The sequence below is a fragment of the Emys orbicularis genome, chromosome 19 (assembly GCF_028017835.1).
Source record: "Emys orbicularis isolate rEmyOrb1 chromosome 19, rEmyOrb1.hap1, whole genome shotgun sequence".
Classification (NCBI taxonomy): Eukaryota; Metazoa; Chordata; order Testudines; family Emydidae; genus Emys; species Emys orbicularis.
Window position 1 is genome coordinate 22,952,695 of NC_088701.1, and position 70,156 is coordinate 23,022,850.

Below are 70,156 nucleotides of genomic sequence, written 5' to 3' on the forward strand. Positions count from 1 at the left end.
GCCCCACCCCCCTGCGCGCCCCCCTCTGCCCCCAGGCCAGGCCTGGGCCAGTCACTGGTCGCTGTTAGTCCAAGCCCCCGGGCAGGTCCCCGCTGTGCCAGGCGCTGCCCGGCCGCCGGGTCCCTGCCCCAGGGAGCTTGCAATGCCCCCAGCCCAGACACGGGCCCGTCAGTCTGCCCCCTGCAGCCCGGCCCCTGGACCAGACCCCGGAGCTCTGGCTGGGGCCCCGGCACCCTGGGGTCGAGCGGGCCCCGGATGCGGTGGGAGCTCCAGTCCCAGCCGGGCCAGGCCCAGGAGAGCAGAGACAGGCTGGGGGAGGTGCTGGCGCTCACCCCCCAGAGAAGACCTGGGTGCCAACGCTTGTCCCCCTCACCAAGGGACCTTGGCCACCTTGTCTCTCTCAGCTCCTCCAGGGAATCGAAATCCCCTGAACACCTCTGAGGGCCTGGCCCCATCATGGCAGAGAGAGGAAATGAACCCCCAAGCTGGGAAATAACCATATGCCCCTTTGGCATGGGAGGGAGACACCGAGGGGGGCCATGGGCAGCATCAGGATTAGAACTCAGAACCCCAGCTGCTAGCCTATGCCCCCCTCTCCCCCTGCCCGTGTCTCCTCTCCTCCTGGCTTCCCACCTGCGCTTTGTTCTCACCGTTGGCACATGCCTCCCCTGGGCTCTGCTCCGCGCCTGTCCCTGGTCACTGGCACAGCAGCAGCCAGCACAACCTCCCGGGGCCTGGGCACCACGGATGGCAAGGCAGTGCCAGGCAGGCCAGGGGGGCACGCTACGGGTTATGGGGTGGGCGGGGGAACAATGGGCGCAGTCAGGGAGGGGAGCGGGAGGAAATGAGCTCAGAGATGGAGGCGGGAGGGGAGCTGACGCATGCCGGGTGGGCACCCGCCACACCGCAATCGTCAATAACCGTCAGCCCCTGATCCACCCGCCCCCGCGGGGATGGAGCCAGCGCAGCAGCCTGGCAGAGTTCTTCTAGCAACCCACCTCCCGCTACCAGCATGCCTCAGCTGTGACACCAGGGGGGGGACGGGACGGCTGGGAGCACCCACTGGGAGCTCTTGGGGGGGGGGCACGGCCCATCTTCAGTGTCACCGAGCACATTAGGGACACGGGATACAAACAAGGTTATTTTTTACCCTACTGTAAAAACAGAAACAACAAGGAGTCTGGTGGCACCTTAAAGACTAACAGATTTATTTGGGCATAAGCTTTCGTGGGTAAAAAACTCATGCATCCGAAGAAGTGAGGTTTTTACCCACAAAAGCTTATGCCCAAATAAATCTGCTAATCTTTAAGGTGCCACCAGACTCCTTGTTGTTTTTGTAATCACAGAGTCTCATATTGTCAGAGTCTTTGGCCCCAACTGAACTCTTGGCCGGTGAGTTCTTGTGGCGAAGAGTTCCACAGGCCAATCACACAGTGCGTGTTAAAAATAGTCACCGTTTGTCGGCTTTTGTCCCTCTTTGTTGTCAGGTTACGAGAGAGGGTAAACAAAGGCGCCCTTGCAGCCCTTCTCTGCTATTGTTTGCTGTTCCTGGTTCCTCATAGGGCTGCACTAAAGAGGCCCAAATTTTTCCTATTCCTCCTTTTCAGGCCTCCAGCGTCACTCTCCTTGCCTGGACCTTTCCCAGGCCAGAGCCTCTTGGAGATGGACTGGCCAGAAACAGAGCCCCACACCCGGTCTTAAAGTAATCCACCTCCGCGGGAAGGACCAAGCCTACACCTGTTCCTGCCCTGGGGTGCCCCCCCCCGGCCATTTCTGGGAATTCCTCTCTTGGGACTGGTGCTAAGGACACTGCTCACTAGGATTTCACTTCATTATCTTCTCCCCCCAACCTGCAGTTCCTTCCTGGGCCCCCCTGCCCCAGGGAAGTCCCCCCGCTAGCAGGGGGCATAAGCAACATCTTCACCCCCAGGCCTGGTGCAAAGAGGCCCCCAACACAAGGCTGCCCTGGAGCCTAGGAGTGCATAGGCTCCCGTCCTACCTGTATCCCAGCAAGTTCTGCAGCCACCCAACGCTCCACCCACGGCTGAAGCCTGGATCTGGCTCTTGTAGGGCTGAAAGGCCAGGCAGGTAGGAGCAATAGGGCACCAGCCAGGGACCCGGCTGCCAGTCGGGCAGAGTTAAGGGAGCGCCTCTCAGCCTTCCGCCCGGGGGAGCAGAGAATTGCAGAACGGGGGCTGGCCCGGGCTGCTTTGCGCCACTTGAACCCGACCAGTGCAACCTCACCCAGTAACCTAGCGCCACTTCGGGGCCCTGCCAAGCCCACAATGGAGCCACCCACAGAGAAGCAAAGGGTGATCCGGGCGAGACGGGCGAGCCCCCCCGCACAGAGCGCTCCATGCCAAGCTGCAGGAACTGCCTCTCCCACCCCCTGCTGGCTGCCCATGAACAGCCCGGGGAGGAGTGAGACGCTCCCTGCACTGGAATTGCGAGCAGCTAAGGGCCAGGATCGGCGGCTTCACTCAAACCTTCAGCTTCAGTGTTCTCCTGTTCCTGCATTTTTGGACGATGTGGATTTGATGGAGCTCTTGGCAGCACTGACACCCCTCAAAGTTGTGCCACAACAGCAGGTAACACCCACAGTCCAAAATATCCACACACACCCCCCGCGGTACCGACGGACCTTCAGCCTTCCATGCAAAAACCTCCAGCCTAAGGTTCCATTTGACACTGTGGGGTTCTGTCAACACCTGCCATCACCCCAGCACAGAGACCCCTGAGCGCCGTTTGGGAGGCCACAGCCAGTTATTGGGATGCTTTGCTGACAAACAGGAGAGCCCCCCGCCCCATCCCGTGAGCTGGGATCTGTCCATAAAGCCAAAGTCCTGCCCCCCGCAGTCAGCAGAGGGAGCCCTGCCACCCCAGAGGGCATCTAATCCTCACCCGCTTGTTTCCAGAGTAACATTCGGTGTCCGCCCACAAGCTCCCAGCGAGTGCGAGGACCCGGTGCAGTCTCCCCCCTCCCCACACACAGACTCGCACCCACAGACCAGATGTAAAGTCATTTATTGAGGCAATGTCTCAAGATGCGCATTTCCAGCCCCATCTCCTTACATGGGCTTGGGGGGAGGTCTCGGGGCAGCGCCCTAGAGGGGAAGAGAAAGGAGAACGTTAGGACACATTCAGCCGACGGCTCAGTGCTCTGACTCCAGGCAGGGAAAGAGGAACCGCCAGACTGGAGCGGACCCGAGATCCATCTACCTCACCACCCGTCTCTGATGGTGGCCAAAACCAAATGCTCCAGAGGAAGGTGGAAGAACCCAGCAGTGGGAAGACATGCAGGACGTGTCACACGTGATAACGACCTATCCCTGTTACCCACATGGGCCAATCCCCTTGGTCCCTGCTCCCCTCACTACACGTTCACTAGTGTCCCAAGCACAGGGGGCTTCTCCTCTGAAGAGACTATTCCACAGAGAGTCACCGGCCTCAGGTGCGAGTCAATTCCGGCTCCTCACGGCTTGCTAGCATGCCTCGGCGGGCAGCTCTGATCATTGCCCTGCAGAGCAATGGGGTGGACACCGAGTCACTGGCATGGAGGGTGAATGGGGGACTCTGGTGTGGGAGGCGCCACCATCTCTGGCAGAGAAGAGTTTGCAGGGGGTTGGCAGGAGTCCCTGAGCCACAGGGGGATGGGAATTGGGGGAGGAACAGAGGGATGCAATGAGCTCCGAAGTGCCCGCCCTTGGCCTGCCAGGCTGGAGAGATCTGTGCACAATACGTACTGCGGGCCTGAACCTGGGCGGAGGGGTACGGTCCTTCCGGGCCTCCCGGGAACGGTTCCTCACCACCTTGCTGTGGATGGCGCAGCTGACGCAGTAATGCAGCTTCACATACAGCTTGGGCAGCACGTACGCTGGGGAGATGGGAGAGGCGTAAATCAGCAGCCAGAAGCCGCAGCTTCCCCAGTTCCATTCCAGCTACAGAGGGATCGGTTAGTGTCGCCCCAGCCCCAGGCGAGCCAAACTGCGAGCTAGGATGCCGGAGAGCCGACGGTGGAGCCAGAGATTACACACAGGGCAGACACGCTCAGAGCAAGGCCCTGCCGGAGCGCTGCATGACAGGACATGCAGTGACGGTGGGCTCAGCTCCTTAGTCAAGGTAACGCTGCTACAGTCTGCTCATTCCATGCCCCCCAGGTGCGTCCTGGAGCACAAACCAGTCCCATTCCCGCTGCTTCCCTGCAACTGCTTTTTGGCAGGAATGCTGGACCTCCCGATGGCTCCTGGTCTGGGACTTCCACCCCAACGGGCGCCTGTCAGGGGACCAGAAGCCCCAGGCACCATTTTGCTGCAGAGGGGCCTAATGGTTAGAGCAAGCAGCCAGGACACCTGGGTTCTACATCCACCTTCGCCGCCCACCTTCTTGCAGCTTTTGGCAAATGAGTTCAGCTCTGTCGCCGCCTCCTCCCCAGCATAACGAGGGTGAGACCACTTTACCCAGCTAGACGGGCAACAAAGTGCTCTGGGGCCCTCGCCAAGAGGCAGAGTCTCATTCATCTGCAGAGCGCTTAACTGCTCCACTAGCACGCGGCCAGCTCAGCACGTAGCCTCAGCCCCGGGCCGGGAGACACGCCAACGTCACACAAGCTCGGGCGTCTCTTCACTGTCATGTTATGTTTGATTGAGTTAAGAGGGACAACCCTTCTCCATCCACGCCCTATGGTATTCATCTGGCCTCCACCCCTGCAGTGTGCGAGTACCTCACCCCCTGGACTGTATTTAACCCCTCACGCCGCTGGGAGGCGGGCGCTGCGACTGTCCCCATTGTACAGATAAGCAAACTGAGGAAGTGGAACCAGGTCTCCAGCTGGTGCCCGAACTCCTGGACTGTCCCTGGTAACACAGGCTGCAGCTGGGGCTGGCCCCGCTCCCCAGCGGCACGACACACCCCCCGGCCCCGCACCGGCCCCCCAGGGGCTCACAATCGAAGACGCTGGCTTCGGAGATGTCCCGGACTGCGGCGGCCTCCACGATGTTCCGGATGACGAACTTCTTGATGGCCTTGTCCTTGGGGACGCAGCGGGCGCAGTTGGTGCAGCGGATGGGCTGGACGTGCCCGCGGCCCTTCTTGGCGCGCCCGTTGTTCCGCCTCTTCTTGGTCTGGGGGGGGGGGGGGGAAGAAATGGGGTCAGAGGCGCTGGGGGGGGGGGGGGAGGGAGCAGAGCCAGGGCTACACACAAGTCTTCCCCCCCCCCCCGAGCGTGCCCCCCCCCCCAGCTCCCGGGGCCGGCGCAGGGGCCCGCCCCAGGGGCCTGCGGGGCTGCGATCGGATCTGGGCCCTGCAGCCGAGGGGGGCTGGGAACTCGCCCCTCCGCCCAGGGACAGACCCCCCCCGGCCCCTCCCCCTCGCTGGCCCCCCCCGGCCCCTCCCCCTCGCTGGCCCCCCCCCGGCCCGTGACCCCCCGCCCCTCCCCCTCTCGATGGGCCCCCCCGGTCCGTGACCCCCCCCGCGCCCCTCGCTGGGCCCCCCCGGCCCCTCCCCCTCTCGCTGCGCCCCGCGCCCCCCCGGCCCGTGACCCCCCCACCCGGCTCCCCGCCTCGCGCCGCCGCCGCTCACCATCTTGGAACAGACGAGGCGAAAGAGGATCCAGCCGCCGCGCCGAACCCTTATATAGTCCTCCGCCCGTCCCGGAAGTGCCTCCGCCAGGGGAGCGGGAGCCCGGAGAGGCCACGAGACCCCCCGTCCGGCCTCACGTCCCTTCCGCCCCCTTCCCTTCCGCGGAGCAGGGGCTCCGGATCCCTGCGGGCGCGGAGGAAGCCGGGACCGGCTCTTCAGAACTCGGGAGGGGACTATTTTTATGCCTTGGCGAAGGGATCATACGTCACGTACAAGAATATTCGAATCCCAGCATGCACCGCGGAGGCGGCTAGGCCCGGGCCGCTCGCAGGCACGTGGGGGCGATGCATGCTGGGATCTGTAGTCCTCTTTGCCCAGGAGGGCCCATTGCATGCTGGGACATGTAGTCCCCGTGGGGCCGCATGGCCCAGGCGCTGAGCCGCAGGAGGAAGGTGGGGAGTGGAGTGCGGTGGGTCTGGGGACCCAGGAGTCCTGGCTGGCTCCCCGCTCTAACGCACCAGCCCCCACTCCCCTCCCTGGCCAGGGAGAGAACCCAGGAGTCCTGGCTCCCAGCCGCCCCCCCCCCAAACCAGACCCCACTCCCCTCCCAGACCAGGGAGAGAACCCAGGAGTCCTGGCTCCCAGCTTCCCCGGCTCTACCCCACCAGACCCCACTCCCCTCCCTGGCCAGGGAGAGAACCCAGGAGTCCTGGCTCCCAGCCCCCCTCCCCCACCAGCCCCCACTCCCCTCCCAGACCAGGGAGAGAACCCAGGAGTCCTGTGCTGGCCCTTCAAATACAAAGGTGATAAAGAAACAAAAAACAAGTTCATGCCTCAGAATCCTCAAGTTACGATTTTATTGTAGCCACAAAAGCAGGAGGAAAAAGACACATCCCCCGGCCCCCACATTCAGTAAACTCCACCGGGTACCGTGACGCCGAACAACAGACCCTGGTATCGTGTGCGCCAGTTGCAGACCGAGCGAAACCTCCCTGCGCTTGCTCTGGAACGGCCCCCTCGGCGGAGACTCCGTGACATACAGACGCCCCACTGAGTCGAACCCCCCCGAGCCCTTTGTTGCTATCATGCCATCGCTGCCTGGTAGAACCGCACACAGGTTATTCATGGGCTTTGGGTTTCACACTGAAAAAGCTCAGTGCAGTCTGGCCCCTCGAAAAGGTCAGAGATCCTAATCTGCCCAGAAAGGCTGCTCTGACGTTTCTACCTGTGGTAGCGCAAAGGGGATAAACGTGTCTCACCCCTTCCCTCCCCCTCATCCCAGCAGCTCAAAGCTTCCTCCTGCTGCTACGAGAAAGATCCCAAAGGCCCCAGACCCTCATCTGAGTGAAGTCCCTTGGGCGCTCAGCGTACATCACAGGCTGGCCGCAAAAGCCTGGAAGTTACCCAGAGGGCAACCTTTACAAAATGAATCCCCCTCCAAGTAGCATTTCCCCCTCTGAGTTAAACCAGGCTACGCCAAGCCGTGGTGAAGGAGGGCGGCAGCTTGAATACGTTTTCCAGCACGTGTACAAAGTAGCGTGCTGCGACCACTGACCAGTGCTGTCTCATTGCGTCCTCGTGTTCCCCCCTCTGTCTGTCTGCAGCTGGTCTCTCTCGTCTTACACTTCCCTTGGCCCAGAGAGCTCCCAGGGATCGTCCTGTCGTCCTGTTTGTCCAGTGCCTAGCGCAAAGGCTGGGTGTGTCACTAGGCCCTCCAGTAATATAAATAATACAGATGGCCAAGCACTGCGCCTACAGTGATACCGACGCCGATGGCTAGATGAAAAAACATCCGTGATTAGACTGAGGGGGGAGTGCTCTGGCACGGCCCTGTTAGCCCCTCGCTGTGCGTTTCCAACACACCATCAATGTACTGCAGGCTAATGAATAGGGCACTCGAGCAGAACTCAGAAAACCTGGGCTCTGACACTCTGCGACTAGGGTGACCAGATGTCCCCATTTTACAGGGACAGTCCCAATGTTTGGGTCTTTTTCTTATATAGGCACCTATTACCCCCACCCCCGTCCCGATTTTTCACACTTGCTGTCTGGTCACCTTACTCTGCGACTGACCTGCTGTTTGACCCCACAGATCTCTGTCTGGTCTCTTTCGACTGTAAGCTCTGGAGGTCCCGGTGTTTGTACAGCACCTGGAACAATGGCAGCTACAAGCACTCCCCTGGGACAGAATTAACTTCCTCGGTACCAGCATTTCCAGCTGAGGGTCTGAAGAGCCTCAAGGGGCCTGGGAAGTAGCAATGAAGAAACGAGCACCGAGGGGAGAAAATCACCTGCCCCGATCACACACGCCGAGCAGGAAGCAGAGCCCATCTACACTGCACCGAGCCTCAAAGACCAGGTCAATTGCCCGGGGCTCCCAGGGGTCAGGCTCCAGGCTAAATATGGCAGCGCAGACATTCGGGCTAGGGCTGGAGTCCAGGCCGAGACCCTTCCCCGTTGCAGGGTCTCTCAGCCCAAGCCTGAATATCGACACTGCACGATTTTAGCCCCGCAGCCTGAGCCCAAGGCGACTGAGCAGGGCCTTTTCCGGCAATATAGACACCCCACCGAGAGCCAGACGGACCTTCCAGAGCTGGAACCAAATTCAGAAGTGGGGAGGAAGTCGCTGTCGTTCCATTCACGTCGAGGGGGTTGCCTGAGTTTGGAGTCTAGAACGCGGAACTGGTCCTGGTAAGAGCACGGGAACCCATCTCGAAGGAGCGCGCTCTGGGGAGGCCAGGCGAGGCCTTTCATTACCACCCGCCTCTGGCTCAGCTACACTGCAGAACAACATTCCCAGGACCTCAGCTGGAATCCCGGGGGACTCCATCGGGGAGAGATCTTCATGGCCCGGAGCCTCCCTCCCCTCTGGGGCTCCTGTTCCAATTCTAGCTCCCTGCTTTCAGCGGAGGTCAGAGATGCCCCCTGGTCTGGCCTGGCCTCCATTCAGAGCCACTCCGGGAACGGTGACCTGTTTCGCGGGTGTGGAATGGAGCGGGGAGGGAAGAGGATGCAATCCACACTAGTCTGGCTCAGCAAACCTCCAGGCTGAGAGGAGTGGCAGGTCCTAGTCGAATATCCAGGCCCTGGTGAACTGGTGTCCGTATTACAGATATACCCCATGCAGTTGGACCCCTGCTGGCAACCTGAGCAGAGAGGCCGAAGATTGATGGGGCTGTGGTGACCAAATTTCCCTCTTCGCCCTAGAGATGGCCCTGCGTGGCAGGGTTGGGCTGAGCGGTAAAGAAATTAGGCCCTGTTCTCATTTACTCTCCAGTCCCTTTAAGCTGCTCTGACAGTGTCAAGGGGTCTTAAAATGGGAAGAAATGCCCCCCCACCCCCTCCCAAGAACTGCTCCTGCCCTAAAGGACCCTCCACCAGCTTGTGCAGAGATGGCATCAAGGCTCTGGAGCGGCCCCTGCTCCCAGCGGAGGGGGTGGATTGGGACATGGTTGGAGAATGCAGTTACAGCTATTCTCGGATACCCAGAGGCCACAAGGATCAGTGGGAAGTAGAGCACTAGTTAGAGCAGCCCCAAGGCTGCTCTACCTTACACTATGTGCCAGTTAGGACTCTGCAAGACCCCACAATACCGGGAGCTCGTGAGTGAGTTCTAGGGCTCTCTCCCACAAACCTCCTTCCTCTTCAGGAACGAAGTAACAATCAGCCGCTCTGAATCAGACTGTACCTGTTTTTGGGACTCATGTCCAGGGCCGTCAATCTGGCATCTTTCCCCAGCATGTTGCCTCTCTCAGGTTCAGCTGTTTCAATTCCTTCCTCCCCTAGAGGGTCCTCACCCCTTGCCCCTTTTAATCGTAGCTGTAACAGACGCAGCCTTGGCAGCCTCAAATCAACAAGATAGAAATAGGGCTGTGAGCAAGGTTACTCGAGTGCCGTTCAAGACAGACACACCAATTGTTTGTCACGACGTCTCCCCATCCGTGAGCTATTGCGGTGTAGCACTTGGGCCGGCAAGCAGCAAGGCTGGGGTAACAATAACCCAGGCACAATGAGAAACAAGTGACAAAGGATTCTTTGCTTTTCAGCTTGGCAACCATTCTGTTCAGATGTGCATACGCACACGCACTCTCTCTCTGCTCTCCCTGGGAAGTGTCTGAACCCGGGGTTTGTCATGCAGGGGAACTGACCAACACAACCAGAGCAGAATAATGATTCCCAAATAGTTCCGCCCACTAGTCAGTTTCCCTGCGGACAAGTCCTTAGCTGAGCTGGTTGGAACATTGTCCATGGAATGGTTTCTCATGGCAGTATGCTGCTTCGAAGCGGAAACATTTCCAGGGCTGGAGCATTTTGATGGGAAGGCTTCTGAGGTCCGGGGTGGACTCGTCAGTCGCTTCCAAAGAGAGACCCCTGAAATGCAAACCTGAACAACTCAGTCCAAAGAAGGGTATTTCGAGACAATTCCATTTGGGGGGGGGGGAGAGAAACTTTTGAAAGGTTTTGGTTTCGCTCCGACACAAAAAGAAAAAAATTCCAACCCTTGGAAATTCTCGCAAACTGGAATCATCCTTCTCCAGCCAGCTTTAGTCTTGTAACTAAGACTCTGGAAAGCTGGCTTTCGTTCCCAGCTCTGCCAGACTTGGGCAAGCCGGGGTCATGATCCCTATGTTACAGACGGGGGAAACCACTTCCCTCTGTCACAGGCGGTCGGGAGGATAGATGGTGCTGGGTTTGTGAGGTGTTCCTGAGGATGGGGACATCTTTGGGCAAACCATGCTCCAGAAGCCATGACGTTTGAGCAGGAAGAGGCCTGGGGCATTAAATTACTCATGTTTATTTATAACAGACTTTCAGCCAGTACAGTACAAAACTTACAGTAGTATATCTCCATTACACAAATATTTACTTACAATATATTACAGATACAAAAAGCTTTTGCGGTAAGAGAGAGTTTTGTTGTTGAAAAGCGAGTCTAACCTCACAAAAAAGGGAAAAAAACCCGAAGACAACAGCAAATCCATTAACGATATACAAATGAAAACTCGTTAGAAAGGAAGGAGGAGGAGTCGGAGCTGGAAGAGGGTTGGGGTATTGCACATCATATTTTTTGTTCTTCATACATCTGATTAAAAAATATATATATATTTACACAAGTAAAGCGACCTGGAGTTTTACAAAATTCCTACATTTGTTTTAGACTCTTTACAGGTAAAAGAAAAAAGATGCGGAAAAAAGGTGTTTATAAATTTCAGAACTTCCCTTTCCCTTTGTTTAAAAAACACCCCCCCCCTTTGAATATTGTGTTGGTTTTACCTTTTGAAAAGGGGAACGGGAGGCATGGGGGGGTTGTGGGGCTCTTCATACTTATTCACAGTCTACTGGGGATAACAGTCAGGTCAAGCTTAGCTGAATTTCGTACCAAATCAACAATGTGACAGTGCAGCAGTTGTGGTCAGAAAGCGACCTTGGCTGTCAGGGAAGCTGAGCGGATCTGATCTGGGCAAAGGAGTTTTTACTCCCGGGAGCCCCGCAGGAACCAACTGAGCACCCGAAGGGTGATTATGTCCTGCCGTGTGCATTAACGGTCAGCAGTGCTGGTCCACCTGGGGACTTTAGAGGCTGGAGGGAGAACTAAGCCAGCCGGGTTTTCACACTGAGTGGGAGATGGTTGGTGGCACAGAAGTTGCCTTTGCAAGTCAAAAGGTGGATTTTTCGAAGTGAATCAGAGAGAACACGCAGCAGCTATAATGTCACTTTTACAAGTCTGCTTTTCAGACCACAACCGTGCTTTAAAAATCCCCCAAACGGCAGCCAACCCGGGCACCGGCTTCCCATGACGGAATTTACCAAATGCCAGTAAGAAAAGGAGACCCACGTGTCTCTCTCAGCTTGGTTTCCAGTTCTGCTCAGAGAAGACCGCTTGACATGATGTTTGTTTCCTTCTCTCTCCGCCTGCTCAGTTGCAGACAGACGGCAGGAAAAGTGCATCGTTTTTGCATGAGAACCGACAGTTTGGGGCTCTGTTGGAGAAGGCTTCTCAAAAATTACACACAATCGAGCCATTTTGCCTTTTATTGCTACCTTGTGGAAAACCAGCAGTTTCTCGCCAATTTAACAAGTGCTATCCATAACATCCAGAAAGCCTTAAAGGCCTAGCACAGTCCTGCCTGGTTTTCGTATTCACGACGTACCTAGATGGAGATTTCTGCAGTCAGATCATATGGGAAGAGAAATTATTTCTGAGCGTATTTATGAAAAGGGATTGACTCCAGATCCTGGTATTTTGAGGACTGGACCAGTGCTGAGGCAGTGACTTTGAAAAGGTCAGATCTCTCAGATCACTAGGCCTAGAACTGAATGCTCTGAAGTAACGGAATCATGTCATTCTGATTAACATCTTGCTTCTCACTTCAGTTCTGTTCAAAGCAGATGCTAGCCCAAGAACCACTAGAGTTTAAAACCCCCGTCTGCAGCTCAGGAATCCCACCTTTTGAGAGGTATAAAATATGAGGTCAGCATGTTCAAACAAGGATGACATCAGGCTCCTACCCGAATAAGTAGCTTTATGTTCAAAGGTGCTGGCACCTACAGATCTCCTGGCCTTCGACAGCAGCTGTGGGTGCTCTCCAATTCCAAATAAAAAAATAATCAGACCACTTATTTTAGAAGCTTAAGGATTGGGGTTTTCAAACACGTTTGAAGACATGAAGTGCCCAACTCCCAGAGAAAGTCAATGAGAGTTAGGTGCCTTTTGAAAAATCCCAGTCCAAATGTGGAGGTCAGTGCTCAATTTTAGTCTCAATCTAACTTTGGTCACTCTCCGGAATGACTGATAAAACCCGGCTCTCTTTGGCACTTCAGCTGGAAGATGGTGATCAGAATGCCAGGATGTTATGGTCTGTTTTCTCGTGGTCTGCCAGGGCTCAATACAGTACAAAATGCTTTCTGAGCCAGTCAAACATTTCACAACCACTTCTGGAGGAGAGACCAGAAAGGAATAAGCAAGTTTGCACCACAGCAGTTAGATTTATACACTGGGAAGGGGGGTGGAGAATGTCTGCTAGGGAACTTTCCTAACCTCCTTGAACGGTCATCGCAGCAGACACGACAGGCCTTTCTGCCCAAGCCGGTTTGTGCCGCCAACGGGCTTCTGAAAAAAAAACGGCTCAGCGGTTTCGTTTCACATCTGGATACACAAACACCGTCAACAGAAAAGCAAGAAGAAGAAAAGAAAGAGCAGCGAGCGTTGCCGCTTGTGAGGTGGTTCTGTTTGTTTTAGTAGAAAAAGAACAAGCCTTTGGTTTAAACCTCAAGGGAGCAGTTTGTTGGGCTGCTGTTGAGTGATTATTTTTATGCATCGTGGGCCTTGGTATAAAGCAGGGATCCCTCCCCTCACGCCCCCAAGTTATGGCCCCTGGAACACAGCCAGGCTCTGGGGTCCCCCCCACCCTGTTTCCGATGGGCAGCGTTATCTAAGACAGAGCCGTGGGGTTAATTGACACTGGCCTACTGACCAATTTATGGGGGAAGGGGACTGCACATCCCCCCACCCCTTTTGCACATAGTGGCCTGGTGTAACTCTCACGCCCCTTGCAAGTGCAAGTACCGTCAGGATCCCAGCTGCAGGGGATGGGGAGCGGGTTTGCTATAAAAATAAAATAATGGTGGAGGCTGCCTGCTTCTCTGCCGCCTCTCTGGAGCAGGTGAAAGCCTGTCCATTGGCTACTCCCGCTCGTTGTCCACGGACTGAATGGACTGTTTTCAAATCCCTCTCCCAGTAGTTCTAGGATTCTGGGGACCTCCCCCCTCATGATTTTGGGGGTTTCCATTGACATGATTTCCTGCTCATCCCCTTACTCCGGGAAGCAGCAGCCCCACAGATCCTGCTGGTTTTGCAAGTCCCAGAAGCCAGCAGTCACCCTTCCCCATTTCTTGGATGTTTCCCTACAGTAACCAAGCAAGCTCCCGGTCAAGTCCCTCGCCCAGGGGGCTTGAGCACCTCCCAGTAGTTAGCAGTCTGCTGGGGCAGACGCAACTCTCAACAGAAGCCACTTCTCTGATGCAGCAAATCCCCCACCCCCCAGACTCACACATTTAACACATCACTCTAAAGACACAATCTGCTTACGCGCAAGTGCTAGAGACACAACGTCCACATCTCTCTGCTGTGCCACGCAGCATCACAACTACCTGTGGGGCAAAACGACCCCAACCCAACCCAACAACAAGCTTTCGCATTGAAAGTGCAGCTCTTTAGGGCTTATGCAACTGACCCAAGTCCTCTGTGCAAATAAGAGCCAGACACGTGCTCCCCGGGAAGCTACGGACTCCGACGGCAAAGTGCCCAGTGGCGGCCCCTGGGGAAAGCTGCCGAAGAGGAAGAAACTCTTCAACCATGCAGCACAGCATGAAGCGACGGGATTGGGGTTCCTAGGGGCTGACCTGTTTAACGACCGTCCTTCCTTCCCTGGATACTGGCCCCAGCAACAGTTCCCTAGGTGACACTACCAAAGTCCTCGTGGGATCAGGTCCAGGGTTCAGCAGGCAGAGGGGTCACCGCTATGCTTGCTAAAGGAAGCAAAGTGCTTTGGGGGAGCGGGAGTCAGTGACAGGTGCCTAATCCAGGACTGAGGCCTACACCTGTTTCTTACTCACGCTTACCAGGCTACTCAAGAGCTGACCCCGGGCGCTGACCAGAAGGAAGCTAATTCAGCCAGTGTTCTCCTCAGCTCTCTGGGAGTGGAGGGGGCTCAACATGCCAGCAGAGGAGAACAAAGCCACCACTCAAAGCTGCTTGCTATCCTCCTGGCTAAAGTACTTTCAGCTCCTCACGGGCACAGCTGGATCCCACCCAGATCCTCCAAGCCTTTACCCTCCTACCTCTGATCTGAGACGCAGTTTGTACTTAAAAGCCATGAGCGTCGGAGCCCTGGCAAGCGGCCTGTACAGCTCCACCTTCCTTCAACAGGTGGCACTGTGACAGCTTCATCCTCCCCAGTTGCTCTGTGCCTCGTCCCATCCTCTCTGCCTGCTCCAGGAGACTTCATCACAAAGCCGCCTCGGGGACAGAGGGCTCCCGGGGGCACTGATCTGCGTTCCAGGCAGTTTCATGCCACAGAGATACTACCCATTAAAGCTTGGGGCGCGTTCACCCCATGGACACCCCCTGTGGCTAGCTTGTGGCTTTCCTGGCCAGGGGAGTTCTCTTCTCTTTAGCACCTAATCTGAAACTCTCGTTGCCCGACGGCAGCTTGACAGGTGGCTCAGGACTGAAACCGAAAAGAGTCAGAAGGAAGGGGCGGGGGCGAGAGGCTTAAACCATAAGACGCGTGTTCACGCGTGTGCATGTTACGTCAACATGTGCTTGAGGTTTACATGCTCCTCTCGGCAGAGAGAGAAGTAGATCAAGTCTCTGACAAAAATTCAAAGAGCTTTAGGGAGAGAGTTATAAAGAAATAAAAAGCTTAATAAATAACTAAGGGAGGACCAGGAAGGAAAAGCACAAAGAATGTAAAAAATCCATTAACAATATTTAAATAACTCCGTTTATAAAAAGGCAAATCGTTAAGAGCTCCCCTCGTGATTTTTTTTTTTTAATTATTGATTTTTTTTTTTAAATATTTTGTAGCCAAAGTCAGTGCAAAGGAGTATAAAAGAAAAACAGGTCCATGCCCAACGGGAGGGGGCGGAGCTAGAGCCAGGGGGAGGAGTCACGGGGCGATCAGGGCGAAGGGGTAGGATTGAGTTAGCCTACACTTTGTGCTCGCCCCGCACTATATGGGAGGAGAATTCGTACCGATCCTGGCTGTGGTAGCCACAGATGTTGCACTCGAAAGGGTCTCTGAAGCCGTGGCAGCCCATGTGGATGGTGAACATCACGTGGTCCAGGAAGAGGATCCGGCAGTGCTCGCACTTGAAGGCTTTCACCTGCTCCCCCTCCTCGTTCACCACCCGCAGGACGTCTTTGGCTGAGCTGGGGGTTGTGCGGGCAGCGGGGGTGCCCTCCTGCAGCTTGGGGTCCTCTTTGGCGTAGGCTGGGCTCTGCCGGCTGCTGGCGCAGGTCCTCTCTTCGTGGTTGCTCTCCGTGTCTGTGGAATCCTGGCAGCCGTTGCTGGGCGACACGCCCTGCTCGCGCCCCCGGTACACGATCTGCGCCCCCTCGGGAATGTCCTCGTGGCCTTCAGCGGCTTCTCGGCTCCCCGGGATTTCCAGCCGGCCCGGGATGGGCTGGATCTGGGTGTAGACGGAGCTGATCACAGGCGTGAGCTCCGAGATGCAGTTTGTGGAGGGGAGGCGGAGGGGGCGCAGGTGCTCGGCTCCCACAAATGACAGCGAGCTGCCGTAACTGGGGTCGATGGGGTGGTGGGTGCCCACCAGCTCCACGTCCTTCTCGAAGCTGGAGTTCACATCGAAGGAGAGGTCGGAGAGGTTGAATCGCATCTGCTTCTCCCCTGGGGGCAAGGAGCAAGGGGTCAGAACCTGGGGCAAGCCCCACACGCTCCGCAGAGATGAGCTCCGCTCTGCACGGCTCAGCCTGTGATCCCGTCACACGGCAACCCACGCAGGCCTGGGCCTCGGCACTGTCCAGCTGCAGTGACTCAACAGTAGCGCTACTACCCCAGGATGGGGCCAGGGAAGCCAGGTGTGCAGGGGAGGGGGGGGTCAGCAGGGGGCGCTCTCCCCTCTTACAGTAGGATCAGGGCCCTGCTGCGCACGCTGACCGCAGTGTCTCAGCGTGGTTGGGTGCTGCTGGGGGCACAGACTTCCCAGCGAAGGTCCCTGGTCAGCCCTCGGAATTACACCCAATTCCTCCCAAACGCCCCCGGCAGTTTTGAATGGAGGAGAGGTTCTAAGCTGCCCCCTTCTGAACACCGCTGTGGTCCCAGTGCAGAAAGGTGCCACGTTACCCCACCCCAAAGGTGACTGCATTTCGGGGAGGTGAAGGATCCCTGTCTGTGCAGGGCCTGCAGGATGAAAGCGCTGGGTAAGGTCAGTGGCGTTCGTACATACAGGGCTGTAGCACATTCAGGGGGCCCCGCAGAGGCGGTCAGTTCCTTCACGTAGGGCCAAGGAACTGCTGCTGCCAACCCCTCCCTCACCTCTCCCTCTGCTCTTCCCGGGAAGCAAGGGGGAGCCCCTTACCCACAAATTTCTGAGGTGTGGAGCGTTTCCGTTTGGTGAGGCTGTTCGCCAGCCGGTCGATAAACGTCGGCCGATCGGATGAGGGGTGAAGCAGAGAATCCGGGACCATCTCCAGGTCTCGCATCTCATCGCCTGCCAAGACAAGGGAAACCCATGTAGCCAATACCCGATGCGGGAGAGGCGAACAGGACTGGGGAGATCGCTTCCACTCCCCGCGCTGGAGGCGGGGCAGGTGAAGAGTGGGGCACACGGTCACACCTCTCCTTTTATCCACTGGGGGAAGGTCCATTGTCCCTGGCTCAGTCTGGAAGCCAAAAGCTTACCCACTTCTTCCACAGATCAGTCCTCCAATGGCACCACCAGCAACCCCACCACACGCTCCTTTGCCTGAGCAGCCCTCCCCGCTTGGCACTGGAACCGCTCTGGGGAAGGGACTCTCTCTCTGTCGGTGCTTTAAGCATCCCCTGCAGCCACAGTGCTAGAGAAGCGTTCATGGCAGGAGAGGCGTCTCCACCCCCGCCGGCAACCTGTCGCTCTCACCGCTGCTGGCGAGGGTGCTTTTGCCACTGCTACTCGGGGCTGCGATCAGCCAATTCAAGCGTTATTGACTATCGCCCTCAGCTGACGTACCAGGGACTGGCATGACCCTTGGTTCTACAACTCCCCCCTTGCCCTGCAGGGAGACCCACTCCCAAGCGGAGACCCTGCTACTGCCAACCGCGTCTGCGCGGACAGTGCTTCGACGGCGCGGCAGCAAACCCTCGGAGATGGATGGCTGCAGGCTGTTGGGGAAGAAAGGGCATGAGGTGCTCCTCAACTTGCCTTCTCCTGCCGGCCTCTCCAGAGTGCCAGGTGCCAACTTGGCATCTGACTCACACTTGGTGTTGTGTTTAATTTGGATTGTAAAGGCCTCAGCAGAGCCCTTCCCTTCCTATGGCTGTGAAGTCCCACCTATGTCTCTGGCAGCCTAGAAACAATAATGATAGTGCAGAAAATTGGAACTACAGTCTCAGACCAACTGGCCTTTTCGCTAACATCCAGTGTAGTGTCACATCTGCCCTGTCTCCAGGGGATTCTCCTGCCCTGGAGGTCTGCAAAGAGAAAGCTTCACCGTAAGCCGGCTGCTCCGCCGCGGCAGCGCGGCAGCCAGGTTAGGCTTTGCTAGCAGGGCGGGGCTTTATGATCCTTAGGGTTGATTTTTCCTTTGAACCAAGGTGCAGATGGTGGCACTAGCCAGCTCTTACGAGCTGAGCACAAGTTTCAGTTCCACAGAGCTGACGGAGAGGCACAGAAAGCGTGCGAGAGACACGCCCACAATGCCAGGCCTGTCCCACTGGGCAGGTTGGCGTGCTGGGGACCGGCGTGCAGAGGTTCCATTTTGGCCCAAGGTGATCTCCTGACCACGGAGGTGCTATTTTGGGAGCTGGAGGTGCTTTACACACCGCTGGAGATTGTTAGATTTCAGAGCAGTTAGTTTGGTGCTGATCAGTTTGGAGATGATCCATTTGTTCGCAAGACCCCTGCTTTGTAAGGTTCAATCCTTTGCTTACTAAGCATCAGCTGTAATAGAGCCTAGGAACGGCCATACTGGGTGAGAGCAATGGTCTGTCTAGCCCAGTGTCCTGTCTTCCGAGAGTGGCCAATGCCAGGTGCCCCAGAGGGAATGAACAGAACAGGGGAATCATCGCGGGATCCATCCCCTGTCGCAAAGAGAGGCTAGAGCATGGTTCTGCATAGTAAAGTTTTGTTTGTTAATGGGAAGTGCTCTAAGGGGTTTTCTCCTAATAGAATTAGTTATAAAAAGGTATACGGTTATGCTGCAAGCGATCGACTGTACCAAATGACAGGCTCTGGGTAAGCGGATATTCATAACGAGGGAATACTTCGCTCTTCCTTGGTCCCTTAGCACCTTCTATCCCAGGGTCTCCAGAGCATTACGCCCTCCCGCTTCCAAGAGCCGTTATCCCATTTCATCGGTGGGGAAAAGAAATGGGAAGTGACATGTCCCAATGTGACATAATCTAGTGTCAGTGGTGGAGCTGGGAACAGAACCCCGGAGTCCACACTCCCAATTTTCTACTCTAACTGCTAGTCCACATGCCCTTTCAGAGCCAGGAAGAGAAGCCAGAAGTCCTGACTCTCCCCCCTGCTCTAAGCACCAGATGTCCCAGCAGGTGCCTGGGACTAGCCAGTTCCTGGACACGTACTGACCTTGCTGGCTGGCCAGCGACTGCTGCTCAGTGTTCAGACTCTGCAGATAGTTGTGGCACCGCTCCTTGTGCTCCTCCAGCGTGCTCTGCTGCTTGTAGCTCCGGCCGCAGTAGTTGCATTTGTAGGGCTTGCCGACTGTGGGGGAGGAGACTGGAAAAAATGAAAAAACAGATCCTGGCCATCAAAACACATATTACACTGAAACCCAGCTATTACCCGGAAGCCGTCACAGCTACGTGCAGGCCAGCCACATGCGTGCAGCAACTCAGAGGGGTTAAGGGCGTAACACGGCTGGGATCGAAGCAGGTGGATTTGCCAAGGAGCCGGTATTGATGTGCAATGTCATTGACTAATCGAAGCACCTCTTGGCGTTTGATGCCACAGCATGTCTGAGCTGGGCACCAAATCGGTCAGGCCCTTCTTGCAAACTCCACCTGGACCCTTCACATTTTAGTCCCATAACGGCTTTTCTAAAACACCTTTACTAATCTGTACAATGCACCAGTTAGTGTCTCATGCATGTGTCAGATTTAAAATGACGCTGTTTTGAGCCAAGAGCTGAGGAGCTGTTTCCTCTGGAATAAACGAACACGCCAGCATGCCTGGCCTAGCCCTCGCAGGAGGCAGGCAAGCTTGATCCCTTCTTTACAGAGCAGGGGACAGCGGGCCAACACAGGTAAGGTGTCTGGCTGAAGACTGCAGCAATCCGTGACGAGTTAGGAACTCGAACCCAGGCCACTCAGCCGGCTCTAGTCATTGGGCGAACGGCCTTTCCAGAGCCAGGATCGGAACCCAGGAGGTCTGCCCCCCCGGCTCCTTCACCTCATCCCAAACACAATGTCACTGATCTCACTCCCCCTTGTTGAAGGGTTCTCTCCTCCCAAGCAGTCTTCGCACAGCAACAAGGCGTCAGCTGCTTCTAGATTTTGAAAGGGGAGGGGAAGGTTTGAGCTTGTGGGATGCGGATTCAGGACGCCAGCCTCCTCTGACTCGTCCTCTCTCTCACACCTGCCCAGCCGCACTGTCCTGCCCCTCTGGCGTAAGTGTGGCTGGTCTGCAGGATTGGCCCCCGGAAGCCAGGGCAATATTTAAAAGTGCTGCCGCAGCCCTGCTGGAAATCCCCAATGCTTTGTCACACCCGCGCTGTGCCTGCTGCAGCTCACCACAGAACGGCCGGCTGGTTTTGTCTGGTGACGGCTTGCTGCGGAGAGCCTGTGGGCTCAAAAGCACTGGTAAGGGAAGTGCTTAGCGATGGGTCCGGAGCAGCACTCTGACCTCTGCTAATTTCCCCATTGATGGCTGATGGTTCTCTCAGGTTCGACAGACACAGCAGAGCCATGCAATGTTTTGGGCCACGCGAGCCGGGCACGTGGCAGGTTGCAGTGATGAATTAGTATGGAGCTTTTGATATGATCGTTACACCCTGCAGGGGCAGACAGCAGTCCTGGAGACCCCACACCCTGAGCATCTGATGCAGTCCGTGCAGAGGACGGGGAAGCACTTTTGCATTGTTTTAAGACAATTTGCTGCATTAGGATGGATCCTGGTGCCGAGAAGCAGCCAAGAATGGAGCTGCGTTTTGCTAGGCATTGTACAAACAGAGCAGGGGACAGTCCTTACCCGGAAGAACTCCGTCAGCACAGACAGGACAAAGGAGGATATAAACCCAAGCAGAGCAATCCATGTGATGGCGGCAAACGTCACGTGAGCTCCATTGGGGGAGGGGGCGTTCAGCAGGCCGGGATACGCTCAAGGGAATGAAAAGGGAAGGGAGAAGGGGACAGATCATGGGAGAAGGGCAGATGTGGAGTTTGTGGATGCAAATCCTGCAGGTGAACGTAATACGCCTTCTGTGACTCATTCACTCTTAGCAGCGACGCTCAAAACCTTTGATCCCCATACGCGTGAGGCACGGGCCCCGAGCTGCTCATTCCTCTCAGCCGAGAGCTCGCAAGTGGTCCATGGCAGAGGAATCTGGAAGCTGCCCAGATGCTGTACTGCTGGCGTAGTGGCAACAGAGGCTATTTATTATGTCCCTCCAGTGGGGGATTTTGGCCACCTCCTGCCCAGAGGGAGCAGTTCTGCCCCGGCAAAGAGCGGGACTCGCCAGGCTGAGGCGTCTTTTCCTACAAAGACGTTCTAGGGAGCGTGGAGCTTCCCTGAAACCCTGCCAAGGCCTTTTACACGAGTTCTAGGTAAGCGGGAGCCACCACAGTGCTCGACACGCCTGACCAGCCCTGTGCCACCACGGCAGCGTACAGTACTTGGGACCAGACTCCACTAGCGACAAGCTGCCTCCCCCGGGTCAGAGCTGAAAACCCCCCCGAAGGCCCTGAGGTTCTGCAGCTAGTCAGCGGCGGCGCTAGGGCCAGAACTCGGGAGCCCTGACTCCCAGGTGAATGCTCGAACCACTTTAACCTTTGCCCAACGCTCTGTAGGAAAGGGACGGGGGGGGCGCAACCAGCGCACAGCTACGGAACTGGAACATGCCATTACCGCCGAGGGTGAGACGCCCCGCGGGGAAGAGTGTGGTCTGTTGGGTACAGCGAGAGGCTGCAGGTCAGGATTCCTGGGTTCCCCTTTTAGACTGGAGCTAGAGTAGCATTCTGCCTTGCAGTCTACTTCTCTGAAACTGTCAAGTGTGCGTAGGGGCGGCGGGGGGGTTCCTATGTTTTTAGCCAACTACCAGAGTAATCTTCTGATACCGGCCCCATTTGCGAGACTCAAACGCTTTGCCAGAGTTCTCCGAACCATTCAGAGGAAGTGCCTGCGGGGAACGAAACCGTCGCTCATCAGATACGGTGGCACCTGCGTCACGAACGCACCGTCTTGGGGTCTGAGGCTCGGGTGGAGTTTTTCCCCTCGCTGAAACCGCCATGCTCAGACCTGCCCGAGCCAGACTTATTGAGTCATGTTACAGAAAACGCTTATTTGCTTTGCGACGTGTGGTTTAACCTTTAACTACTCTGATTTGTCAAGAAAAAAATGTTTGCCCCTCATCCGCTCACGCAGCTGGAACTTTACCATTTCAAGTTTTGCACGCTCATAAAAATCACGTCCTATGTATGAAGCTCCTTTCATTGGAGGACCTCAAGGGTGCTTTGCATAGAATCAAATATCAGAGTTGGAAGGGACCTCAGGAGGTATCTAGTCCAACCCCCTGCTCAAAGCAGGACCAACCCCAACTAAATCATCCCAGCCAGGGCTTTGTCAAGCCGGGCCTTAAAAACCTCTAAGGATGGAGATTCCACCACCTCCCTAGGGAACCCATTCCAGTGCTTCACCACCCTCCTAGTGAAATAGTGTTTCCTAATATCCAACCTAGACCTCCCCCACTGCAACTTGAGACCATTGCTCCTTGTTCTGTCATCTGCCACCACTGAGAACAGTCTAGAGCCATCCTCTTTGGAACCCCCCTTCAGGTAGTTGAAGGCTGCTCTCAAATCCCCCCTCATTCTTCTCTTCTGCAGACTAAACAATCCCAGTTCCCTCAGCCTCCCCTCATAAGTCATGTGCTCCAGCCCCCTAATCATTTTTGTTGCCCTCCGCTGGACTCTTTCCAATTTTTCCACATCCTTCTTGTAGTGTGGGGCCCAAAACTGGACACAGTACTCCAGATGAGGCCTCACCAATGTCGAATAGAGGGGAATGATCACGTCCCTCGATCTGCTGGCAATGCCCCTACTTATACTTATTCGCACACCTTAGGTAAGCCTCCAGCTTCTGGCACCAGGGCTAGTATTGTTACCCCCACTTTACAGAAGGTGGAAACTGAGGCCCAGAGCTAGGAAGTGAGGTCAGAGAGTCAGCAGCAGACTTGGTGACAGCCAGTCCTCTGCTCTCGCTCCTACACCACACCCAGTCTCAAGAAACCAGAGTTGTACTACCCAGTTCTCCAACATGCGAAGGGATCTTAAGAGAATTAATACATCCTAGGCTTCCTCATTTCAATCTGAGTGCGAACACAAGGAGACACTTCTCTTGGGGGTCAGGGCAGGGACTAACTAACTGACTTGAAAGCGTAGCAGCCATAGTGGCGCTGACAGGCCAGAATAAACAACCCGATATAATCCTAGCTCCTGTAACCACCTCCTAGGGCAGCACTTGGTACATTTCAATTCTAGCCAGAGACCTGAGCTCATCTCAGGCCCTTCCCCACTCCTTATGAAATGCTCCACACTGCAGCTGGGGTCCCAAGACGTGGGTTACTAGTTAAATCTCTCTCACCTTCAGTTCCATGCCAGTTCCAAGCTGCCCAGATGGGCAAGAATGAAAATCTAGACAGACCCGAAAAGCTGATCCCCTTGCGGGAGTTTATTGCTGTGGAAGTCAACTACATTCTAACTGCATTTGTGACACAGACGAACGACACGTTCATTTCCTCTGAATGGTTCGGAGAACTCTGGCAATGCGTTTCAGATTCTAGTAAATGGGGCCAGAATGACTCTGTTAGTTGGCTAAAAACACAGGACCCCAACCTCCGCCCACCCACACATCCACTTCACAATCTCAGAGAAGAAAACTGCAAAGCAGTCTACAATGTAATGTAATTGTAACTAAATTATAAACCATGTAGATGACACCACACTGGGAGGGTTGCGCGCATTTTGGAGGACAGGTTTAAAATTCAAAATGGCCTCGACAGATCGGAGAATTGGCCTGAATTCAAAATGATGCAATTCAATAAAGTGCAAAGTACTTCTCTTTGGAAGGAAAAATCAAATGCCCAAACTCCAAACGGGGGAATAACTAGCTAGGTGTCGGACCGCTGAAAAGGATCGGGGGGCTCTAGTGGATCACAAAGTGAATATGAGTCAACAAGGCAATGGACTTGCAAAAGAGGCGAATATGATTCTGGGGTGTTTTAACAGGAGTGCTGTATGTCCCGCTCTACTCAGCGCTGGTGAGCTCCCAGCCGGAGAACTGCGTCCAGTTCTGGGCACCGCACTTTAGGAAAGATGTTGACAAACTGGAAAGAGTCGAGAGGAGAACAACAAAAACCTCTTCCAAAAACCTGCCGTGAGGAAAGGTTACAAACAAACCCTGGGCAGGTTTAGTCTGGAGAAAAGGCGACGGTAGGGGGGCCGGAGAACAGTCTGCCAGTACATGAAGGGCTGTTACAAAGAGGATGGTGATCGATTGTTCTGCATGTTCACTGAAGGTAGGACGAGTAATGGGCTTAATCTGCAGCAAGGGAGACATCAGGAAAACCTTCCTAACTCTAAGGGGAGTTCAACTCTGGAATGGGTTTCCATTACCGGAAGCTTTTAAGAGCAAGTTGGACAAACCCCTGGCGGGGCTGGTCTAGGTTTACCTGGGCCTGCCACAGCGCAGAGGCTGAGCACTCGAGGTCTAGGATTCTACACTTCCAATGCAGAAAGGTACGAGTCACACGCAGGACACTGCGGGAAATGTCTGGCTTTGGATTTTAATAGAGGGAAGTTATGTGCAACTGTCGGTTCTTGGGAAGATGCCAAATACAGCCTGGGCACCACAACATTTGGGCACCCAGACCCCAAGGAACAGCCTCTGTCCCAGCAAAGCCACAATGAGTAAGTTTGCACAAGCCACTGTTTGGCAGCTGCAAGTAGGAACTGACCAAGGAAACCTCACAACATGGAACTGGCTTGGAGTCCAGGGATCAAATTTAGCCTTGGGGAAAGACTGGGGCATCTTCACTGAAGCCCACGAAGTTTACACCATTGCTGTGGTTATACAGGGAGAGGATGGACGGGTTTGGACTGGCCCCGCCCCAGACAAAATGGTGCAACTAAGTCCAAGCTTGTCATCAATAACTGCATGTCGGGAGCAGATGACCACTTGTTGATGCCCTACACAATGAGAAAGCAAGCGTCATCGCCACACGTGGCTTCCTCCATGATCTCCCCAGCTTCGGAGCTGGATCAAACCTCAGCCCAGGCTAGTTAACAAGTCAGCGTTAATTTCAGCCTGAAAACACCTACTTACAAATCACTTTGGAGGAGTTGATTGCAGCTATAAACCCCTTCCTCTCTCCCCAACTAAACAGCATTATTTTCATACAGCAACCAAAAATCTGTTTAACCCAGCCCCAAGGGAGATGGGCTAATGTAGTCTGCAACCACAGACAGGCGGCTTTGTGTTAGAGATAGGAATTATTTCCCAAATCTTTAGCTATTTAGATGCTAGCGACTTGACTAAAAGTTCCATTGCCTCTCATTAGTCTAGCGCTCTCAGCTCTTATGTAAATAGCTCCCTGAATGCCTTGGTTTGTTTGTTTTTAATCTGCATTTATTTTTGGCTTCAGAAAAATCTTTTGAAAACCAGGCTGGGGTCCTGAGTTGGGTTTTCTAGGCCAGAGTTTTGAAGTTCCAGGATGAAAAGCCCCACAGTTATTTTCCCTTCCGGGGGAATCTGCCTTTAGATCCAAAGCTTTTCTCTCTCTCCTGACCTGGCCAGTATTGCAGAGTGCTCTGGGCAGACCACTCCCAGTTCTTTACAGAGAGATGGCAGAACACGCATGACCCAGACCAGCTCTCGTTTGCAAAGGAGTCTGGGTTTCAGCATTCATTTCTGACAACGCTGGTACAGGTCTCTGAGCACCAACCTGTTATTTCCTGAGCTGAGCTCCCTCACACCCTCGCTAACGCACCTCGGCTCTGTCCAGGAGCAGCCGCTTGCTCTCCTGGGACCAGCCTTCACCCGAGTAGAGAATAAGTATCCCTCTATGGTCACATGGGGGGAATTTGTGACAAAGAGGCAGGATGATGTAATGGTTAGAGAACTGGATTTCTGGGTTCTATTCCCAGGTCTTCCACTCGTTGGCTTTGTGACAAGTCACTTCATTTCTCTTCCTCAGTTTACCCAGCTGAAAAACAGGTGCAATACCACTTACCAATTATGCCCAGCAATCCTGTAAAGTAGGTGTCTCCGAGAGCCTCCCTCCCACCACCCCCGCTTTCGTCCGTCACCTGACTGAACGCTCTTTTGGCCAGGGACCAGGTCTGGTTCAATTGTCTGTACAGCACCTAACGCATGGCTGATGGCAAGCAAACATAGCGTAATGATTTCAAGGAAGTAAGGGGGTTATTTTGACTGTCAAGTCTCTACAAATCCTGAGGAGGGGAAAAAGTTTCTTCAGAAAAGGCTCTACAGTAACGTGAGGAAAGCTCTCGTGTGAACGCAGGCTGCCGCGAGGAGCAGCAAACGCTAAAACGGAAGGCGGTCTCCAGGGACAGGAGTCTCATCACAGCTGTCCCGTGTGGGGGATGCGGCTTCTGATCTATTTCAGAACGACGCGGCACGTTTGATCTGGATTTTAAAACTTCACTCTCTTCTGAGATTACAGCCTGGCCATGCCCATGGGGGACAGCATGAAACGCACAGGCCTCTAGCTAAAGGGGTGGGGAGGGAAACCAGCCCCCAGTTCCCTTCCAGCAAGGCAGGGCAGCCCCCTTTCTGTGGCTGAAAAATCCACACACCGATGAGACTTTTTCTTAATAATTAGCTGTTCTAAAGATGAATGATGTTTGATATTCTAAACCAGACCAGGCCTGTCCTATTTCCATGCCCGATACAAGAAGAACTAAGGCCCTAAGGTAACGAGGCGGAGGGACATTAGTGCAGCCCTGCGACTGCACCAACTGGCCTCCGAAGCACAGGAAGGTTGACGCATGGGATTCTCACCTCGGGAGACCTGGGTTCGAATCCCGACTTCACTCCAAGAATGTCATGAGGGACTCTGCTATTGCCAATCTGATGTGGAAAGTGCACGGGTAGCAGGACAAAACCCTACAATCAATGGATAGCCTCAGGGGAGACGTGTAGCAGCCACCCTCCCCGACTTGAATGGCTGATCTGTCCAGCATATACCTGGGAATGTTTGGCAGGTCTTTGCTTAGGAGGTGGCACGGCCTAGAACAGGGATGGACCCTTTGCCCTGCTTCTGCCTGCACGTTGCCAGGTCACAGCCAGGGCAAACAGCTCCTTTTCGCAAGCACCATGTTCACCTTAAGAAGGGACGAGAGCCTGGCAAAGCTCAGAGCCAACATGACCCACACCAACTGCTGGATCCCTTGCCAAGGGCCTCATTCACAGCCACATGCTACCAAATGCAACAGATTAAGGCTGGCCATTTCACCTTTATGTACACCCAGCTCCCAAAACGGGGCTGAGTGACACAATGCACAAACCAACCTACGGAACTCACTGCCCCAAGGTATCACTAAGGCCAAGAGCTTAGAGAACTAAAACAAAAACATTCATATAGATAATGAGACCTTCCAGGTACAACAGAGAATAAGACAAACAGGAACCCCCATGCTTCAGGGCATATATCAGCCACTAGCCATCAGGGGTCAGGCAGTAACTTCCCTCAAGGGCAAATTATTCTGTAATTGTCCACTAGGGGATTCCCTGAACCTTCCTCTGAAGCAAATGGCCTTGGCCACTGCTGGAGACAGGGTACTAGTTTAAACAAGGACCACAGGTCTGATCCTGTATAGCAAATTCCTGTGCTCCACTCTCCCCAAAGAACTGCACTTACTGACCCTTTCTGAAGCTGCTCGTTAGCAGCCACCCCTCTACAAATGGAGGGACAACAGATACCTGCTCGTGCTGTGACACACGTAGGGAGCAAGTGTCAAAGCACTTTGTTCTGATATTTTTAAATCCCATTTTGTAACTCTTCCCCTGTTCAGAAACAAACAGCGCCAGACAAGATGGAACTCAGCTCGTGCTGAGCTTGGCAGGTACCTTCCGGCCTGCTCCCTAACAGATCGAGCGGAGCCGTCATTACTAGCTGTCGCCATGAACAACCAGGAGAAGCTGGGGGTGGACGGGAAGGCAACAGCTGATGTTGATTGCTGTAGACTGAAGGCCTCAAGGCAAACAGGCCGCAGTTCAGCCAGCCCTGGCAATGTACAGCGGTCTCGGCGCAGAGAAGAGAACTGTCGCTGTTACCTGGCTTTTCTCAACCTCCAAATGAGCCTGGATAAAACAGGCAGGCTCTTTGCTCCCTCTGGAGTCAGTCTCATTAAGGTTTCTGCTCCCAGCCATTGACTTATTTTATTTATTTATTTTTTGACGGGGACGGTCTGGGGGAAAGGCTCTTCTTGTTACTGGCTCCCTGTTATCCCTGCAGCCCTAAGCCACTAATCTCACTTCGTCCCATTGGGTGAAACTGACCAGGAACAGCGTCAAGCTGGTCAGAGAAGAATCGTTACAATAGAAACGCCTGCCACATTCAGTCCAACGTTTCACCAGCAAGTCGACTTAGTTTTGCTAAGTTCCGGTTTACGCAGAGACACCAGAGTTTGTTCCCTGCCCTGCAGAAACATCCAGAGATGCAACAGGTCCAAACCCACTACCTTGCTGTACAACCCACCAAACAACAGAGCACTAAAATCCCGCCCGTCGCGGGTTAATCAGAGATCGGTCCCTGGGCAGGGTTCTTGCTCTGGGGTTGCTGGTGCCTCACATTTTTCAGATGTCCCCTTGGCATCTTCAGGCAAGTCACCGATGGAAACCGACAGGTTCCCAAAAGATGGGGAGACAAAGCCTTCAGTCCCAGTGAAAGGAAAGCTTGGGGGCTGCAACATGAGGCCCCTTGCGTGGGGCTGTTAAGATAATCAAGGCTCTCCATCAAGGCCACGGATGGGGAAAGAGTCCTGTGGCAGCTCAGTAAAGGACCCTGGGCAAGACCCTGATCAGAAAAGTTCCTGCAGAGGTTGGTTTTCGCCCCCCCCTTTAAAAAGAAAAGAAAAGAAAAGAAAGAGGAAGCCGGCACACGAGACACCTGTTTCCCTTTGGCACACAAAGGGTTAAATAGGAGAAAGTCACAGATGGCTTCAAACACCTGTGTGAACTTTAAAAGCCCAACGGCGGAGCAGACACTCCGGCACACAAGTCAAGGGAAAAGGAGCAGAGCTCAGAGGGAGCTGGTATCTTTCACTCCCACCCCACGCCCTCAGCCAGCTGTTACATCACGGAACCCAAGGGAAAAGCCCCGTCTCAAATGCCACATTGAAAAGGACACTGTCAAAACAACAACAGAAAACCCCAGCTGCTTGTTTCCACTGGACAGGGCCAGCCCAGCGCTGCACCTGCAGCTGGTAGGAGCCAGAGTGAGGACACCAGTGCAAACAACATGAAGACAACCCCGGGGCTCTCCTCTGCGATACGGAGGTGCGGCCCCAGAGTGCCAAGCACCATCCTGGGCCAGGGAGAAACCACTTTGTTTTCAGTCCATTCGGGGAAGTTCCCAGACTCTTGGCAAGACCCCAGCGGGGGTCCCACTGCACCAAACTCAGCGGACTGAGGCGGAGACACAAAGTGACTCGCTCAAAGCTATGGAGCCCATTGGGAGGACAGGCCTACATGGGAGGAAGGCTGGGCCAGCGGTTAAGGTGCCGGCCTGGGACGCGGGTTCAAGTCCCTGTGACACCTTGGGTGAGGCTTTTACTCTCTCTGGGTCTCAATTCCCCTCTGTGAACCGAGGACAACAGCACTTCCCTCCCTCGCAGCAGGGAGGTGGTGCGGAGAGAGAGACTGACCACCAGGGGGTGCTCAGATATGCTGGTGATAGCTGGAACCCAGGAGTCCGGCCCCCCACGCTACCCACCTGAGTGCGTGCGGAGGTGGCCGGTGAGCGCGTCTCTCCGGCGGCAGGCGTAGTTGCAGAAGGGACATTTGAAGGGCTTCTCGCCAGAGTGCAGTTTGATGTGCCGCAGGAGGTTCCCCTTCTGGGTGAAGGAAGCTCCACACTGGTTGCAGTGGAACGGCCTCTCTCCTGAAACGCAAGCAGCTCGTGAGACCCCCCTCCGCGGGGCGGGTTACAAAAACCTGCTGAACGTTTGCCCTGAACTGTCCTGCTGGGCGAGGGGTGTCGGACTGACAGCCCGGCAGGGAAGACGTCCCGCCCCCCCAGCCCCTCTATGCGGGAGCACTGTTAAGTGCCCACGGCCCATTCAGTCCTTAGCGTCTCTGCCCCGGCCGCTCACCCGTGTGGCTCCGTTTGTGCACCATCAGCACGTTGGGGCCGATACACACCATCCCGCAGATGTCACATTTCAGCTTGCCATTGGGTAGCCGGATGCCGCCCGGAGAGTGAGGCTCCTGCCCCGTGCCGTCACAGTACCCCAGGGGCTCAGAGAGGGAGTCCTCCACAATCACGCTGTCCTCTTTCTCGAGGAGGCGGTCGTCCTGCGACAGCAGCCTGCTCGCTTCTTCATCACTGTACATTTCCACCTTGATAGAGTTTGCTGCAGGGGGATGGGAGGGACAATACATAAACACACAGGAAATGGAAAAACCTCCAAAGGCAGTTTAAAACAACGAATATCACGGACATTGTGGGTGTCACAGCAAAGAAAACAGGGAAGAAAGTTAAATGATCTGCTTGTCAGTAACACGACTGGCTAAGGGTGCATAAGGACACCGCCCCTCATGATACTTCCTGGATTGCTCCAATTTCCACTGGAAAACCGGGCAACCCCCCATTGCAGGGCACTAAAGAAACTGACGGCTCGCAGGAGGCAAGAGTCACAAGACAACAATTGAGACACAACAGTAACGTGGCGAAATGGAACACGAAACTTTTCTGTTTTCGATCGTCAGGGTTGGCAAGTAGCGCCGAGAGACCACCACCAGGGTGAAAAGGGGCATCCGAGAGGACACCACGTCTGAGCGCTGACAGAGGAACAGCCGCATGGCAGGGCCAGCAAATCACACACCCCCCCCAGAACATTTGCATGAGAACGAAGGGATGGCTTGTGTCCTTTAAAGTCGCACGGCACGCGAGCCATCACATCGGTAAAAGTAGGAAAAGCGAGCAAGGCAGCGCACCGAGCGCCTGAAGCCAACAGCTCCACTTTCCCACTAGTGACGGCCAAGCGGTCAGAGCAGGCCTTGAAACGCACGCGTACAGCACGGGACGTGTGTTCCTCATGGAGTGCTTTGCGCCGACGTCACACTCGCAAGGGAACTCAGCAACCCAAGTGGCAATTCCCTGAAAGTCGACAAGCGTGTGAGCAGCCACATGACAGCAACGGGAACACGGATGCAGACATACCTGGCGGGGGTGCTAGGTAGCTACAATGGTAGATGCGATGCAACTGGGCCCTGGGTTACTAAAAAGGGCTTGGAACAATCCAGAGCCTCTGGAAAAAAGGGGTTTGTGGTGAGACGGGGAAAGACACTTGCCTTACAGAGGAGAGTTCTATAAACAGCAGCTGGCCAGACTGGCCGGGGGCTAGTGAAAACCAAGCGGAAGAAGGGCTGGGGCCATGGAAAGGGGTCCTGCTTCTGGAAGTGGGGCTACATACACCCCTGCCCCGCACCCTGGGGGAATGAGGAGGAGAGTACTGCTCACCGGGGCTTACGGGGACAGTTGGCCAGGAAGATCAGTGAGGCTCTTTGTTGCTGCCAAGGTGATCTGTACAGCACGGTTTGGGGGGTGGGGGGTTTCTAGCTGACACCGCACAGTATACCGGAGCTCCCAGCCCCCCGGTGGCAAGCCACGGCCGTGCACGCGTCACACGGCCTCCTGGTTGCTACCTTCCTTCGCTTCTGCAGCATCGCAGGCTGAGACTGGAAAGCAGAACGGAGATGCCAGCCGTGACCTACATTCCCAGCTATTCTAATGATCTGTGGAATGCCACCGATCAAACAGCCCTTCGGAAGACAGCTGGACAGCGATAGCTCCCTGCAAGGTAGAGCCTCGTGGGCAGAGGAAGGGCTGGGTCTCCCTGTCCCCAGCCTGCTCCTTCCCCAATGGTTTCTGAGCAATCTCTCCCCAGATCTTTGGTGCTTTCAGGCCATCCTGGGCAGGGTAGTTTTCAGAGTGGCTGGGGAGACAGGAGAGAGCACCCCAGCCCGTTAACGCTAGTCACACCCTTAACAAGACACAGCGTCTCCATCTGGGTGGCGTTAGCCTCACGTGAAGCGTGTTTCACCTGGACAGCAAGGTCTGTGCATGACTCAGTTTAGAAGTTTCCTGCTGTTTTAAGCTATCCCCGTCAGCCAAGAACTAGGGGGAATTTCCTCCGGGGATTCCTGATGCTGCTCTTTAGACAGCAAGAGCTGCTTCTTTGTAATGGAGACCCCCGCGACCCCCAAGCTGATTTCCTAGTGCTCCTGCGAGGGCTGGGGTGGGCCAGTGAGAGACGGGGAACTGAACAGGCCACCCCGCGGGAGGGCAGACCACCACTAAGCCACAGAAAATTTTAATTGCCTCCTTTCAAATATCAGAGTCAGATTTCTTCCATCTAATGTAATAGATGTGGCTGTTCCTGACCTCTCAGCATGCCAGGAAATTGATGGGCCTGAACTTCGGATTACAAACAGAGGGGCTTTTCTCCCGCTTGGAGGGTAACGGATGTTTGGATTTCCTCACAGCGCCCGCGTTGCCTTCTGGAGACGGGTGCGAGGGCTGGACGTAGAACTAGTCACCCTGAACTCCTGAGGACTAATCCCAGGTTTCATGCGGACCCCACCCCCCGGAGCAATGCAAGCCACATCCTTGTGCAACGGGGACAATTCTTACCTCTGGCCTGGGGGGTTCAGTGAACGTGTGCACCATACTATGGAGAGCTCGGCATGGATTTAGCGCTGTGAGTCAACAAAAAAGAAGACAGTGATTTGAATATCAACGGGATTAGAGCCTTAATCATGAGCCAATTTGGGGCAGGGCAGGCACATTCCTGCAGGGTGCGCTGGCCGGGATGCTGCAGGTTCTCACTGCCCTTCGGTGGCATCTTCCACTCAGGTGACCTCCTGGGACCACAGGCTCAGCACTGACAGTCTTCAGCCCCCTTGCTCTCCACAAGTGAATCCCAACCACAGTCTGAAAGTGACCGGTCCCTACTGCCTTCCCAGTGAGCGGGTGGCCAGCAACAGGTGGCCCCAGTGCAAGCGAGGCAGCTGCTTGGACTGTCCGGAGAAGGATGGTGAATGCTACATTCCCTTTGCACGTCTCTGGTGCCTTTCACCCGAGGATCTCCAAGCGCTCTAGGAGGCCCCGATGGCAGGAGGGGGCTCAGCCCCCTTTCACAGATGGGGGAAATGGAGGAATGAAGAGTGGAAGGGACTCGTTTGAGGTTGCTTTAGGTCAGTGGCTGAGCTGGGTTCTGCCTTTCCAGTCCCCGCTGTAGCTAATGGACAACGCCGCCTCTTGCAGAGAGGAACAAAGCTTCTGCTCGGACTTGGGCAATAACAGATTGCCTGGCACACCACCGGTCAAGCCCGCTGCTGGACATTGGCTGGGATCGACTCTGAGGCTGAAACGCTTTCTTGGGGGAAAGCACAAAGTTCAAAACACACCACATTCCATTGGGTGCATCCTGGAGACACAGCACGAACGGACGCCTCTGTGCACAAACATGAAGTGAAAAGCTCCTCTCCCTTGGCAGGAGCTGCCCGGATACGCGGATGTGTGCTGCACTTTGATTTTTTCCATGCCCCGGGGACTGTAATTTTCTTTCTGGGCAGAGGGAGGCCGACTATTGTTCTGCCAGTCTCCTTTCAGAACCAATGTGGAGTCCAGTCTCACTGGAGCGCGATTCTCCGCTGGCAGAGCAGGTTATATAATATTCCCGCTCCTCTGGGGCACAATGCTTGCTGGATGAACCAGCTGTGAAGTCAAGTCAGATCAGGAGCAATACCATCACCAGCTTCCCTCTGTTAAAGGGGAAGAGAGCTCTCTTTTTCTTTAGGTCGGTCCATGGGTTGGATTCCCTCTGCTTATGACCAAGTTGCGTGTGTCTTTGGGTTTTCCTGCACGAGACCTAAAATTGGATTCTTTGGGGGAGGCCTTCTAACCATTTTTATAGGACAAGAACCACATGCCAAATAATAGAGGAGAAAGGGGACCAGACCAGGGCTAATTCACCCTGCTGCAACCTTATTGTTTTGGGTCTAACTTGTCCTAGCACCCTTAGGGCAACCTCCAGATCCAAGCATCTGGGAGCTGCTGGAAGCACATGGTGAAAGTGGATGATCTATATGGCAATTTCTCTTTTATGGAAAGGAAATTCCGTGCTTACGGAGGAGAGGAGAGATCACAGTGAACGATGTTACCTGGTCAGTTTCAACTTGGGGGAGAACTGAACTCAGGGCTTGCAAACGGAGCAGGAATCAATTCTCGGTTCTCTTGCTTTAATGCGATTTGTATTAAAAGGACAACGGTGCTCAGAGCTGTACGAGCTGTAGGGAGACTCGGCCACTGCCCAGGAAGCTTGTGATGTAAATAGCATGTTTACAATTGAAGCCTACATCAGCCTTGCTAAGTTCCACTTGTCCTAGGGTCATGCCATTTTTGACATGCGAGTGACACATTAAATTTCTCAGCAATTGCCGCAGTGAAGGGTGGGCGAGCAGACAGGATTTTGGGGGCAATTTTGAAATCAGACCTGCCTATTTTACCGACGTGGGCTCTGAAGTGTATTTTAAAAAGAAGCTTAATTCACCTTTGGACCGTGGAGAAAGATTTCAGTCACAACGCAGAGACGGGGCGGAAATGTTTCACCTTACAAACTTTCAATCGGAAGTGCGTCCAAACCCCACTGCTACGTCCCACCCCAGCCTGGCTCATCACTCATCCTAGCCACACCCACGTCACGGAAAGTCCAAGCAGCAGCAGCTTGACACAGACAAGCCTTTAATGGGCCACGCCAACGTGACTCCATGCTGTGACGTTAAAGTTCCGCAGAGGAGGGAGACGACGTTTCCCGAGAGCGCTGAAGATAGATCTTGAGCAGAAGGAGAAAAAAAACCCCAACAGGAACTGGATGGACTTGACGACATCTGCAATCTCAGGTGATCAGAGGTTGCAAGTCATCAGTCACGGCTGGCATTAAGACGGCATACGCCTTCGATTTTCAGTGGAATGCAGCAGGCTCCTTTCATCTCCTAGGCCCGAGGTTAAGAGTTAATGTTCGCCAAACCTACCAACATGTGCTTAAGAGCGGCTGCTCCTAGCCCTCTGCTTTGCCCATTCCTTCACCAGCCTGGCACTGCATACCCCTGGACTTCCAGCTACCTGACGCTTGCTCAGCAAGCCGGGCTAGGCAAAGCTCCGGATCCACGCGAGGGCAGAGCTGCTGATGTCCAGAGTCATGTTCTCGCGCCAAGATCTTGTTTCAGACATTGCTAGCTCTTTTAACCGCTTGTCTGGAGCGGGGAGCATACATTGGTCTCGTGCTGAAGAGGTTTGTTTCAACACGCCCGGCAACTTTCAGAAACCTACCATAGCTACAGAAACAATCCCTCTCCTGCTAAAACACGCTCCCAGCTGCTACACTTCTCTAGACACACGTTATCCACTCTCCCCTGGCTCCGAGTGCAGAGAGGCCGGTCACAGGAATAACTACACCTCCAACTCCACACCTGCCCCAACTCCCATTGAGAGGGGTAATGGGGAGGTGGCCCTGGTCCATTTCCAATACATCAGACCTGGTGGTTGCAATGAGACTTCGTTCCTATGTAGCCCCTGGGGTTCATCCCCCCCGAGCGAACTCCTCTCCTGTTAACAGAGGCAGGAGCACGCAGGTGTTTTGGTTCTGTGCCAAACGAACAAATGAAGCTTATTTGGGGAGTATGGAATTTAGCACGGCAGGGTTACACACAGGTGACTTTAAATCTCAAGGCAGAGAGGCTGGTAGCTCAGGTAAGTAACCCCATTGCAGTTCTGAACACAAGAACTGAAGTCAGAATTTATCCTCTTCAGTTTGAAAAGTCAAATTCTAAAGGAAACTCAGTGCACCAAGCTTCCTGGTTGGCCTAACAGAGAGCCCAGCCTTAATGCGGTGGAGCCAGCTGCATGTGGTGAGGAGGACGGTGTACTCACCACTCAAGGAGCGGCTCGGGGAGGAGGACGGTGTACTCACCACTCAGGGAGCGGCTCGGGGAGGAGGACGGTGTACTCACCACTCAGGGAGCGGCTCGGGGAGGAGTGCTGGCTGTTTGGGGTGCTCACCGTGGGTCCCACGAGCGCCGAGCTGAACTCTTTCTCCAGAGAGGTATCCCCACTACCTTCGGGAAGAAGAAGCAGGGAACACAGATGAGATGTGGCTGCTCCTGCCAGCTTTAAGATCGGTTTCAGTCAGTGAAAGCCTCTCCCTCATTACCAAAGCAGCGGAGCCCTGGAAAGAGGCTCCGGCTGGACCTCAGACATCTCTAGATTGGGTGTCAGAAGACAAACACTACAGTGTGCTGCTCACAGCAAGACAAACCCTTCCTTACCGGGGGGCAATATGGTGGCCAGGGACCTAGGGACATTCCAGGTGCCATGCAAACTGGGGGCTACTTTGCAGTGAAGTGGTTAGTGGACACTTGAAAGGATCCACATAGCTATGTGCCAGGACGACCGCTGGGCCGCAGTGGAAAGGTGGATCCCAGGTGTATTGGGCCCCTGGCTTCGCAAGCGTTTGGGACGGCTCCCAAGGGAGCCCCTTTGCCAGAACAACATGGCAGCAGTCGGACGGGCTGAAGCTCTCCCCAGATGCAGGTCTGTTTTCTGTAGCCCGACGGGGACCGTGAGCCAGCATATGACATATGCTGGTTTGCAATCACCAACTGGGGGTGGACATTTCCCACAACAAGGTGGCTGTCAAAAAAATCAGCCCCGGGAGACGGGGGGTTAATTCAATCCAGCAGGGCTGATTCAGCTCTTCACCCTCCTGTGATTAATGATGCACTGCACAGTTTCTTGCTTGGACCAAGAGCCCCCCGCTGCAAACAGACACGCAAGAACCTTTGGGGCAGCGCGCATGTGTGGGCGCACAAGTGAATGTCCCCTCCCCACCACTGTTGCGTGCTGGCTGCTGCCCTGCACCCCAGAAGTGGCTGCATCTCAGTGATGCAGCATGAAGAGAGTTGGCGAGGAGCTTTGGGATGAAGAAGGCTGTAGCAGTGTGCACTTTTAATGCAGATGGGCAAACTGTTTCCAATAGCTGCATCTGGGTAAACCTGAGTCCCGACACACAGTGTCGAGCTCGCCCTGGTGTTTGACGGGCCAGAGGGAATGCTGCATCAGGAGGCCAAGCCGGCAATGGGAGTCATTTACCATAAACGCCCTGAAGTGATGTGGTGGGCTGCAAATCACCACTCGGCACGGAGCCACCATGCTGAGCTGGGACTCCTCAGGCAGCGTTCTGCCCCCTCCAGCCCACCCTGGAGCAATATTTTAAGAGAGAGTTTCTGTTTCCCTGGGCTGGGGTGGTTGAGATCCCCCGGATCCTCTCCCCCATGCTTTGACTGGCTCAATAAGACGTTGCCAGCAAGTTTGAGTCATGCTAAGCCACCATGCATCGCCAGCAGAAGCCACACACCCCGGCTAACGGATATTAGCTCTGAATTAGGGGAGGTTAACGAGACAATTTCAGACAACCAAACCCAACACTAAGAAACCCAGTGATGCTGCAGGCATCAGTCAGGGTGATTTAACATCCCCCAAGAGCGGGACCCAGCGTTGTCTCAGTCCCTGCCGGCAGGAGCTGGGCGTTACGGTTGGACTTTGCATGGAGTGTACATTTGACAGCCGGAAAGTCTCTCCAAAAAGGCACTTGGGGGGGGGGGGGAACAGGGGCACCCTGATCTCTGTTAAAGGCACTTAGCACCTCTGATTATAAACCATTCACTGGTCCCACATCCCTGCCAGCGTTGGCTTTTTTGTCATTTTTCCATGGTCAGAAGCCTGCGGTAGCATTTCAAATGGTCAAGTGTTTCCCTATCCCCCCCCACCCCCCGCAATCGCTTAATCTCCATCTAAAGATATTTCTTCTGCACAGCATGTTAAAGAACCCGCACCCCCTTTCTCCTCCCCACCGCCGATGACACCAAACGGAAAGGGACACAGAAAAGGCACGGAGTTCTTCCCCCCAGCCCTCCCGTTTCACTTACATTATTCTACCTTGCTGAAGATACCCTGGAGTGTTCTCACAGCCAACTCCTTGGAAACAGCACTGAAATACAGGCTGTGTGTGCATGTCTGCATGGCAGTGGTAGGGTGAACTCAGCCACTCACCTTCCAGGAAGAACAGATTCCTGGAAGTGAGAGAAACGGCCGTCATTTTACAGGCAAGCGGCACAGTTAGCAGGAATTCAGGGCTGCGGCATCCCCTTTTGCAGAGACGCACGCTCACTCGCTCCCCTGGCTGTTCGGCGGGTGTGCGCACGTGTCCGAAAATAGCACAGCCAGCGAGAGGGCAAGGCTGGGCCATCCCTTTAACAAGCCAGCTAGGGCAAAAAGGTGCTAACCCTAGAGCCCTGTCTCCATGGCGAATGGCTGCAGGGCACCCAGCGCACACACAGCATTGTCCAAACCCAGACAAGAGGGACTGAATGCTGCGGAGGGGGGAATACACCTCAGATCTGCCATCATGGACCTTGCAATGCATGGACACGAGACGCAACTGAGCAAAGTACCATGAAATACAACGGTGAGGGGTGGGGGGAGTGTTTTCCTACGTACACTTACACCAAACCCATGTCTAGGCCTCTAACAAGCAGCAGCCACCCTCCAAGCATTGAGTTAATGACAGAACATTGGGGCAGCCCCTCCAGTTGTAGTAATGGGTTGGGGGAGGAGGGGGTCTTTAAATCTTAGTCATGGATTGAAGATGGGTGGGGAAATATTTAACGCAATCCAGACCCTGGCAAGCGACCTGTGTCCTGGGGAGCTCCGAGCCAGCCAAGTGCCCTATCTTCCAAGAGGACTTTAACCCTTTCCTTCTACCCAGACGGGGGGTTTGTGCAAACTGCTCTGGATAAGTCACCTGCACCTGTCAGACAGGCCCAGGAACTCACAATGGAACTAGCAGGTTTCCTTTCAATACACACAAAGAGAAGTTCTGCAGCTTTCTCTCACTCCTTTGACCTGCTTCTCGGAGGGACTAGTCTATGGCTTCCGATCGTCTCTTCAGAGTTTTCGACTCGAATAACTCTTCCAGCTTTAAGACTTCAGGCAGCCTAAGGTAACACACTTCACTAACTAAATGTGTGCATAAGTCTTGCACACAACATAAAATAACAATTTGTTCGTCTATAGCACCTGTTGTCCAAAGTAATTAAGCCTCACTAGGCCTCTGTATGCTATTATCCCCATTTCATAGATGGGGAAACTGAAAGCAACTAGCTTCACCCAGACGAGTGATTTGACATACAAGTAAGTGGCAAAGTTGGGAACAGAACCCAGGAGTCCTTGCTCCCAGGCCCCCAGCCTCACACAAGTTCTAATCACAGAGAATGGCTCTCACTTTCTTTTTAAAAACCATGGAGAGAGTGTTCTCTCTCTACAATCCGAGGACTTGCTGCCTCAGGGAATTGATATGCCATACGTGTTGTTTACTGCCCCCGTGACTGGTAGTAACTGAGTCATTACCAGAGCTGATCAAAAACTGTACTTTATTTTCCCAGAAAAAGTTCCCATTTTCTTAAAAACATTTTCAGGTTTTCAGTTTTCCAAGGAAAGCCTGAAAATCTGACAAAACTGGAAATTCCCTTTAATTACAGAGCCGGTTTTTGGGGAAGAGAGTTTTGACGCAAGTTTTGGTTCTGCTTTTTTCTTTTTGAACCTACTCTAGAGTCAGTCCTGACCCTCGGCTATTCAAGACCCGAATCAAATGATTGGGTGGCTCTTGGTCTGGTTCCTTGCGGAGAGGTAACTGCTAAGAACATCACCCGGATCCCCCTTGCAGACTGTCTAAACTGTGAGGTCAAGGGTCGAATGGGCCCTGGAGACTGAATTCCCCCACCCCCCCAAAGGGGGGCCTTCAGGACAGGGCTTGGTCTATGCTGTAGCGGAGCATGATATACTCGTTCTGGAGTTAGAGGACTTCAGTCTCCAGTACGATCCATCAAGCACTTTTCATTGGCACTAAATTCACTTTAAAAGACAGACTGAATACAAGGTTTGGGGTCTGACTTTGATCAAGAGAAGCCAAGACACTTTCTGATGAAGCCACGCTCCATGCGCCACTCACCACGCTGTGGGCTTGCACTCTGGGCCAAATTTAGATGTGGGGTAAGCAGGTGCAACTCCACTGGCTTCCACTGGGCCTGACTTTCGCCCCCTACCAATGTGGTATCAAAGCATCAGTAAGAATGGAAGGTGGAGCCCGATCCCCTGGCTATAGTTCACGTTTTCCCAGAGAAAGGTTTCCTGCTAGATATGCCGGTGTGTTTAGTGTCAGATCATCCTTGATCACATCCCTTTGCAGCCTGGGACGACAGGCCAGGATAAAGCAGCTTCTGAATTCCTTCTGGTCACACTTCCCTCTTGCACGAGGTGGCTACAGGGCGAGTGTGCGGAGAGCATCTTTGACAAAAAGCGAACACCGGCCTGGCCAGCTTTGCCACCCCACAGGGAAGAGGAAAATTTGATTGTGTGACTCCAATTCTTCTTCCCTTCTTGATCAGTCCCTTTGCTACTTTATTCTTGACAAGCGGCCAGCAGCTGCTTGCAATTCGGACTTCCCGCACCCTAAGCTCAAGCAGGATTCAAATTACATCAGCGGAGCTGCTCTCTGTTCATTTCAAGCATTCTTACGGAACTACAGCATCTCCATGGAGTTCAGGGCCAAACAGCAACCTGCTGCAAAGGCGGCGCGGAGGGGCGAGGCTCACCAGAAAATTCCCAAAGAAAAGGGAAGCAACAGCTTGCAAGACAATGCAAACCTCTGAGCAAAGTGCACCCAGGCATGGTCAAACTCGGCTGCCGCAAAGCAGGGAGATGCAGCTCTGCCGAGTGGGAAAATGAACTAACCGAGCAAAGCAGCCACTTCCAGCAAGCGCCCACCCTCGCGCCATACGAGCCACTAGCCTCTCCTCACGACTTAGCAAGGGGGCATCCTGGCGGCCAGATCCCAGGACTTTACGGTGTTCCAGACCCCAAGCAGCAAAGCACTGAGAGAAACCAACAATCCAGCCACCAGCACGCGGCCTCCAGGGAGAAGAGGAAGCTTCTTTTCTTAAAAACAAAACAAAAAACCGACGAACACTCGTTGGATTCGGTCAGAGTCTGCTGCAAACAGACACTGTTCACGTTTCCTTGCCCAGCTCCATCAGTGCACCCCAATCCTGGCCGGCGGCAGTACCCCGTTTAACAGCCCTGGCTCTGCCCCAAAGCTCTATTAATGCACTTCACGTCCCACCTTCACCCCTGGGAGACCAGGTCTTTTGGTCACTGCCCATGGAGCTCCATCCGCCTATCACCTTAGTCTACAATCGGAATTCAGGGAAGCCCCACGGCCTCCGTTGGGCAAGAGCTCAAACAGCCGACCTCCGTGCTCCACTCTGGCTTTGTAATTGATCAATCTACCCCAAACCTTATCGTAGTCCAAGGCTTTCCTTGAGCAGAGACTGCATTTCAAACTGAAAGAAGAGGACATGGACTCATCCACTAGAGAACTGCAGGGCCCCACCAAGCTAGCATTCACTTCTCACCTACAAAGACTAGGCACCAGGTTTCCAGTGGCAACCCTCTAGCCTCTGAAACCCACTGGCACGTCTGGAGATCTTCACAAGTCACCATCATTCTGACCCGCTCTCTCCACCCACACCCGAAAGGCAAAGGGCCTTCATGTTACCAACAGATCGTAACAATCAAACACCACCAAAGAGGTGAACTCACCCCATGCACACACCTCACCCTCTCCCCGCGCAACATTTCATGGCTCCAAACCCAGCCTGAGCTCCAGATTTAATCTTAACACTCTCTAACGAACAATAGTGCAGTGTTTGGCAGGGCAGATATTTCAGAGCCGCCATGGGGGTCTTAAATATCACCTGTGTTTAGCATTGTGTATTCATGTGCGGAAGAATGGAGTCTAACAGGAGAGAATAAAATATCCATCCTATAAACATAAGCAAACTTCTTCAACTAGCTAGCATTGCAGATCAAGCCAGATGTCACTGGAAAGATACTTTTCCTTCCGGTTGCAGCGAGGGCCGAGATCTGACCTGTGGTCTGGAGGACCCGAGGTACTAATGATCACCAAACCAACGAGCACATGATGACATTCAGAACTGCCCAAGGGGCTTCCTGATATCTAGCAGCGAGTGGCAGCTGGTCTGACCAGCCCAGCACCCCCCAACTCACTATTGTTATAATCTGTATCTGAGGGGCCATGTAACGTCATTAGAAAGCTCGTAACTTGCTGGTTATGAATATCAATGTGTCATGTAGGTGCAAGAAACTGGTGCAAAGTTATGGACAGAAACTGAAAGTATAATTCTTAAAATATGTTTGCCAGTCAAACAGGAGTTACCCCACCCCACACAAAGGAATATGGTTTCTCTACTGGGCAGTTACTTCCAAAGTACTTGGAAAGACAATGAGAATGCATTTACAGACAAATAAAGCTATCAAGCTAACACATGGGGGGCAGGAGAGACAACATGGTTACACCCCAGCAGGGAAGAGAAATTTTATCTGAGCTATAGAGATGGGGAGTCTAAACATCAAATCATATGCAACTGAATCAACTGACTGAATACAATATCAGGTCCTTTATGAATGCCTGGAACACGCTGGAGATTAACATCCTTGGGAAATGGCTGTATTAACGCTCTAGGAGGAATTATGAAGACTCACTAATAGTATGTTTTAAAACGTGTGGCTGAAGAAGAGAAGGAACAGCTCCCTCCCAGACAGGGAGGTAGGGGAGGCAGCTGTGTACCAGTCTCTAGGATCCTTCAACCCAAGGGGGCAGGGGTTGCAGTCTGTGGGAACTGGACTAGAGAGAAGGGGAAGAGAGCCCCTAAGATCTCTTTCACTTGGGGAGACGAGGGAAGCTAGCCTGTTGCTCTTCTGTGACGAGGTCCTGGCCTTGGTATGATCAGCCATTTTGAGTTATCTTGCTGGGAGCACGTGGTAAGGATTTTACCTTGATCCCAGACAGTAGCTTGGTAAGTGACGTCTTAGCCATTGGAAGCATGTTTTGTTGTGTGTTACTTGGAATCCTTTCTACCTTTATTCCCTTGAACTCACTTCATTCATTCTTCTGTTAATAAAATGGTTTATTTTTACTGCGGACCAAGCCAGTGCTGTGTTGAACTGGCAATGAGTATTAACTCCAGTTAAAGTGATGAGCTGGTGGGATGGGACTCTTCACAGGAGCAAATCAACCTTATTACTTCCCTGAGCTGGCTGGGAGAGGGCCGGACACGTCAAGGCATACGGGTTTGGGGAAACTCAGGACTGGGGGTGCGTTGGGATCATCTCACTGGTTGTAACCCAGGCTGGTGGAAGCCAGAGTGGGGCTATATTCAGGCTGTTGAACCATGGCTGTCTAAGCAGAGACCCTCAGGATGTGATCTGCACGCTTCTTGCTGACTGTGAGCATCCCAGGCTGAGAACTACAGTATCAAGGCCTTGTAAGGCACCCAGGGTTGCATAGCAAGTAGTGACACAACCCCTCACTGGCCTGGGTTTGCACCCTGAACAGACTGGACCATCACACACGACTAACCAAGTATATAAAATCTGGTATCATTAGGTTGATCTTGGCAAACTAAATTCTAACTCAGTTTCTAAAACTATCCTTATTGACAGTGGATGTATCTGTTGCTGAGACGGGGAATGCCAACAACATGTGTCAATACTTTTCAGATCTTAGTATTAACAAACTACGCTACATAATCTGAAAACAATCCATATCACCACCATAAATTACGTGCCTTACGGTAGAGCTGTGGAGCAAAGCAACACACCCGCATTAGACTCCCAGACAGGTAACTACTGAGCATCAGAAAATGGCCTTTTGAAATACAGATATCCAAAATATCGGACAACAGCAAAATAAGTGACATACCAGATATGTAGGAGCGTCCATTGCAGTCTTCTATATCCATCTTTAAGGTACTTTGCTGAAAGAGAAAGCAGAGCTCTGTCAGCAAGTGTCTGGAAATGCAGGGCTGGAATCTCTTTCCAGACACAACCTCTTTAGTAAAAAGGCCCATCAACCTCTGATAGTGGATGAATTACCCAGCCCTGATTTATAAATGCCAGCTTGCAGCACTGACTTTGACACAGTGGAACAAGCTAAAACTTTGATTTGATCCCCGCTTTGGAACTAAATGTAAATTGCCCACTAAAGAACTACTTTCTAGGCACCGAGAAACAACCTTCTATGGAAAGCAAAGCCTGGTTTTAAGCTGTAGCTATTATACAGCAGTCAATGCGAGGCAGGTTTGGCAGTACATAGCATCCAACTAACAAGCAATGATTCCCAAGAAACAAAATGAATACAGTGCGTTTTCATCCAAGCCCCTGCCTTCAGCTCTCCACCATCACAGGTCTGCAGCAGTTACACGGGAGTCTGTTTGTCAAATGACATTCGTTCTTAAAAGTCAGACTCTTAACACTGGAAGTGCTGCAAGACGGGGGGAAAGCAGCTGTCAATTCTCCTGGAGCATCTGACGAGGCAGGACCCGATTCAAACTTCACTGGTCCAGAAGGACAAGCGCCCACAGGCCGTTGCTAATTAATCTGAACCCTCAAGTGGCGAGGTATGCTAGCCGTTGTACATACAATTCATTTAATCAACGCCACTCTTTGCTGCAATGCCCCAGTTCAACAGGGGACGGCTCTACTGAAAACTGATGCTGGTCTATATGGGGTGGCAGCAGGTACCTGAAGTCTGGAGTGGGAGAAGGGTTTAACTGAAGCATTCAGCTTCATTTTATCAATGAAAAAGGATGCTTCTTTGGGCAATGAGATTGAAAACTAGCACCCAATGTGTCACTGAACAGCCATTCCAAAGATCACGCTAGAATAAAAGCAAAATCTGCCTTCTATGTTGCTACTTGGTGCCCTGCAGAGATAATGAACATTGTATACATCCAAATGGCTTTTTGTCAATTACATTTGTTGTTTAAAAAACAAAATGAGGACAGCCTCAAAAAACACAAGTTTGGCTGTTTAGAATTCACGCTGTAATTGGCAGTTTGTACGTTCGGAAACTAGGAGAATTTGCTGCCGAGAACAATTAAAAGTGATCGTTTGCTGCGATGAATTATCTCCTTGAGAAGGAAAATAAATGCCATTTGCAAAATGTGAACACAAAGGCCAAAAAACCAATAGAATTAACTTTTTTCCTCCCCTTTTTAATGATCAAATGTTACTTAAAGCCAGTGAAAACTGGTCAGAGAAATAATCTGAGTTACCCCCTTCTGATAATTCCCATTTTAGAGAGGACTTTTTTTTTTTAAGTCAAAGGAACTCAAATAAATGGTGTTAATGTGACAATTTTATAAGCAAACTGGGGGCAGCGTAGAGGAGATCAGCACAGAAATGGATAGGGCAGCCAGAGAGACAGGATGGCTTAGTGGCTTGAGCAATCGACTGGGTCTCATGAAAGCTGGGGTCTAGTCCCAGCTTTGCCCCGGCATCCTGGGTGACCTGAGCCAGGTCACTCTGTGTCTCATCTGCAAAGCAGGGACAAGGTTACTGACCTCCTTTGTAAAGCATGTTCAGATCCCTGGATGAAAAGCAGGACATACTGTCTTTCTTTCTTTCTCTTTCTTTCATTAATTTACTAATCACTTTCTATTAACCCACCAGATCTAATTACTCATTTTTAAATAAAGTTTAGGTCTTGCCAACCCCCCCGAGTTGAAAAGCATCCATAAAAACAAGCTAGCTTTGACGACACGGAGCCTTTCGCTCCTGGGTCACCAGTTTAAAGCCAGGCTAGGTCAGCAGTGATGGTTTCCGTCAGCCTTTGTCCTGTGAGTTGGTGGGTCTCCGCTCAGTTTCCAGTAACGCAAGTATCCCCGTTACAAATACTAAAATGGGCTCTGCTGCTGGTAATCACAGCAGAAACTGCCCTCTCAGCCCTAAAGGTGGTATGGAATCTCCAGAACGAAGACAAACCTTGAGGGTGGGGGAGTTTGTGTGGCGGCTTGCTCCTATTTCGTAGATAAACAAGAGGACTCGGTACCCGATGCGTCACTCTAACATTTTCACAGTTAATCACGCTAAATAAACTACCCCCCCCCCAAATAAATCAAGCAGAGAGGCTCTCTTTTTATTGTCCTCCCAGTTTTAAAACAACTATAGACAACGGGTCCTTGCTCTACCTGCTACTCAAAACGCTGGATTTGCTGGTTATCCAGTTCCAGTTCCGAGCGCTGAATTACACTGGACAAGCTTCCTACCCACAGTGGCGATTAACTTTACGAGATGAAAATAATTTAGGTTGAAATATATATTTCAATGCCAGGTTATACGGTAACTATGCCTCCTGCCGTTTTATTTTTGTTGACTCCATAATTTTGCTGTTTAATGTTATGCACACACACTTGGGGATCCACACGACACGCTAATACGAGTCATTTTTAGTTCGTTCACTCTCCCGCCCCTTGCCCTGCCCTCTGCATTGAAAACACTCAATTAAAAAAAAAACCCACAACAAAATGCAAAGGGATTATCCTAAAATCTTTCGAAAGACTAGTGTTTATGGATGTTTAAAAGTGGATTATTTGGTATGAAGTGGGTCCACTTCTCAGGTTTGCCCAATTTATTTTATTGTTTAATAAAAGCAGGTGCCCCTTTCAAATCACGTTCTCTCGACGCCAACTTGAACTAACCCTGCCCCATCTATCGCCATAAGACCCTTGTTAATTACAAAGCAGAGTTTGCTTTGGCTCTGTAACACCACACTCAGGACAAGCCGAACCAGACTTACTCTTGCAGCCAGCATGTTCGTTGCTTTTCCACCGACTTGGTGCTCACCAGAGCATCAGCAGCTGAACACACAAGCAGTGCAGGCTTCCCTGTATGCCCCGTCCTAGAGGGAGCTCTGGGCCCCATTCAATCCTTGGCCTCTTGGCCGAGGCGAAGAACAATTTCAATTTTTGTTTTCAACTGTGTGCAGGGGCTGGCAAGGAACAGGACCGAGATCGACGAATTTCACACAAGCTAAGTAATCGGCTAGTAATGCCAAGAGCGCTGCCGAGCCGGAGGCCCAGTTCCACAGCCATTACTCCTTATTCACACCAGCAGCCCCATTCGAGTCAAGGAGTCTGTGCCCAACATCAAGGAAGTGAGGTTCAGACGCCATCTCTGTATTTTAAAAGGGGAGAAGAGAACTGGGAACTCCTTACAGCAGTTGGCCAAGCCAGGTGCCGACCAGCAGGAATTTTTACTTTGGAAGACTGGCTACATCTGGTGAATAAGGCACTACTCATCTAAACCCACTAGCAATAACTGGCCTTAAGGACCCTCAGCTGAATAAACAGTTTTGTTGGTATTTTTTTCTGAGACATTTTTACAAACATACACACTCAACATCTGCACTGATCAGACCCTAGATCTCAAAGTCAGCAATGCCAGGTGACTGAAAACAATCCCTGGTTTAAAGAAACCGATTGTTTCAAAGGATGAATTTTACATTTTGGTGACATGCGCTGGGTCTGGAAGGAATCGGATTATAAAGGAAGATCAAACAATTACGTTCTCAGGTTTGCTCTCAATTGCCAGTTAGCAACTGCTTGAGAGGAGTGCGCTTGTATTTACAACACTACCTTTGTCTCAAAGCCTTTTACAAATGCTGAATGATCAGCCCCTATGAAATACAGCTGCCTCCAGAATGGTGTGCACAATTGAAAGGGAAGGGAATATTTAGATCACTGGAGGATCCCCTATTCTTAAGAAAAGTGTCCCATGGGATCTTTGGTGCCCACACAGAAGAGCCGTGACCCTCCTTGGTTTATAAGGTCTTGTGTGAAAGTTCCAGAGCAAAATGCACAAAACGGTTTATCTCCTTGCAGAGGGTAGAGTCCATGCTCCTGGAGATTTGACCCTGCAGCTACAGGGACATGAAACATGTCAAACTTCACACTTTTCCCATTGAGCCATCCCATCTCACACTGCTACTGTGGCAGAGAGCAGGCCAGTACCTACCCTGTCCTCCTAGCTTTCAGACATGATCGTGTTAGAGCATTAGGAACTTACATGCACTAAAATTAGAGCAGAGTGGCTTTAGAACTGCTTGAAGTTCTCATCTTCTCTGAAATAAGGACTTTTCCCCTAGTGACAAGACTCAGGGGGGAAAAAACCTCAGAAATAGCCCAATTAAAAGCAAAATCTCCAATCTTACTGTGATGCCGTTTGTAAACGTCCTTCGCACTGAGAGGGACTGTTGAGAAAAGCTAGGACTGGACTGCCTTATGGAGGGGGGGAAAGGGCTGCAGCATTGTGTATTTAGTAGTTATTTGGATTATGAAAGAATTCTAGAGATAGAAAAGTCTTGTTAGGTCACACCTAGTCCATCTAATTCCAAGCGTCTCAAACCGTGAAGATTCCATCAGTCCCTTGGGACGCAATTCTGCAGTCCTATTGTTCTCACTGGAAGACAGCCTAAATTTTTCTTCTCTTAATTTCATCCCATTACTCTGTTGATACCCTAAGTACTGTGAAATAGTGCTCTGCATGTTAAATATCCCAATGTCAGCCGTGGAACACTTTTCAGATTCCTGATGCCATAATTGCAAGCGCGAGAACACTAAACTCCAACCAAATTATACTGAGGCATCTGCATTATTACAAGTAGGATCACAATGAACATTAACCCCTAATGAGAAGAAGCCTGCCTTCTGCAGAAAGCCCCAGATCCTACAACAGCTTTATGGAAAGCCTGGCCACAGTGATTAACATTCTTCAGGTCCTCACGAGAGCCCAACACTCCAAGTTGATCTGCATGTGTATCGTCTCCCTGGAGAGAACGCACGTTTATTTTTGTGCTCGCCATGATTCACTGTTTAAGATGCACAAATTGGACTCTTCGTGCCGTTCAAGCTGTGAGCTGGGATAAACAGGAGCCTCCCTAGGGAACGGTTCAAATGAACACCCTCACATTTTAATGGCATGAAAACAATTAACCGACAAAAGCAACACAACAGATCGCGATGAAAACTTCCAGCTTCAGTGAATCCACTAATCAAGGCAAAAGCAACAGCTTGTGCTTTTCAACTCAGAAGCAAACTTGCCACAGCCAGCTTCAGAGTGCTGTACATTTATTTTTCCCTCCACTCAGGGTGCAAAGAAAACAAGATACTCACAGGGTCGATGGTGCTAAAACGTACTCGCTTCATCTTCTCCTTCAAGGAGACGGACCTTGCCTAGACTGAGACTCTTTCAGTGACCTTTAGGGTTAGCATGCCTCCACTTATTATGCTGAAAGAGCTGGGGAAATACGTTATAAGTGCGTGAGTTCAGGGCCCCCATTCTGCACAGGGGGTGGAGGGCTAAGATGATATTTCAAGATGTACACTTAGCTTCCAATCATTTACAGAGTGGGACGTGACCTTAAAATGGCCCTATTAATACTGAAAGATCCCAAATTTAAAAAGTGGCATCAAAACAATAATAGCTGTTAGAACTGACTTCATCCTACCGCAAATTGCAGCTAAAGTCCATCTTTTCTCTCCTGCCTATAATCTCTGAATTTCTCTGCCCCCTCTTCAGCTGTTATTGAACTTTGTTCTGGATAGAGCTGGTATAAGAAATACAATATCAAAATGAAGCTGTAATGCAAAGCGAGCCAGGAAGGCCATGTTTTAAGAAAGCAAGAGAATAAACTTTCAAACAATAGCCTGCAACAGACACTGGATACAATATTCCGATTTTTCAGTCAAGCCCATGTAGGGTCTGTACCTGATGGAATATGTTTGAGAACTTACATACTTTCCTTCACAGACAAGAGGGAAGATACCAACACTGAACACTTTTTGTTCGCGAAAAAGGAAACATACAAATCAAAACACCTTCAAGCCAAACTGCATTCATCAAATAGAAAGCTGCATTTCTCCTCTCCTGTTACAAACAGGCCCTAGACAAAGGCCTCTTCAAATAAGGACATTTTAAATTTATTTTTTATTTTACCATTAATCCAAACTGCATGGCAGTAGTGAGATTTCAAACTGCTTTTAAATCCGTGTGGCTAATAATTCAGAAAACCTATTGGACAGTTAAGAACATAAGAACGGCCATACTGGGTCAGACCAATGGTCCGCCTAGCCCAGCATCCTGTCTTCTGGCAGCGGCTGCTACCAGATGTGTTAGAGGGAATTAACAGAACAGGGCAATTTATTGAGTGATCCATCCCCTGTTGTTCAGTCCCAGCTTCTGGCAGTCAGAGGTATAGGGACACCCAGAGCATGGGGTTGCATCCCGGGAAATAGCCATTGATGGACCTCTCCTCCAGGAACTTATCTAATTCTTTTTTGAACCCAGTCACACTTCTAGCCTTCACAACATCCCCTGGCAAGGAGTTCCACTGGTTGACTGTGCGTTCTGTGAAGAAGTACTTCCTTATATTTGTTTTAAACTTGCTGCCTATTAATTTCAGCAGGTGACCCCTGGCTTTTCTGTTAGGTGTAGGAGGTAAATAACACTTCCTTATTCACTTTTACCACATCATGCTTTTACAGACCTCTATCATATCCCACCTTAGTCATCTCTTTTCCAAGATGAACAGTCCTAGTCTTTTTAATATCTCCTGAGATAGAGGCTGTTCCATACCCTTTATCACTTTTGTTGTCCTCTGTACTTTTTGCAATTCTAATATGCCTTTTTTGAGATGGAGCGGCCAGCACTGCAGGCAGTATTCAAGTTGTGGGCGTACCATGGATTTATACAGCAGCATTATGATCTTTTCTGTCTTATTATCTATCCTGTTCCTAACATTGTTAGCTTTTTGAACTGCTACTGCACACTGAGCAGATGTTTTCAGAGCACTATCCATGACTCCAACCTCTTTTTCTTGAGTGGTAACAGCTAATTAAGACACCATTATTTTGTATGTATACTTGGGATTATGTTTTCCAATGTGCATTCTTTTCCACTTATCAACGTTGAATTTCATCTGTCATTTTCTTGTCTAGTCACACAGTTTTGTGAGATCCCTTTGTAACTCTTTGTTGTCAGCTTTGGACTTAACTATCTTGAGTAGTTTTGTACCGTCTGCAAACTTTGCCACCTCACTGTTCACCCCCTTTTCCAAATCATTTATGAATATGTTGACCAGCACTGGTTCTAGTACAGATCTTTGGGTAACCCCACGATTTACCTCTCTCCACTGTGAAAACTGATAATTTATCCCTATCCCTTGTTTTCTATCTTTTAACCAGTTATTGATCCATGAGAGGACCTTCCCTCTTATCCCACGACTGCTCACTTTGTTTAAGAGCCTTTGGTGAGGGACCTTGGCAAAGGCTTTCTGAAAGCCCAGGTATCAGAGGGGTAGCCGTGTTAGTCTGGATCTGTAAAAAGCAACAGAGTCCTGTGGCACCTTATAGACTAACAGACATATTGGAGCATAAGCTTTCGTGGGTGAATACCCACTTCGTCAGACACATGCGTCTGACGAAGTGGGTATTCACCCACGAAAGCTTATGCTGAAAGAGCAAGTACACTATACCCACCCAATCAACATGTTTGTTGACCCCCTACACGAATTCTAATAGATTGGTGAGGCAAGATTTCCCTTCACAAAAGCCATGCTGACACGTCCTCAACAAACCGGCTTACTGGTGTAGAACTGTCAGGATTGCTTCCGGAGCCTTTTTTCAAGATTGGTGTTCTATTAGCTGTCTTCCAATCCTCTGGTACAGAGGCCAATTTAAGCTGTAGGTTACATCCCACAGTTAGTAGTTCTGCAATTTCATATTTGAGTTCCTTCAGAACTCTTGGGTGAATTCCGTTTGGTCCTGGTGACCTATTACTGTTTATCAGTTTGTTCCAAAACCTCCTCTACTGACAGCTCAATCTGGGACAGGTCCTCAGATTTGTCATTCTAAAAATGACGACTCGGGTGGGAGGATCTCCCTCACACCCTCTGCAGTGAAGACGGATGCAAAGAATTCATTTAGTTTCTCAACAATGGCCCTGTCTTCCTTGAGTGCTCCTTTAGCAACTCAGTGGCCCCAATGACTGTTCGGCAGGCTTCCTGCTTCCGACGTACTTAAAAAAAAAATCGCTGTTAGTTTTTGTGTCTTTTGCTAGCTGTTTTTCAGATTCCTTTTTGGTCTCCCTAATGATACTTTTACACTTGATTTGCCAGAGTTTATGCTCTTGTTCTAATTTTACTTTCCTTTTGCAATAGGAATTTGATTTATTTTCTCCATCACCAATAAATGTTTTAGATCAAGAATCAGCCATAAAAACGGAAAGCTAAGCAATTAAGAAGAGGAAGATTTGTTGAGGTTTATTTTTCAGCCAGACTTATTCCAAACATTGTTTTTCTAAGCATCTATTTAACTCCAACATCTGATGCACTCTTGGGAGAAAAGCTGTGTGTGAAAGATTCAAACTGGTACTTCAACTGAGTGCTCAGAAAGTTCCCACAACAATTTTCTAGTCCTCCAGGAAACTTCCATCAAAAACAGGACAGACAAGACTTGATATTGCCGATGGTTAAAAACCAAGCAAAACCTTTACATTTTATCATCACAAGGAAGCAATAAGTAAATAAAATACAATAAAAAAATGACACTTTTTATTCCTATGCAGGTCAGCTTTATATTATTAAACTTTCTTCAGGAACTTGGTTTCATAAGGAAGCATTGTCAGAACTTTGAAATACATCCTTGCTGCCTTCCTACAACACAAGACACCAGAGAGATGCCATAGTCTAGCAGTCCGAGCATCAGGTTTGGCAATCAAGAACTTCAGAGTTCCACGCCCAACCACCACTGATACAGGCAAGTAAATTTCATCTCCTGTGTTTCAGTTTCCCCATCTGTAAAATACAGGTGAAGATACTCACTTCACAACTGATGTTATGAGGATTAGCTAATGTTTGTACAGCACTTGGAGATATAAAGCCAAATGCCAGGAATTGAGATAACAATGATCAGTAGACAAGCAAGTGCGTAATAAGCGGCATCACTTCAAAGATTTGTAGAACCTCTCTCTGCTTGGACTTTTCTATGGTGGTTTTACCAATTAGAAGAATGCTTTGAAAACTGAAGACAATTTATTTTACTAGGGTGACGGGATATAATTGAAATATTTTCAGTCCCGACATGAAGCTAATCAGGAACAGCTGGAGACATTCCCAATCCTGAAAACATGCCCATGGAAATAAATACCAAGAGCAAACACTGCAACATAGGCTACACCTTTCTCCTTCCGACATAGGGCTGTCCAGGAAGCACACAGGGAGGCCTCACAAGCTGACTGCAGTGTCAGTTCAACAAGTGGAACATTCAAACAAGGGAAAGCAAATGTCTAAAAGCAAACTCTTCAGAACATCTTCATTCTTCTAATGACTTGGTCAGCCATGGAGTCATTGACAGAGGATAAACTTACCCAAGAGGTCTGCGCACCTTTGCAGCTCCAACCAAAGTACTAATGGTGGGAGAGAGCCGAGTTCTATTCCCAGCTCCACCAGTGGGCAAGTCACCCTAACTCTGTGCCTCAGTTTCCCCATCCTACAGATAAGGATACTGACCTCCTTGGTAAAGCACTTTGAGACTTATGGATGAGAAGCCCCTACATAAGTTCTGGGTATTATTATTATTTATACAAGCATCACACCACCAGTCGAACTTCAGCTGGGGGACATGTGAAGAAACAGAACTAGGGCAGACGCAGCCATAATTAACATCTCTGCTAGGGTAAGAATTAATAAGAGCCAGAAACGCCCCTGTATTTTCTTTTTCCAACCCTTTGTTTCCATCACCAGCCATTTACTTTCCAGCGTGAGGACTTTTTTCCACCTTTGCTACAGACAGACGTTCATCGGACGAACCGGCTTCTTTTTAAGTTTGGGTCATTGGAAGCATTTCAAAAAGAAGCTCAGGGCAAGGGATTTTTTAAAAAAAATGTTTGTTTTTAATCAAACTGCCAATGCTTTAAATGCCAAGGGAGCTGCTTTCAGAGCTCCGAGCTGCATACTCATGCACTGCCGCGGCTAGCTGCAGTTATCTGGTAGAGCAGAACTGGAGAACACCCTTTGCAGCTGAGTGATTTTGACAAATTAGCAAGTAAATAGACAAAATCAAAACACAGCGCTAGCGCATCAGGAGGTTGTCTTTGTCCTTTAATTTTATCCATTGCACTTGAGTTTTCATTATTTAACGCTTTGTAATAGATTAGTAAAAAGCCTGCAATGTAATTGGAAAAATGAATTCAACGTAATACTAGACCAAAAGGCGGTGTCTACCTGTGCATCGTTTCCGAATTGGGAAGGGACCACTGATTTTCTTGGGTGCTTATTCTGAAGCGTGCCGTCTAATGAGGTTTTACTGGGCAAATTTAATGTAATATTAAAGTGTTAAACTGCAGCCTTTTCAAGTTTCTGCTTTAGGAACGGGAGAAAGAAACGTGATATAGAAATAAATCTAGCTCATGCACTCGACAGAAGAGGACTACATAAGAACGGCCATTCTGGGTCAGACCAATGGTCCATCTAGCCGAGTCTCTTGTCTTCCGACAGTGGCTACTGCCAGGAGTTTCAGAGGGAATGAACAGAACAGGGCAACTTCAAGTGATCCACCCCCTCATCCAGTCCCAGCTTCTAGCAGTCAGTAGTTTAAGGATATCTGGAGCATGGGGATGTGTCCCTGGCCATCTTGGCTAAGAGCCATTGATGGACCTGTCCTCCAGGAACTTATCTAATTGGTTTTTTGAACCCACTTATACTTTTGGCCCTCATAACACCCTATGGCAATGAGTTCCACAGTTTGGTTGTGCGCTGTGTGAAGCAGAACTTCCTTTTGTTTGTTTTAAACCTGCTGCCTATTAATTTCATTTGGTGACCCCTAGTTCTTGTGTTATGAGAAGTAGTAAATAACACTTCCTTATTCACTTTTTCTATGCCATTCATGATTTTATAGACCTCTATCATATCCCCCTTTAGCCATCTCTTTTCTAAGAGAAACAGTCCCAGTCTTTTTAATCTTTCCTCAGATGGAAGCTGTCCTATACCCTTAATCATTTTCAATGCCCTTCTCTGCACCTTTTCCAATTCTAATGTATCTTTTGAGATGACGCGACCAGAACTGCACACAGTATTCCAGGTGTGGCCATACCATGGATTTACAATAGTGACATTATGATATTTTCTGTCTTATTATCTATCCCGTTCCTAGTGGTTCCTAACATTGGTAGCTCTTTTGACTGCGGCTGCATGTTGAGCAGATGTTTTCAGGGAACTACCAATGACGACTCAAAGATCTCTTTTGTGAGTGTAACAGCTAATTCAGACTCCATCGTTTTGTATGTATAGATGGAATTATTTCCCCCCCCCAACGTGCATTACTTTGCACTTATCAGCATTGAATTTCATCGGCCAGTCACCCAGTTTAGTGAGATCCCTTTGTAGTAGGGACTTATCCTAATAAACAGGTCCCCTTTACTGCTCTGGTCAACTCATCATGACCACCATTTTATTACACTTAGCAGCATCCTAAGCTATAAGGATAAGTTGGATATTTTTCCCTCTAAGAATATCAGTGGACAAGTACACTTAACACCAAGCAGCTCTTAAATAACTCCCGTGCTAGAGTCCCTTATTCTAAAGGCTGCGTAAATATGAGTAAAAATTCTGTCCTTTCTATAAAGATAATGCTTGAAAATCAGGGTGGGGGGTTGCAAGGGATACAATAAACCACTTTAGAGATCTAAATCCATTTCCTCTGGGCAACACCCAAAATTAGGTCCAACCGAGTGGCTTTATATAAAATATGAACTGTTACAAGAACTATATTTGACTGAAGCAAAGGTGCATTTTTTTTTTTTTTTTTTTAAAGGATTATATCATTGGAAAGAGTCTCCCAGAGATGTAACTTTCTAATAATGCTAATAAGAGGCCTATGTGTAAATTTCCCATGCAGCAATATATTTTGTATTTAAAGGCCATTGATGAAGGTGTAATAAAATAGTAAGTTCAACTACTGCTCTTAAACACTAAAATTAAAAAACTTTTAAAACAAAGTTTGAATTCAAAGCATAAAAAGAAGGACCGTCTCTTACCGTGTTTTTGTACAGCATCTAGGTCCTTGCTGAGTTCTCTGGGCACTACCACAATTTGAATAAATAATAACCATAATCATGGGCTGCTATGCTGAAAACTACAAGAGGCAGCATGAAATGCAAGAAGCTTCTTTTCTTTCTAAGGGAATGAAGGAAAACCCGACCTCCTCAGCATTTGCCTAGACGGATTCACAGACAAATGGAAAGTCAGTCCCACTCCCACCCACCACCCTAGAGTGACAGCGACCTTTACAAATAAAGGCGTACTGCACTTTTGAACACCAATATTTTGAGATCCAACATGAGGCAGTATAGAAACACAATGTACTTGACTAACATTAACTGTACCGATGCCAGACGCACACAAACTTTCAACTGAACTGATCCACTGCAAACAGAATAAATAATCCTCACGCGCTCTCTTCCCCCACTGGCATTTTCTCCCTCTTCCTCCTTTGGTGACCTCGGATAACCCCATCTCCATCTCACAGGATGGGAGACCAAAACCTAATATCTGTGGTCCTATAATTCCGTTACCAGCGTACAAGCTGCTGCTGTATAAATTCCCCAAAGGAATTAAGGCTTTTGGGGAATCAAATTAACTAGTAGGCCAAACTGCCTCCCACAGTAGCCCTATTGGCTAAACAAGGACACTTTCGCTAGGTCTCCAAACTCAGCCTTTGCAAGCTGGGGGGCATGACTAACTGAGGTCTCTGAGGTTGCATGGCGTCCCTGAAAGTGAAAGCTAAGACGAAGCTCAAAATCATTATCCCGTCTGCGCTGGGTCTCTCGCTACATGCACAAGACAAGTTCTAAGTGAGGACAATACTTACCCTTCTCCTCCCGATACCTCTGCAGCCTTGATCAACAACTCAGCAATGACCGTGCCCTGGTCTTCACCAAGCAAAAAGGGGAGTGATCGTACCATGGGCTAGCTAACAAGGCATTCTAGTTTCCACGCATGTACCTCAGCCTGCTAACACACATGAAAGCTACAGACTGCCTTGTCTTTAGGACTTGAACATGTGGTAAGAACACACCTTGATTCCTAGTCTGAACACACCCCAAAGCTTTGTCTAGATAACATTGCCTTTGGCATTTCTGTACACCAAACTTACTGTTTCCGAGGAGCAGACTCAGGGCATGAGGAATGGACTGCTCCCTGCACTAACACAGTACCGCTTATCTGAGGACCTCGAGACACTTTACAAATATTATGATTAAAGCGTTACATTTTCTTAACCTTCCTCGAGATATTACCCCAACCTTACTAATAGGGAAACTGAGGCACGGGGACATTCTATGACTTGCCAAAGGGCACACACTGAGTCAGTGGCAGAGCTAGGAACATAGCACGGGACTCCTGCCCTGTGCTTTGGTCACAAGACCATCCCTCCCTCGGGGGCAGCTGAACCACAGATAAGAAATATTATTTCTTCTAGCGCACAGGTCCCAGGACAGGCCACTTCTAAGTCTGGTAAGCTCACTCGAGAGTTCAGATTCAACATCAAGAGCCACAGAACCAGACTGAGGAGTGCATAGCCGAGGCAGCTACGTTTATCCTCAAGCTGCCAACAACAGCTTGTGGTCCAGGAACGTCTCGCCGCAAGGCTGCCGCTGCTGTGTCTTCATGCGCCTTACCCCTGCCATGCTAGGAAATTTGGATCCTTCTTCCTTAAGTTTCCATGGCCCCTATCTATGCTGTGGTACTGCATGTGGATAGAAAAGAATTAATACAGCCCTCCTCTGCGATTGCTGGAGAACCCGAGCCCAGCCTGTGTGGAAATCACACGGACTGCATGGACAACCAGGGCTGATGAGGGGCAATGGTAGTGGGGCCCTGAGCTCAGGGCCGCCCCGCAAACCATCTGTCACCTCTGCATAAATAAAGTGAAATGGGAGTGGGTGGGGCCCTAGTGAACATGTCATACCAGGCCCCCAAATTTCTCAGTGGCGCCTATGGACAATGCCTTGTCCCAGTGAGGAACGCTTTTGTGGAGGGTTTTTGTGTGCTGTAGTGAGGCAATACTCCTCATGGGGGAAGGAAATTTAGATTTTGCTTGGATCTAAGTCATCTTCAGTTATGAGGCGAACAACATACATCAAGTGGCCAGGCATCATTCAGCAGATGACACTCTGCACAATACATCCTGCTCCTCCTGAGGTACCGAACATCGGGTGATAAAGACAGGATGGTCCACTGGCTAGGTCTGTACAGCGCTGAGCACAGTGGAGCCTGGTCCATGACTAGGACTCCTACGCACTACGGTAATACAAATAAAGTAATCACAGGTGCTAGCCTGGGACGTGGGACACCCGGGTTCAATTCCCTGCTCCACCACTGACTTCTTGAATGACCTTGCTCAAGTCACTTAGCCTCTTGTGGCTCAGCTCCCCATCTGTAAAATGAGGATAGCAGCACTTCCCCCCTTCAGAGGGGTCTGACGCGGGTAAAGACGTTCAAGATTATGAGTAAATCTTCCAAATACCCCAACAAATTGAACTGTTAGTGCAGAGATAAAGCTGAGCAAGGAAATCATCATCTAAGCCAGACACCAACCTGACAGTTTCACGCTTCTCAGATGAAAAGTGCTAAGTATTATCCAACAGCAGCCTTAACCTTAACTCTGCCACCTTGTGCATGTGCACCATCACGCCAGCAGTAAGTAATACAATGTGCACACAGCTGCATCGGCCGGGCTAGGAAAAGGGTAAGTTACTTTAAGCAACCGAAAAGAAATACCTCCAAGAATGTAAGATGATCAGACAAATCAACCTACAAGACACTGGACTGAAGCAGGGAAGCAAAGCAATTTTATGGAAATCCAACAAGATTCACTGTCCCTGAAGGACTAGAAATAAGAAACTGTAGTTGCATTTCTAAAAATGTGAAACCCTTCACTCTTCCCACAACCCCACAGGGTGCCTGGTACCACCAAGTGCCACCAAAACAGTCAGGTTACGTTTCTTTTTTCTTATAGAGGAATATCATGTCAAACTACAGGACCATTCGAGAGCTGGGAGTGGCCAAAGTAAAGGGAGAAGGGTAACAGGCTGGAAGTGATGGTGGGGGGAATCAGAGAGTGTTTCTTTCCTCTTTTCCAAAAGTAACTACAAGTAAAACCCTAGGAGGCGACGATCCCTGTGGAGGGAAGGGTGTACCTCTCCCCACCCCAGTTCCCTAAAGCTACCAAGCTTGCAGGGCAGTATATGGAAGGGAACCGAGAAGGGAAAATAGAAGGACGCAGGTATGTCCCCCCCAGTCTATCCCCTCTCACGCCAGCGCCCCCCTCCCAAAGCATGAAAAAAAGGGGCTTCAAAAAGGAAGTCTGGGACTCCTGAGCAGCAGGGAAACACTCCCCAATTCTCCCCCCATTCCCAATAGTTCCCCTATCAGCCCTCCAGCCTCAGCCAGCTGCACCCCATTACCCCGGCCTTCTCCTCTCAGCCATCCCCTCCCTCCCAGAGAGATGCCTCTGTACCCACCTTGCCTCCCCCACCCACCCCAGACGCCTCCCTTAGCCCCCTCCCCACTCCTGGACAGCTGCCCCTGCCCCCAACCATAGTCATAGTGATCAACGGCTCCATGTCTAGTTGGCAGCCGGTATCAAGCGGAGTGCCCCAAGGGTCGGTCCTGGGGCCGGTTTTGTTCAATATCTTCATTAATGATCTGGAGGATGGCGTGGACTGCACCCTCAGCAAGTTTGCAGATGACACTAAACTGGGAGGAGTGGTAGATACGCTGGAGGGTAGGGATAGGATACAGAGGGACCTAGACAAATTAGAGGATTGGGCCAAAAGAAACCTGATGAAGTTCAACAAGGACAAGTGCAGAGTCCTGCACTTAGGACGGAAGAATCCCATGAACCGCTACAGGCTGGGGACCGACTGGCTAGGAAGCAGTTCTGCAGAAAAGGACCTACGGGTTACCGTGGATGAGAAGCTGGATATGAGTCGACAGTGTGCTCTTGTTGCCAAGAAGGCTAACGGCATTTTGGGCTGTATAAGTAGGAGCATTGCCAGCAGATCGAGGGACGTGATCATTCCCCTCTATTCTGCATTGGTGAGGCCTCATCTGGAGTACTGTGTCCAGTTTTGGGCCCCACACTACAAGAAGGATGTGGACAAATTGGAGAGAGTCCAGCGGAGGGCAACGAAAATGATTAGGGGGCTGGAGCACATGATTTATGAGGAGAGGCTGAGGGAACTGGGGTTATTTAGTCTGCAGAAGAGAAGAGTGAGGGGGGATTTGATAGCAGCCTTCAACTACCTGAGGGGGGGTTCCAAAGAGGATGGATCTCGGCTGTTCTCAGTGGTGGCAGATGACAGAACAAGGAGTGAATGGTCTCAAGTTCATAGATTCATAGATTCTAGGACTGGAAGGGACCTCGAGAGGTCATCGAGTCCAGTCCCCTGCCCGCATGGCAGGACCAAATACTGTCTAGACCATCCCTGATAGACATTTATCTAACCTACTCTTAAATATCTCCAGAGATGGAGATTCCACAACCTCCCTAGGCAATTTATTCCAGTGTTTAACCACCCTGACAGTTAGGAACTTTTTCCTAATGTCCAACCTAGACCTCCCTTGCTGCAGTTTAAGCCCAGGTTGCAGTGGGGGAGGTTTAGGTTGGATATTAGGAAACACTATTTCACTAGGAGGGTGGAGAAGCACTGGAATGGGTTACCTAGGGAGGTGATGGAATCTCCTTCCTTAGAGGTTTTTAAGGCCCGGCTTGACAAAGCCCTGGCTGGGATGGTTTAGTTGGGGTTGGTCCTGCTCTGAGCAGGGGGTTGGACTAGATACCTCCTGAGGTCCCTTCCCACCCTGCTAGTCTATGAGTCTATGAACCCTTCCAGCCCCCCCCACCTCCCCACAGCCCCCCCTCCATCACCACCCCACAGCCCAACCCCTCCCCCTCTATCCCCTCCCCACAGCCCCTCCATCACCACCCCACAGCCCAACCCTCACCCTCTATCCCCTCCCCACAGCCCAACCCCTCCCCCTCTATCCCCTCCCCACAGCCCCTCCATCACCACCCCACAGCCCAACCCCTCCCCCTCTATCCCCTCCCCACAGCCCCTCCATCACAGCCCAACCCCTCCCCCTCTATCCCCTCCTCACAGGCTCCCCAACACCACCCCACAGCCCAACCCCTCCCCCTCTATCCCCTCCCCACAACCCCTCCATCACAGCCCAACCCCTCCCCCTCTATCCCCTCCCCACAGGCCCCCCAACACCACCCCACAGCCCAACCCCTCCCCCTCTATCCCCTCCCCACAGCCCAACCCCACCCTCTATCCCCTCCCCACAGCCCCTCCATCACAGCCCAACCCCTCCCCCTCTATCCCCTCCCCACAGGCCCCCCAACACCACCCCACAGCCCAACCCCTCTATCCCCTCCCCACAGCCCAACCCCACCCTCTATCCCCTCCCCACAGCCCCTCCATCACCACCCCACAGCCCGGCCCCTCCCCCTCTATCCCCTCCCCACAGGCCCCCCAACACCACCCCACAGCCCGGCCCCGCCATCTCCTCCAGGACCCCCACCCCCCGGCCAAGCTGCCCCTCCCCCTTCTCACCTGAGGGGAGGGGCTGCGGGGGAGGGGCCCCCCGGCCCGGCCGCTGGGGGGTGGGGACTGGGGGGCTCAGCGGCTCCGCAGCGGCGGCTCCATCGGCGGCGGCTTCACCTGAGGAGGGACCGGGCCCCCCTCCCCTCCCCGAGCCACTTCCGGTCCCACTGCCAGGAGACAGGCGGGGGCAACCGCGCGCCGAGCGCATCGAGCTGGCAGGGAGCAACCGAGAGCATCGTTCCGGGGGGGGGCGTTGGCAGCAGCCGAGCGCCGAATGAATCGAGCGAGCAGGGAGCCGCTAGGCGCTAAGCCCTCGTTCCGAGGGGAGCCAGGGAAGCGGGCGAGTACCGAGAGCATCGAGCCAGGGAGAAGCCCCGGGCAGCGGCGAAGCGCATCGATAGCCAGGTTGCCGCAGGAGCAGCCGAGAGCATCGATTGGGGGAGCAGCCCAGCGTCGAGAGCATCGATGGGCAGGGCTGGCCCCGCAGGCTACAGCTGGCGGCAGGGCGGGGCGGAGGGCGTTGGAGATAATCGATTAATAATGATCGATCCGCGATATTGGCAGCCATCGATGATCGATCCTGAATTAACTCCCCCTCAGCGAACTTTTCATTCTTTATTTTGATTACCAAATTATCTGCAAAGTGACGGCTGATCAAAGCGATCGATAATCGTCTGATTAATAATCGATCATCAGCTGATAATCACGCCACCCTAACCCTCGGCAAATAACAGGACAGCAGCTTGGCAGCAATAGGCACAATTAACCAATCACGTGTTCAATAGCGTTAATTCACCTAACTAACAGACCGAGAATCGATCCCGAGAAATCCAGCTCCTCGACTACAGACCAGTGCGAAGAGTTATCAAAGCAGCCTGACCTGGTGCTGACATAACATGAACGACTCATTAGAGCATAACTAGTTCCCAATTGAGTCATTCGCATTAAGGAATGACACGTTCATTACCAGCAAACTGGGTGTGTCCCTGTCTATTAACAGGCAGCCTCTCCTGGCCTTCCTGTGCTACCAGGCCTTTCCTGTACTCCCCACCTGTTTCTAGGAGGTGTTGCTAGCTGTCTTGTCTTTTTAGTGCAGGACCCAAAACAACTGGAGGACTTGCCAATCCACCAAGGAGCTCTGCTTTTACACGGGGTTCGGCTGGCACACAGCTCACTCCAGGGTTGGGACCAGAGTCGGTTTCATTTTGGCCCTTTAAAAGAGCCAAGCTGCCTGACGTCAACGGGAGCTGTAGATACTCAGCACCTCTGAAAATCAGGCCCCGTGGGGGCTCATGTTGGGTTCCCAAAAGCAGTGGCCATTTTTGAACATTTGGCTGCAAAAATCCCATCCTGAGGGTAGGGTTATTCCTGACCTGCGCTTAGCAGAATTCATTTCATTATAGAAAATAAAGACAAGAAATATGGATGATGGGCCAGATTCGCTCCTGCCACAAGCCGGTGCAATTTCAGGCTTCAGTTGGGAGCTACCCCTGCTTACGCTGCATAGACTGTCAGGTCTTTTGTTGTGTGTGTGTACAGCACCTCACGCAGGGGGGCCACAACGGGGGCTTTTACTGCACTACAATTATACGTAATGATCATCATCAGAACGGAGTTACTCTTGCCAAAGCTCAAACCGTGGCTATCCCTGTGCCGCTTCCTCTCGCTGCTTCTCCCTCTCTTTAGGCCCTGCCTGGTCAGGCCCAATCTGAAATTCCCTTTGAAGCCTGAGGCACCGTCTGAAGGACACAATCAATTCCCTGCAGACGCTAATTCCAATCTCTTTGGAGTTGGGAATTTTTGACCAAATTAGCTAATTAAATCGTTTTATCCAATATGCAAATGGCGCAGAGCCTCAGAGCTGACTCAGAGTCAAATGACCTTTTGCTCCTAGAATTTCCTTTGATGCAGACACAAGCCACTTCAAACCTTCGCTGGCTCGCTGCATGAAATCTGAAGTTTTGACGTATGTGCCATAAAGGGGACCCTCTGTTGCCTACATCATGTTATTTTAAGGCCCCTGCTATTTCCACAGTGAGCACTGTGTTCTTGGTGAATGATGCTGTGTCAGTTACCCCGGGGGTCAGGTCTGATTCCTAGGTAGCCGGGCTCATCTGCATTTCTCCCTAAGCAACCTGGGCCCTTCATCACTTGAAGTGCGTTGGTGACTCGGTAGGTGGCAGTCTTCCCTTGGAGCTAGCACTGAGGGCTGGATCCTCAGGCATTTAGGCACCTAATTCCCGTTGAAATCCAATGAGAACAGATGGGCAGTGCTGGCTGATGTCAATGGGAGTTAGGCACTTTGAGGATCAGTGCACCAGAGATAGATGACAAAGACCCCAGGACACAGTCTGTATTCGCCTCAGTGCCCTGGCCCGGATCATTATAGTCTGTTTCCTTTTGTCGTTTCAATGGTGTACAATGTTCCTCTTCATTTCCCCACCTGGAATCATTGCAGCCTTGTCACCGGCTGTTCTACAGCTGCCACGTTCCACCCCAGAGGTGGCTGCATTTCAGTGGTGGGTAGAGAGGCTAGAAAGTGCTAGCAGCTGAATAAATGCTAGAGAAGGAAAGTAACATTCTTATATTAACAGGCCCATGGAAAGACTGCAATGGTGGCACATCTTCCCGCTGCAGAGCAGCTTTCCACGGCTCCCGGCCTCCCCTGATTATTCAAATAGGCAACAGTCTCAGGTCTAGCTCCCCGCCCTTTGATTTAAATGCCCTGTGAACCCCTCACTCACACAGCACATACCAATGAATCCATTAGCCACGAATCACTGTCACTGGCCCAGGGCCAGGCTGAGTAGCCCAGTTTCTAGGGTGGTTGTTTATGGGCCCGATCTAAAGCCTGTGGAAGTGAGTTCCGCTGACTCCAAGGGAGGTTGGCTCAGATCCGCTACGCCTGCCACTCGCGTTACAGGGGAATCTAGATGCCTCGACTGCGACTGGACCTCGCTGTGCCAGGTGCTGCATAAACACGGGGGCAGGCTCTCTCCACTAGGCCCCGCTGCCTCCCAGAGGCTCTATCACACGCTCTCTGTTGAGGGGAGAATTCCCCCACAGTCAGTCAAACCCAGGTAATACCAGCTGGTGGCACGGCCTGACACCCCCACCCCCCCACACGCCTCAGCATTCCTGGGTCCCACTGAGCCGTCAGCCCCTCGCCCCCCTCCTGCCCCGAGCCAAGGCGCTCTGCTCTGCCTGTGAGAGGAGAAGCCCCCAGGCGCGGGAATGCCACGTTCCCTCCCTCTCCGTGCACTCGGGCTTCTGCCACCCCTCGCCCCTTCTAAACCAGACCCACCAAGCGTGCCCTTGTGTCCTTCCCCTTCCTGGGCGGGTGGGCGCCACGCCGGGGCAGGTGGGTGGGCGTATCCTGGAGGGGTGAGGTTCTGGAACCAACCCACAACCACTCCTTCGGCCCACCCCGACTCCACATCTGCGGGCTCCCGGCGAGCCGAGTGCACACCCCTGGCGGGCTCCTCCCCGCCTGGCTCGGGGCTGGTTTGGTGGCTTAGCCAAAGGGGGGGGGGGGTGGTCAGAGCTTCTCGGCAGCCCCCAGAAGCACCCACTCCAGGGATGCAGTATCACTGGGTCCCGTAGCACTGGGGGCTGGTGCCTACCAACCGCTCCTGCCTTTCGACACAACCGGTCTGCTAGCGGCCCCGTGTCTGCAGCCCTCCCCCAGGGCCGCTACGTGCCAACGCGGGCCCGTCTCTTCCCATCGCAGGCCTGACACAGCTGCCCCGATGGCGCCCCTATTGTCCCGTGGGGGACGAGCCAGCGCTGTGTATTCCCACCCCACCTCCACTGGGGCTCGGGGCCCTGGAACCACTGTGCACCAGCTGCCCACTAGCCTTCCTGGCCACGGAAACGTGTGAAATCCGGAATCGGAACAGCCACCTCGGCTCCCTGCGCCGGGAGTGAGAGAGCGGGCAGGGCTCTGTTCGACCTTCCCTGCCTGCACAGGTGCCAGCTCCGTCCTGCCCCCGGGGTCCGACATTGATGGGGATCCTACAAGGTGCACAAGCTGATGCTCCACGGACCCTCCGCGGCTTCAGCCCACTAGCCAGGGAGGTTTATTAAAATGCACGTGCTCCGGCTGCTGAATACGTAACAGCCAGGCCCGCAGGGCTGGACGCAGCCAGTTCCACCCGCCCAGAGAAACGTGCCCAACACGGCTCAGGCCGGGTCAGAGATCGGCAGTGAGTTAGCGACAGACGCTGGGCGACGGGCTGCCCGGGTGCCCGGGGTTCCAGGGAGGAGGGGGAAGAGCCTAAACTTCTCCTGCACCAGCAGCTTCCTTCAGCTATTCCGGGGGGAAGGAGCCCCCCGCCCAAACCACCTGCAGCTCTCCTGCTACGGGACAACCAGCCTGTAATCCCCGAGGCGGCATCTCTGCACCCCACCGCAGAGAGCCCCCGGGGTCTCAAACCCCCCCCCCCCCCCCAGCCCCAAACTCACAAGCCCTTACACCTTCACAGGGAGCAAGCTGTGGCAGGCGCCGGTGCCAGGTGGGGCTGTGCCCAGCGGGGCTGTGATGGGGCTGAGTGAGAAACACTTGATCAGCCCCAATCTAGGGGAATGGACTGGGGCTGGCTGGATAGCCCTGCGTCTGCCTGTGTTAGCCAGGGCTGGAAAGGCTGGGAGGAGGCTAGTGGGAGTGGGGAAGAGAAAGGCCAGGCACAGAGGGAGCTGGGAGCCTTCTGGCCTGTTGCTGGCCAGGCCTGCACCTGGCAAAGTTGGCTGTGAAACCTGCACCTAGGTGGAAAGCGGTGAAAGCAGAGGGGCCCAGCGTCCGAGTCCGATCTCCCAGGGAGCCGGGTTTAAAGACGGCTGCTTTCCCCGGAGGCCGGCCTGACATTGCAGCCTCATGCCAGGGCAAGAGAGCTAGGAGCGAGGGCACTGGAGAGACAAGTGGCACCAAGAGCTGATGAGCCGGTTCTGGGGATGGGCGGGGGGGGGGGGGGATCCCCACTTTCTGCTTTGATAGACCTGAGCCCATGGAAATTCTGAGATTTTGACAGTTGTTTGCGTCCCAAATCAGACCAAAAAAGTTGAAATAAAAAAAAAAAAATCATGGAACGGAAAGTTCTGAAACATCTCAATCTGGAAACATTAAGCCATCGTGTTTTGCCACTGAGCCATGTCCCACCCCCGCTGCTGCAGTGCCTCAAGGGAGGGGTAGTCTGGGTGCCTTGTGCCCCATTCTCCTCTATGGGACAAGCTCCCCAGATGGACTACACCTCCCATGATGCACCATGGTGCATCTTTGGAGGTGTACATAAGAACGGCCATCCTACGTCAGACCAATGGTCCATCTAGCCCAGTCTCCTGTCTTCCAACTGAGGCCAGTGCCAGGTGACACAGGGAATGAACAGAACTGGGCACTTAGTGAGTGATCCATCCCCAGTCATCCAGGCCCAGCTTCTGGCAGTCAGGGGCTAGGGACACCCAGAGCCCGGGGTTGCATCCTTGAGCATCTTGGCTAATAGCCATTGATGGACCCATCCTCCATGAACTTATCTAGTTCTTTTTTTAACCCAGTTATACTTTGGCCTTCACCACATCCCCTGGCAAGGAGTTCCACAGGCTGACTGTGTGTTGTGTGAAGAAATACTTCCTTATGTTTATTTTTAAAACTGCTGCCTATTAATTTTATTGAGTGACTCTGGTTCTTGTGCAATGCGAAGGGTCAAATAACACTTCCTTATTACCTTTCTCCACACCAGTCATTTTATAGACCTCTATCATATCCCTCCACAGTCATTTCTTTTCTAAACAGAACAGGCCCAGTCTTTTTAATCTCTCCTCAGATGGAAGCTGTTCCATCCCCCAATCAGTTTTGTTGCCCTTCTCTGTACCTTTTCTAACATATCCTTTTTTGAGATGGGGCAATCGGAACTGCACGCAGTGTTCAAGGTGTGGACCTACGCTGGATTTAGATGGTGGCATTATATTTTCTGTATTATCTATCCCCTGTGCTAATGTTGTGTTTGCTTTTTTGACGGCCGCTGCACACTGAATGGATGTTTTCAGAGAACTATCCACAATGACTCCAAGATCTCCTTCTTGAGTGGTAACAGCTCATTCAGACCCCATCATTTTATATGTAGAGTTGGGATGATGTTTTCCAATGTGCATTACTTTGCATTTATCAACATTGAATTTCATCTGCCATTTTCTTCCCTAGCCAGTGCCTCAGAGTTTTGTGAGATCCCTTTGTAACTCTTCGCTGCCAGCTTTGGACTTAACGATCTTGAGTCATTGTGTATCATCTGCAAACTTTGCCACCTCACTGTTTACGTTTTTTTTCCAGATAATTCTATGAAGATGTTGAATGGCGCTAGTCCCAGTACAGATCCTTGGGGACCCTGCTATTTACCTCTCCCCCCTGTCAAAACTGACCATTTAGTCCTACCCTTTGTTTCATTGTTTAACCTGTTACTGACCTGTGAGAGCACCTTCCCTCTTATCCCATCACTCCTCACTTTGCTTAAGACCCTTTGGTGAGGGACCTTGGCAAGGGCTTTCTGAAAGCCCAAGTACACTGGATCAACACATTTGTTGACCCCCTCGAAGAATTCTAGTAGATTGGCGAGGCATGATTTCCCTTTACATAAACCGTGTTGACTCTTCCCCAACATATCATGTTCATCTATGTCTGATAATTCTGTTCTTTACTATAGTTTTAACCAATTTGCCTGGTACTGATGTTAGACTTACCGGCCTGTAATTGCCAGGATTGCCGCTTGAGCCTTTTTTAAAAATCAGCATCACATTAGCTACCCTCCGAGCATCTGGTCCAGAGGCTGATTTCAGCCATGGGTCACATACCCCGGTTAGTAGTTCTGAGGCAGCTGGGCCATAGAGAATGGGGGACGAGGCACCAAAATCACAACAAGCAGGAGGCAGTGCTCACCTGGGTGCAGATTAATGCTGAACTAACCTGCAACGAACCATTGCCGTAAAGCTCGACAAACCAGACAGGTCAGAGTCAGGTCGGCCTCAGACAAAAGATTTTATTTAAAAATTTTCTCAACAGAAAATTGAAAAACGTCAGGGGAAAAAAACCTGAAATTTTCCTGGGGAAAAAGTTTAACTCTGGGGAAGCCGCACATTCTGGTGGAGAATCTCCGGCCAGCGTACAGCTTATGGCTTTTAACATTTCAGCAGACTGACTAGCCGAGAAAGCCATTGACCACAGCACAGGGGACATTTATGTAGCATTTTCCTAGTGGGGGGAAATCAGAGGAAAGTCCCCTCACCCGCCTCTCGATCCCAGCCCCCGAGGCAGATGGCACCAGCAGAGCCAGGCTAGGCAGCATGGCTGTGGTGGTTTGATCCGTTTAGAAATCAGATCATTCCCCTGCCCGGGACATGAGCTCGTCAGACTCATGCTCAGCTCCTGCTGCGAGGAGAACGCAGAACAGGGACCCCTGACTTCCACCCCAGGCAACGGTTAACCCCGCGAAGCCTCAGTGGGCAGCCAGCTGCCCTGTAAATGAACGAGACGAGTCCATAAACGCGGCACAATCTTTACAGCCGCCTGCATCTGACACTTCCCCACGGCCGTAAAGCAATCGGACTTTGGCACGGCCCGGAACAGCACCAGGGATGGGACGGGAAGAGCCGAGATGTTTGCCCCACGCCGCGGGGGGAGCCCAGAGCCGAGACGCAGTGGATCGGTCGGCGAAGAGGCCAGCTCCGTGGCAGGAGGGAGGCGAGGGCTGGGGCAGCGCCGGGGAGCAGAGGATGAACGGGCTCTGAACCAGAAGGCACGTCGTGCTAAAGGCAGGCGGAGGGCACAGGCCGGCACGTGCACTAAGGGCAGGTGGGGAGAAGGGGACGGCTGCCAGAAGGGGGAGGGTGGATTTTACACTGGGTTAATGGGAGCGACATGGGCAGGAATAACAGCACCAGGGGAGAACTGGGCGCTGCCGTCCTGGCCCCAGGCCAGGAACAGCTTCCTCTCCCTGCCCCCGCCTGTGCCAGCCTGCCCCAGCCCGCGCCGGGGGGGACTTGCCTCCAGGGATAAGCTCCAGCCCCGCAGCCCGGTCCAGGCCGGGGCCGCCAGCACAGGGCCGCTTAGGGCCAGCTGGAATGGTATTTCAGTGCTAAGGCCCCCCTCCCCCGTCCTGGTGGGAACTAGGCTGAGACTCACCAAACTCATCTCACCAAGGGCCCCACCCTGGGGCCAGCCCATCTGTCCCCCCTGCCTCCTCCCTGAGGGTCGCTGCTCATCAGACCCCTCCAGAGAGAGGATCGTTGCCAGGCCAGGCCCACAGGAAGGGAGCCCTGGAGGGGCGGGTGGGCTGTCCCTGAACTGGCCTCTCCAAGCTCCCCCTGGGGCTGGGTGGATCCGTTTCAGGGACTCCCTCCCCGACTCAGCCTCCATCTTCATCCATCTGGGGAGGGGGGGCTGCATGTCTCCCCTGCCCCCACTCTCCTCTGTGCCGCCGCAGGCCATTGGCGCCCAGTGAGCGGCCGGGACCTCCCCCCCCCCCGTTAATCCTCGGCCACGGTGACGCGGACGCGGTGCCAGGCGTTGCTCAGCACCCCCCGCAGGTTCCAGATGGGCTCCACCGTGTCGGGCTGCACGTTGTAGCTGGCGTCCACGGCCTTGCAGACAATATCCAGCTCTGTGGCATCGGGTGGAATGGGGGCCGTGAGCCGCCACAGGCGCCAGGCCCAGGCCCGGCCCGGCCGCTGCTCCTCGCCCATCAGCTCGGC

At 52.1% G+C, this 70,156-nt stretch overlaps 3 protein-coding genes across 5 annotated transcripts in view; all 3 read right to left on the reverse strand.

The window, feature by feature from the left end:
• Positions 1-3,007: 3,007 nt before the first annotated feature.
• RPS26 (ribosomal protein S26) lies at positions 3,008-5,657 on the reverse strand. Its single transcript, XM_065419282.1, has 4 exons — positions 5,578-5,657; positions 4,943-5,120; positions 3,744-3,874; positions 3,008-3,104 (listed from the first exon to the last, which is right to left on the reverse strand). Exons 1-4 carry the CDS (start codon positions 5,578-5,580, stop codon positions 3,069-3,071), a joined length of 348 nt encoding a protein of 115 aa, XP_065275354.1. The 5' UTR covers positions 5,581-5,657; the 3' UTR covers positions 3,008-3,068.
• A 9,502-nt stretch (positions 5,658-15,159) lies between these two features.
• Positions 15,160-43,719, reverse strand: IKZF4 (IKAROS family zinc finger 4). Of its 3 annotated transcripts, none has more exons than XM_065419291.1 (7): positions 43,680-43,719; positions 35,794-35,898; positions 29,871-30,131; positions 29,492-29,659; positions 18,892-19,041; positions 16,681-16,812; positions 15,160-15,989 (listed from the first exon to the last, which is right to left on the reverse strand). In XM_065419291.1, the coding sequence occupies exons 1-7, from the start codon at positions 43,717-43,719 to the stop codon at positions 15,289-15,291; spliced, it is 1,557 nt and encodes a 518-aa protein (XP_065275363.1). In that variant the 3' UTR covers positions 15,160-15,288. The 3 variants fall into 3 exon arrangements, with proteins under 3 accessions (XP_065275363.1, XP_065275362.1, XP_065275364.1); XM_065419290.1 differs by lacking the exon at positions 43,680-43,719 and adding an exon at positions 37,892-37,937; XM_065419292.1 differs by lacking the exons at positions 16,681-16,812; positions 35,794-35,898; positions 43,680-43,719 and having other exon boundaries at positions 18,892-19,026; positions 29,949-30,126.
• A 26,212-nt stretch (positions 43,720-69,931) lies between these two features.
• Positions 69,932-70,156, reverse strand: part of SUOX (sulfite oxidase) — a 6,459-nt gene continuing 6,234 nt past the window's right edge. Inside the window, exon 4 of the mRNA XM_065419767.1 lies at positions 69,932-70,156. This exon is cut by the window's right edge and continues 1,218 nt beyond it. Within this exon, the coding sequence (XP_065275839.1) occupies positions 69,932-70,156 (225 nt within the window).

Excerpts from the sequence above, each read along its gene's own strand:
- RPS26 (XM_065419282.1), bottom strand. Across the intron at positions 3,875-4,942 it reads CGAAGCCAGCGTCTTCGATT|CGTACGTGCTGCCCAAGCTG; the intron begins GTGAGCCCCTGG and ends CCATCTCCCCAG. Across the intron at positions 3,105-3,743 it reads CGCCCAGGTTCAGGCCCGCA|GGCGCTGCCCCGAGACCTCC; the intron begins GTACGTATTGTG and ends CTTCCCCTCTAG.
- IKZF4 (XM_065419290.1), bottom strand. The coding sequence starts at position 37,937 with ATGACGGCCGTTTCTCTCACTTCCAGGAATCTGTTCTTCCTGGAAG. Across the intron at positions 19,042-29,491 it reads CCACCTCCGCACGCACTCAG|TCTCCTCCCCCACAGTCGGC; the intron begins GTGGGTAGCGTG and ends CATTTTTTCCAG. Across the intron at positions 15,990-16,680 it reads CACACCTCAGAAATTTGTGG|GGGAGAAGCAGATGCGATTC; the intron begins GTAAGGGGCTCC and ends CCTTGCCCCCAG.